We start from the raw sequence: 72,089 nt of genomic DNA on the forward strand, positions 1-72,089 counted from the left end.
ATTAAATCAGGATCAAATAGATCATCTAAACAGTCCCATAACCCCTAAAGAAATAGAAGGGGTCATAAAAAGTCTTCCAACCAAAAAAAAAAAAAAAAAAAAAAAAAAAAAAAAAAAAAAGCACAGGACCAGATGGTTTCAGTGCAGAATTCTATCAGACCTTCAAAAAAGACCTAACACCAATACTCTTCAAACTATTCCACAAAATAGAAACAGAAGGCCAGGCTGTGGTGGTGCATGCCTTCAATCTCAGCACTTGGGAGGCAGAGGCAGGCAGATTTCTGAGTTGGAGTCTAGCCTGGTCTACAGAGTGAGTTCCAGGACAGCCAGAGCTACACAGAGAAACCCTGTCTCAAAAAAACCAAAAACCAAAAACCAACCCCCCCGAAAAAAACAGAAGAAATACTACCCAACTCCTTCTAAGAAGCAACAATTATGCTGATAACAAAGCCACACAAAGATCCAACAAAGACAGAGAACTTCAGACCAATTTCCCTTATCAACATCGATGCAAAAATACTCAATAAAATTCTTTTTTTCAATCTTTTTTTTTATTCTATATATTTTTTATTTACATTTCAAATCATTTCCCCTTTTCTGGTTCCATACTCCCCGAAAGTCACATAAGCCCCCTTCCCTCCCTCTGTTCTCCCACCCATCCCTTCCCAATTCCCTGTTCTGGTTTTGTCTTATACTGCTACACTGGGTCTTTCCAGAACTAGGGGCCACTCCTCCATTCTTCTTGTACCTCATTTGAAGTGTGGATTATGTTTTGCATATTCCAGTTTTCCAAGCTAATATCCACTTATTAGTGAGTGCATACCATGATTGATCTTTTGAGACTGGGTTATCTCGCTTAGTATGATGTTCTCCAGCTCCATCCATTTGCCTAAGAATTTCATGAATTCATTGTTTCTAATGGCTGAATAGTACTCCATTGTGTAGATATACCACATTTTTTTTGCATCCATTCTTCTGTTGAGGGATACCTGTGTTCTTTCCAGCTTCTGGCTATTATAAATAGGGTTGCTATGAACATAGTGGAACATGTATCCTTATTACATGCTGAGTAATCCTCTGGTTATATGCCCAGGAGTGGTATAGCAGGATCTTTCGGAAGTGACATGCCTAGTTTTCTGAGGGACTGCCAGACTGATTTCCAGAGTGGTTGTACTAATTTGCAACCCCACCAGCAGTGGAGGAATGTTCCTCTTTCTCCACATCCTCGCCAACATCTGCTGTCTCCTGTGTTTTTAATCTTAGCCATTCTGACTGGTGTCCAACCGAATTCAAGAACATATCAAAACGATCATTCACCATGATCAAGGAGGCTTCATCCCAGGAATGCAAGGATGGTTCAATATACGGAAATCCATCAATGCAATCCACTACATAAACAAACTCAAAGGAAAAAACCCACATGGTCATTTCATTGGGTGCTGAAAAAAGCATTTGATAAAATTCAGCATCCTTTCATGCTTAAAGTCTTGGAAAGAACAGGAATGCAAGCATAGTTAAAGCAACATACAGCAAGCTGGTAGCCAACATCAAACTAAATGGAGAAAAACTTGAAGCAATCCCACTAAAATCAGGGATTAGACAAGGCTGCCCCCCTCTCAATATTTTTTCAATATAGTACTTGATGTAATAGCTAGAACAGTTAGACAACATAAGGAGGTCAAAGGAATTCAAATTGGAAAGGAAACAATGAATTCATGAAATTCTTAGACAAAAGGATGGAGCTGGAGAACATCATACTAAGTGAGGTAACCCAGTCTCAAAACATCAATCATGGTATGCACTCACTAGCAAGCAGATATTAGCCTAGAAACTTGGAATAACCAAGTCATAAACCACATATCAAATGATGTCCAAGAAGAACGGAGGAGTGGCCTCTGGATCTAGAAAGGCTCAGTGCAGGAGTGTAGGGGAATACCAGAACAGGGAAGTGGGTAGGGGTGGATGGGGGAACAGGGGAAGGGAAGAGGGCTTATGGGACTTTTGGGGAGTGGGGAGCCAGGAAAGGCAAAATCATTTGAAATGTAAAATAAAAATATATCGAATGAAAAAAAGTTTGAAAAAAAAAGACTTTTTCTTGTCATTATTGCTTAAGCAGTACACTATACAACTGTGCACACAATCTGTAAATTGTTTTCAATACTGTAAGTAGTCTGGCTGTGGCCTAAAGCTCATAAGACACACATGTGTTCCATGTGTATACTATACCATTATATAGGGGCAGTCATAGACTTACCATCCTAAGTGGTCTAGAATCAGTTTCCCATTGGTATCTAGGCATGACTATTTTTAAATGAGCTTTTTACAGATGTTTTCAGATTCTAAGATGTTTACAGATTTTATTGAATTGGTTTTTATGTTATTTTTATTGAATATTTTCTTTATTTATATTTCAAATCTTATCCTTTCTCTGCTTTCCCCCACTCCTGAAAACCCCCATCCCATCCTCCCTCCCCCTGCTTCTATGAGGGTGTTCCTCCACCCACCCCTTTCCCACCTCCCCGCCCTCAATTCCCCTACTCTGGGGCATCTATCAGGCCTTCGTAGGACCCCTACTCTGGGGCATCTATCAGGCCTTCGTAGGACCAAGGACCCCTCCTCCCATTGATGCCTGAGAAGGCAATCCTCCACTACATATGCAGCTGGAGCCATGTACTCCTTGGCTGATCGTTTAGTCCCTGGGAGCTCTGGGATATCTGGTTGGTTGATATTGTTGTTCTTCCTATGAGGTTGCAAACCCCTTCAGCTCCCTAGTCCTTTCTCTAACTCCTCCATTCGGAACTCCGTGCTCAGTCCAATGGTTGGCTGCAAGAATCCAACTCTATATTTGTAAGGCTCTGTCATGGGCTCTCAGGAGACAATATCAGGCTCCTTTCTGCAAGCATTTCTTGGACTTCCAAGCACTATATAAAAGATAGGGAGAGAGTGGGCAGCCTTGTCTAGTCCCTGATTTTATTGGGATTGCTTCCACTTTCTCTCCATTTAGTTTGATGTTGGCTACTGGTTTGCTGTATATTGCTTGTACTACATTTAGATATGGACTTTGAATTCCTAAACTTTCCAAGACTTTTAACATGAATGGGTGCTGAATTTTGTCATATGTTTTTTCAGCATCTAATGAAATGACCGTGTTGTTTCTTTTATTTGAGTTTGTTTGTGTAGTAGATTACATTGATGGATTTCCCTGGGATGAAGTCTACTTGATCATGGTAAGTGATCATTTTGATGTGTTCTTGGATTTAGTTGGCAAGGATTTTATTGAATATTTTTGCATCAATGATCTTAAGGGGAATTGGTCGAAAGTTCTCCTTATTTGATCTTTGTGTGGTTTAGATATAAGCATAATTGTGGATTAATAGAACGAATTGGGTAGTATTCCTTCTGTTTCTATTTTGTGGAAGAGTTTGAAGAGTATTGGTATTAGATCATCTTTGAAGGTCTGATAGAATTCTGCACTAAATCCATCTGGTCCTGGAATTTTTTTGGTTGGGAGATTATTATATCTTGTATTTTTTTAGGGGTTAAGGGGCTGTTTAGATGGTTTATCTGATCCTGTTTTAACTTTGGCACCTGATATGTGTATAGAAATTGCTTGCTTCATCCAGATTTTCCAATTTTGTTTAGTATAAACTTTTGGAGTAGTATCTGATAATTTTTTTTGAAATTCCACAGTTTCCATTATGTTTCCCATTTCATTTCTGATTTTATTAATTTGGATACTGTCTCTCTGCCCTCTAGTTAGTCTGGCTGAGAGTTTATCTATCATGTTGATTTTCTCAAAGAACCAGCTCCTGGTTTTGTTGATTCCTTGTACAGTTCTTTTTGCTTCTATTATTTTTTTATTTCAATCCTTTTGAAATAAAAGTTTGATGATTTTCTGCCATCTTTTATTTCAATCCTTTTGAAATAAGAGTTTGATGATTTTCTGCCATCTTCTCCTCTTGGGTATATTTGTTTCTTTTTGTTCTAGAGCTTTCAGGTGTGCTGTCAAGCTGCTAGTATAAGCTCTCTCCAGTATCTTTTCAGAGGCAACTTAGAGCTATGAGTTTTCCTCTTACCACTGCTTTCATTGTGTGCCATAAATCTTGGTAGGATGTGTCTTCATTGCCATTAAATTCTAAAAAGTAATTTATTTATTTCTTCCTTGACCAAGTTATCATTGAGTCAAGGAAGTTCAGCTTCCATATTTGTTTGTGTTTTCCATTTTTTTTTGTTTTTTTTTTTTGTTTGTTTTTTTTAAATTTAAGACCAACCTTAGTCCATGTTGATCTGATAGGGTGCATGAGATTATTTCAATCTTTTTTATCTATTGAAGCCTGATTTGTGAACAATTATATGATCAGTCTTGGAAAAGGTACCACAAGGTGCTGAGAAGAAGGTATACTCTTTTGCTCTAGGATAAAATGTTCTATAAATATCTTTTAGATCCATTTGGTCCATAACTTCTGTCAGTTTCAGTGTCTCTGTTTAGTTTCTGTTTCCATGATTGATCTGTCCATTGCTGAAGTCTCCCATTATTATTGTGTGGAGTGTGATGTATGCTTTGAGCTTTAGTAAAGTTTCTTTTATGAATGTGGGTGCCCCTGAATTTGAAGCATATATGTTCAGAATCGAGAGTTCATCTTGGTAGATTTTTCCTTTGACCAGTATGAAGTGTCCTTTCTTATTTTTTTGATAACTTTAGGTTGAAAGTTGATTTTATTTGATATTAAAATGGCTACTCCAACTTGTTTCTTGGGACCATTTGCTTGGAAAATTGCTTTCCAACCTTTACTCTGAGGTAGTTGTCTCTCTTTGTCATGAGGTACATTTCCTGTATGCAGCAAAATGCTGTGTCCTTTTTACATATCAGGTCTGTTAGTTTATATTGTTTTATTGTTATTTCCTGTTATTTTTGTCGTTATGGGTGAAATTATGTTTGTGTGGCTATCTTCTTTTGTTGACAGATTATTTTCTTGTTATTTATAGGGTGTAGTTTCCTTCCATGTTTTGGTGTTTTCCATCTAATATCCTTTGTAAAGCTGGATTTGTGGAACAATATTGTATAAATTTGGTTTTGTCATGGAATATCTTGTTTTCTCCATCTACGGTAATTGAAAGTTTTGTTGGTTATAGTATCCTGGGCCAGCAATTATATTCTCATAGGGTCTGTATGAGATCTGCCCCAGATCTTCCAACTTTCATAGTTTCTGCTGAGAAGTCTGGTGTAATTCTGATATGCCTGCCTTTATATGTTATTTGACCTTTATTCCTTACTGATTTTAATATTCTTCCTTTGTTTACTGCATTTGGTATTTTGACTATTATGTGACAGGAAGAATTTCTTTTCTGGTCCAGTCTATTTGTAGTTCTGTAGGCCTCTTGTATGTTCATGGGGATCTCTTTCTTTAGGTTAGGGAAGTTTTCTTCTATAGTTTTCTTCTATAATTTTCTTCTATATTTTGTTGAAGATATTTACTGTTCCTTTAAGTTAGGAATCTTTGCTTTCTTCTATACCTATTATCCTAATATTTGGTCTCCTCATTGTTCCCTGTATTTCCTGGATGTTTGGGCTAGGAGTTTTTGCATTTTGCATTTTCTTTGACTGTTGTGTTGGTGTTTTCTATGGTATCTTCTGCCCCTGAGATTCTGTCTTCTATCTCTTATATTCTGTTGGCGATGCTTGCTTGCATCTATGACTCCTGATCTCTTTCCGTGGTTTTCTATTTCCAGAGTTTTCTCCTTTTGTGATTTCTTCATTGTTTCTATTTCCATTTTTAGATCTTGCATGGTTTTGTTCATTTCCTTTGCCTGTTTGATTGTGTTTTCCTGTAGTTCTTTAAAGGATTTTTGTGTTTTCTCTTTAAGGGCTTTTACCTGTTTACCTGTGTTCTCCTGTATTTCTTTTAGGAATTTATTTATGTCCTTCTTAATGTCCTCTATCATCATCATAAGAAGTGATTTTAGATCCAAATCTTGCTTTTCCAGTGTAATGGTGTATCCAGGACTTGCTATGGTGGGAAAATTGGGTTCTGACAATGATGCCAAGTAACCTTGGTTTCTGTTGTTTATGCTCTTAAACTTGCCTCCTGCCATCTGATCATCTCTAGTTCTACCTGCTCTCAATATATCTGACTGAAGCCTGTCCTTCCTGTCATTCTGGTGTGTCAGAACTCCTCAGAGTTCATCTCTGTCTGTGGCCTTGTGATTCCGGAATCCTGTGAGCCTGAGTTCCTGGGTGTATCAGAGCTCCTGGGCATTAAGCTGCCTCTGGGGCCTTGAGATCATGGTGTGACCAACCTCCTCAGGTCCTTGGATCTTGTGATCCTGTGGTTCTGGGCCTGTAAGAGTGCCTATGAGTGGAGCTTCCTCTGGTTGCAGAGGTGGCTGCAGTTTGTACCCAAGGTAAACCAACACAAACCAGAAGGCACCTGTGTCACTGGTTGGGCAGGGTTCTTGTGTACCTGGATCCTGCTGGTTCCAGTTATATGCTGGTGGTGTTGGGACAGATATTATCTTCTCCTCACCTCTGATCCTATTATCCTGGGCATGTTAAAGCACCTAGAAATGTTGCTTCTTCTAGATGTTACAGGACTGGCTGCAGGATTCGTACCCAAGTTAAACCAGCCTGAAAGTAGGTATAAAATTTATTGGGTTTTCTATATTTGATGTAGTCAATTTTGTGTACTCTTTCCGGTAGTTCTGAACATTTTGTTCTTGCTTCTTTGTCACTGTCATTTTATCTAAATACAGTCATAATTTGTTTTGCTTCCCTCTTAATTGTCATCATTCTTTTTCATTGCCTTAGATGGAACATTCAGAACTTTATCTTTTGTTAATAGAATGAGTCTAATGAGTTGAAAATTTCCCAGACATTAGTGAAAGAGAAAGCAAGTCTCCTTATCATTCCAAGCAGGTATTGGGCATAGGTCTTACTTAGCATTTTACACTTGATCTTAGCCAAAAGGCCGAGAAGCGATCTTACTTAGCATTTTAATGCTAATTTACCAATAAGCTAGGAAGGTTGGTTTAATCCTCCCATTGTCAAGTGATGCCAGAGAGAAGAATGGGGTTGTTTTCTCTAAAGTTTCTTGTTGCAGGAGGAAATCATATTAGAAATGCACAAACATATAGTATGTGGTCAAGTAAAGCTCACCTCTCAAGTTTTCCTAGGTTATCAGAAGGAGCAGTCAGTAGTCCTGCCTTGGTCCATGAAGAAGGGTTTCAATGATAAGCATGAAATATGATAGACAAGGAGACAAGGAGATTATATATATATATATATATATATATATATATATATATATATATATATATATATATAAATTTAAATTCTTTAAACTTGAAAAGAATCCTCTCAGTCTTGATGTGGTATGTCCAAGTTTTATGCCTTTGTTCATTGTGTCTTTGATGTGTTTCTTAAGGTGAATATATGCATTTGGCCATGATCTATTAAAGGAAAGTAATATGGGACTTATATTGTGCCTTTTATATGATGAGTTACATGAACTGATGCTCTTGAAAGTAAATGAGTTGTTTATGGTTAGTGAGGTTGTTAATTTATAATCTAAATATTTTATAAAGGATTACTTGTAAGTATTGTTGAAATTTTACTTAGTTTAGCTGAAGGTTATTAATCAAGAATGAGTATTGGTGTTTTTCCTGCTCTTCAAATGATTTTGGCTATAATTTATTTGATAAGAGAGAGAGCAGATAGTGGGAAATGGAAAATGCCTATTTCCTAGAGAATTAAAATTCTCTTAACTTGGGTGTTTATTTTATGTTTTTAGTTTCTTTCTTGGTTATGCTTTATTTAACATGCTATTCTCTTGACAGTTATTCATACTTAGTAAATATATCTAAATTGGATTTCTTTGCTTAATACTATTAGAAAACCTATATCTTATGTATACAGTTTTGGTTTCATGCGTGGTAGTTAAAAATTAAGCTATAAGTTTATATCTTAGGGTCTTTATTGTCAAATTTACTACTAATTATTTTTAAAAAATGATCCACAGCCTTGAAATAAAAATCTAATCTCTAAATTCTTTGATATTTAAAAATATGATCAATTATATAGCTTAGCAATGTTTTCTTCTAAACTTTCTATTTTTAATATTATTTCATTTAGAATATTTGCTCAATATCACCATATCTTGTCTGTTGCCATAGCAACCGTGATTCTACTGATTGTCAATTATGAATAGAAACAGTGCATGTAATTAAGTCTGGACCTTCAACAGAATTTGTACCCAAAGTGACAATGTTTTGGATATTTTCCCTATCATCTAATTACTCACACAATAGACATCATACAAATAAAAACACCAGAAGACCAGATCATCTGCAATCTCTTCTGCCTGTCTACAGCATCTGTAGTCAGAGTCGATTCAATGTCAGGAAACATGAAAGGTGGTATCTTGGAGTTTTAGGCATTCCTATACACCCTTAACTTTGAAATTATTCCTTGACAGACTTTCAGAAAACAAGAGAAAATCAACAACAGGTTATGTGAAGGAGATCTGCCTTCATTCTTGAACTGTCAATTTCGTTTCAGAAAAATACTGAAAATCTCCAGAATGTCTTCCTTCTTATCAGTACATCTGATTTAACAAATGCATCTTAATAATTAAATATAACAAAAATGAAACAATAAATGAAAACAGACTTCTTTTTTCTCCTAAGTTGTCATGGAAAGTCAAAAATCTCAGTGGCTGGTTTAGTAGTAACAGCTATGGCTTACACATGAGACTCAAAATCTAAATTTAGAACATTCATGCTTCTCTTCAGTGGTGAGACAGAACCTATCCAAAATAATTGTTGTATCTATATAGGCAGACAAGTGTTATTGCTTAAAGTTTTTTCTTAACATTTCTAAGAATTTGTTTTATTAATTTATCGAAAATTTATTTTTCAGTATAATATATTCTCATTGTAACTTCCCTTCTCTCCCTCCTCATCCCATTTTCTCCTCACCTGCACTTCCATCTGGATCCAGCCCTTTCTGTCCCTCATTAGAATGCAAACAGATTTCTAAGTTATAATAATAATAGAATGAAAACTAACATACCAGAATAGGACAAAACACAAAGGTAAAGGAGCCCAAGAAAAGATACAAGGAGCAGACATAGACACAGTGATCCTTTCATTTATACACTCAAGAAATCCATTAAAATGCTAAACTGAAACACACACACACACACACACACACACACATATACAAAGGACCTGAAAGGTAAAAAGAGAGAAAAAATAAAAATACTTATAAATAAATTAAAAATTATATATATATATATATGTGTGTGTGTGTGTGTGTGTGTGTGTGTGTGTATGTGTGTGTGTATACACATGTGGACCTATAAAGGAAAATCTATTTATTTATATCTATATCTATGTCTACATCTATGTCTATCTATCCCTATCCCTATCCCTATGCCTGTTCCTATCTCTATCCCTATCCCTATCATTATGCCTATCCCTAACCCTATCCCTATCCCTATGCATATATCCATATGTATATTAGATAGATAGATAGATAGATATTAGACAAAATCCAAAGATTCCCTTGAATTCATTTTTTATTAGCCATCTTTGCTGGCCATTCATTCTACTCATCAGAATAATTTGTTTCCCCAATAAGACTCACTTGGAGGAAAATAAATTTTAATTTGCAGTATTTATCCATTGGAGATAACTTCCAGATTACTGGTGAAAGTTTGTATCCACTTCTTTCAGCTTTAGGACTTTATCTCCTGCAGGCCCTGTGCACTGCTTTAATCCCTGTGAGTTCATGTATGTGTCTCTCCTGAAGATTTAGATGCCTTGGTTTCTTTTTATCCTTCATTCCTTAGGCTCTTACACTCTTGTTTTCTTTTTTAATATTTTTATTTTCTATATTCTTTGTTTACATTCCAAATGATTTCCCCTTTCCCGGATCCCCCCTCCCCATATGTCCCATAAACCTTCTTCGCTCCATCCCTTATGTCTCCATTTCTACAGGATTGTCAGAGCCCCTAGGAGGTTTGTTGGAGACATCCTGTTTAAGAGGGAGTGTTCCAAGGTCTCTCACTTGCTGCATATTGTTGGGCAGTGAGTCTTTGTATTTGTTCTCGTCTTCTGTACAAGGAAGCTTTTCTGATGATGGCTGAACAAGTCACTGATCTATGAGTGTATCTGAATGTCATTAGTATTCATTTTAGTAGAATAGTAGTTACAAACAAGCTGAAAAACATAAACCTAGTAATCCTCTCATTAGATGTATAAAATGCCTATGACAAAATCAAACACCTTCCAGATAAAAGTCCTGGAAGATTAGGGTTACAAGGGACATGCCTCAACATAATAAAGGCAGTTTACAGCAAGCTCATACCCAGTATTAACTTAAATGGAGAGAAACTCAAAGCAATTTCAGTTAAACCAGGAACAAGACAAGGTTGTTCATCTTTCCATACCTATTCAGTATAGTACTTGAAATCTTGGAGCAATAAGACAACTGAAGGGATCAAGGGGATTTAGATTGGGAAGGAAGAATTAAAAATATGTTTACTTGCAGATGATGCGATAGTATATATAATTGACCTTAAGAATTCTACCAGGAAACTTACAGTTGGTAACCTGTAACTGAATACAAAATTAGCTTACAAAAAAAAAAAAAAACAAAAAAACAAACCTTGTAGCCTTCCTATATATACATGACAAATGGACTTAGGATAAAATCAAGAAAATAAAAGTTCTCACAATAATCTGAAATAATATAAAATATCTTGGGGTACCTAACCAAGCATATGAAAGACTTACATGATTATAAACCAAACCAAACCAAACCAACAAACAAACCCACAACTTTAAGACAAAAATCTTGTGGAAGCAACCAACCATTATTAGATTTGACATAAGGCCTGGTCCATAAGATGGCACACATATCGGACAGAGCTTAGGTGACCAAGTATCTGAGATTAGATATCCAAGGGACCTAGGTATAAATGTAGCTTTTATTACCTCAGAGGAAGTGATGAGATGAGAACTGTACCCAAGCTGTGTAATTATATGTTTGGGGCTGAGCCTAGAACATTTCCTTCTCTATTCTAACTATCCTTAGTTCCAGGCCTGGAAGCCTGTAGCCTCTGCACAATGTAATCTTCCAATCTCACTGATTCAGTCGAGCTTCTCCTGGGTTCTGTCTGAATTGCTCTGTCTGGACTCAGACTAACTTTCACTTTCATAATGTGTTCTAATCTTCTGAATTCTCATTTTCTGGTTTATTCTAGCTTCACCTCTGTCTAGCTTGTTCTCTATGTAGCCTGTCTCTGTAAATCTTTCCTGGTAAAACTGTCACACACACACACACACACACACACACACACACACACACACACGCATACACACACACCACACCACACACCACACACCACATACGATATGCCAACCACACTTTTTTCTCTCTCCTACTCTTAAGTAATCTCTCTTTCTTTGCTATTCTTATGTGCGTTGGGTCAATCTTTTCTCTGACTTATTCTATCAAGTCTTTCTCTTATTTATCACTTTGTCTGACTCTTAATTAGAGGTCACTCTCAAACATGGCTGCTTACTTCTTCAAAATAAACTTACCTTCATTGTTAGGGATTTAATTTAATTTAGTACGTAGTAAGAACATGCTTTCTTCCAACCAGATGATACTGCAATGCAGATGATATGTCTGCATACTTGCTGGATCATATCTTTGAATGTGATCCTTTGTCATAGTAGGCAAGTTGCTGGATTAAAGTTCCTCGGCACCTAGGGTAAAACCAAAAGGTTCTTAAAGCTTTTATGCTCCAGAACAATTGAGAAATTATTATGAATTTTTTGTGCTATTAATTGTGAGGTAGTCTTGTTTAAGCTGAGCATAGCCATACACATACATATACCATACCCAAAATAACAAAAATAATTAAGCAAACAACAAAGCCAATGACTAGCTTGCATACAAAATCAGGTTTAAGATTTAGTTCTGACATTAAGAAAGTCATGATTGTGCTGCTAATATGAGGAATGTTTAGAAAGAGAAAAAGTAAAACTAGATGAAAACCTTTTCCAGTGTTAGCCTGACAAACTTTCTATATGAATTTATAAGCAGTCTTAGTATCAATACAAATGTTATTATGATTGTTCTGTTTATAATTTAAATATTAATATTTCAAGCATGAAAGGGTCATGCTGATAGTTATATAGCTGCTGGCCATTTATATCCAAGTTCCAGCTGCCAGAATGAAAATATGCCCTTTCCTCAAAAAGCATAATAAATATGTCCAGAATTATTACTATTATTTCAGCAATAAACCTCTTTGTGTGGGATTTGAAATACATGAATCTCTTCTGCTTATATTCTCTGTTAGGATGACACGTTCCATTGATAGCTCAAAGATTTCAAGGAAAAGCACCACATAAATCTAAGATGCCGAAATAATACTTTACAACATTAATCTACCATGAGATTACAGTAATAGTAGCCCAAATGAAAGGTTTTGGCTGTAAATGTTTCAGCCTAGTTAAATTTTAGCTCTATAACCTGTTGCCAAACTGTAGAACTCCAACTGCCCTGTAACATTTTATTTCAATTCCATGGAAGATTGAGGGGGATGACTCAATTGGTACAGTGTCCAGATTCCCCAACATTTAGGTGAAATGTTGGGTGGACACAGAGATAGTTTTATAACCCTTGAACTGGTGGGGTCAGGGAGACAGGTGGATTCCCAGAGCTCACTGGAGATCCAGCCTAAACAGTAGACAATCTCTAAGTTTGGTGTAAGCATCATTTTCTCAAAAAGTAACACAGTGATGGATCAAGAAAGACATGGATCTCTGCCATTCACTCACATGAGTACAGGCACACACACAGGCACTATGCACACACACACACACACACACACACACACACACACACACACATTTTCTGTTTCAAAAACTGAATTCTACTCCTTAGCTAATAGTTGTAGGGCCTGGAGACTTGGAGTTTGAATGTCCCAGTTTTGCTAGGATGCTTATTCCTCACACAACTTATAAGAGACATGAGAGTGTCAGATAATTTTAAATCAAAATAAAGGAATTTGGGAGCTTCCTCTGCAGAGACAAGTCCAAAGCAGGTACTTCACTGGGCTTCTTCCTATAAACACATAAGGATTGTCTGACATTGAAAATGGGTGCTAGAATTCATAATATGCTGTCTGAATGAATGGATTGTTCTTCTTAAATTACTATGGAGTTTCAAAAGTAAAAATATTGATTCGGTATAGTGTTTATAATAGAGAAGTAAATTCTAAGGAAATTGAATAAGTAACACGAATGCAAAAGTGGGAGTGTTTGTGACATCCTTATATATAGCTGATTTTCATTAAAGTTTGAAACAAGGATGTAAAGTTTAGGTACATCCTGTAAGCCAAAGAAAAATCAGCAAGTTTTTTTTTAAAAAATATAATGAGTTCATAAAACAGAGATAATGAAACATTGAAATTTCCTTACCACTCTGGTGTATTATCTGGACCAGTGTGCAGAATTCTGAATCAATAGGTAGTTTGGTAGATATCAGCAATGCCACAGTTATTTTTTTGTAAGTTTTTTACTGTTGGTGGCAAACACACTTGATGCAAATTTAACCTGAATTAAATACAGTTTAAATAACAAGTTATGGGGGGACTGGAGAGATGGCTCAGGGCCTCAGACAGCTCATTGCTCTTGCAGAAGATATGGATTCAGTTATCAACCCCCACTGGTGGATCACACCTCTCCATAACTACAGTTTAAGGGTACCCCCAACCCGGTTCTAGACTCTGAAAGAACAAACATACATCTAAGCATCCATTCATACACATAAAATAAAGCTAAATAAATCTATTAAAAAATGCAAAGTTATATTGCTCTTATGTCAGAAGCCATAGTAGAGCCATTCAGATTACCATCTAGTACTTGTTAAGTACATATTCTAAACACACATAACATGCTTACAAGTTTTCCTTATGAATAATTCATAATGGATATTGTGAACAAAAGTAAAATTCAATTTAGAAAATAAATCTCCTACAGTTACATTGGATATACTGTTTGTGATAGGATTTTGTATATCTTTAAAAGTTGCAATATTCAGCATTATTTTAAGATTTTTTTTACCTTTACTGAGAAAAAGCTAGATAAATTGAACATACCTATAAAGTTTGCCAAAATATAATTATGAAATACATTATTAGAAATTCTGAAAAATTATGTATGTATGTGTACTGTAGGTGCCATGAGTTCATAAATTTGTAGCTATCATGATGGCAATAGTGTGGATGCTTATTTTAAGTGTTTCACATATTAATTGTTTTATAAATGTCACTATTATGAGCTTGAAACATGTTTCTTTTCATAACAGATAATTTCATGTATGTATACTATGAATTTTGATCATCTTTATACCTATTACTCATGATATATATTTCCCAACGTGGTCTTCTCTCAATTTCATGTTTCTTCTTCATTTTTAACAATCTACTAAAACCTATTAGAGCTGCTCACCTGTGCATTGGTTTGCAGCATTCACTGGTGCACATGCAACCCGGCAGGGACTACACTTTGAAAGAAAAACAATGCTCCACTCCATAGCAGGTATTAATAATCAATACCTCCTCAGTAGAGATAGGGTGCTGTGTTCCTCCCACATCCATGTTGAAATCCATGATTGGCTTGATTGTGAACAGGTCTTCTACAGGTAATCTTAGCTTGTATCTTTTCATTCACACAGTAGGCTTGATGTGTCTAAAAGATAGAGTTTCATGCTTTCTGACCTTAATACATTTCTTCTCATTCAAGGCCATCTGTGTTATGGTTTCTATTTTCTTTGAGGTATTCTCAATAATACACATACCACCTGAGGACTTTATAAGGCAATTCCTATATTTGACTAATACAAGAGGGTTTTGTGTGTATGAGTTTTGTGTTTGTGTGTGTGTGTGTGTGTGTGTGCGTGCGTGTGTGTGTGTGTGTACGTATATCTGCTTGTATGTGTGTATTATTGCACTCTATATAATAGATTACTTTGGTCTTTTGTGATCAATCTTAAAAAATTCAGCATGTTGGGAAACAATCTGTTGGATCTGCAAAACAACAACAACAAGTTGGGCAAGTCAATACTAACTAATTTGGAATTCACCCTAAATTTATCAAATTGCATCTACACATTGATTCAACAATGGTACAGATGTAACTGTAATGCACCATCCATTATAAAACTATGATTACCCAAGGATTTTTTCAGGCCTTGTGTCTTGTATAAATCTTCAGCAATATTACTGGGAGGTGATATATTTCAAGTTTTCCAGCTGAGAACCCAGGTGTGTACACTTCTGAAGATTCATGACAGCGTTTGTAAGAAGGACCCTTAGGTATGAACAAGAAACCATTCCTTAGGTATTAGCTAACATCTGAAAATAAAGGGTCCGACTGACATTCTAAATGATGGGATCATCTGTGATAACATTCCCCCCGAGGTCACTCAGAAGCCACAAATCATGGAAGGTGTACATCTCTCTACTAAATTCTTTGTGTCATAACTGAAATCTGAGAGCTGAAAATTTTCACCGTTGCCAGGTGTGTGTAAAGAAAATAAATGTTGCCAACGTGCCTCACGAGCTTGAAGACAATGGGCCTTCTCTGCTGTGACTGTTGTAGGTTTGCTACTTTGTGTGTGTGTGTGTGTGTGTGTGTACGTGTGTGTATGTGTCTTTGGTTGCATGTTTTATATATTTAGTGTCAAGCATGATCTTAAACTTCTAGGGCTAGAGGAAATAACTCACGGGTTGCCCTTTATGAATGTTAGCCTTTATGAGCACATTCGCGATCTTAACTTTATGAATGTGTGCTGCTTTATCTCCAGACATTTCACATTATTTTCTAACAGATAAAGTCTTTTGAATTACCATACCACTCAATTATCAATGCAAGAAATTGACATCGATATAGCTCTAGTATTAAATCTGCAGCTTTTAGTCACATTGGTGAATAGTCTGAATGATGTCCTTCACAGCAAAGTAATTCTTTTGCGAATTCATCATTAGAACTTGCATCACATGATACAACTAATTTCCATGTCTTTTTAATCTGGACCACTTCTTAAACCCTCCTTTGTGTTTCATGATCCTGGAGCTTTTAAAGCTTACAGCTCATTTGTTTTATAAAATGTCTTTCAGTTTGGCCTTGTCTGGTATTTTCTCATAATTAGATTCAGGATGTGCGTTTTTGGCAGAAACACATTGAAAATGATATTATGTCTTTCTCCTGGAAGAATGGAGGAGACATATGGCACCTAGTTATCCTGTTATTAGTGATGTTAGCTTTGGTCACTTGGCTAAAATGCTCCTGACCAGGTTCTCTCCAACTGATTAATAGACCTCTGCTTGGACAGTCATTGTGACTGGGTAAATTTTCATTAGACATCATTGTTTCAACTATTATTTAGCATTTTTATTTTTTTCTTGAATCAGTTGTTATGAGAGTGGTTGCCAAGAAATAGTGTTAAGATTTCATCTTCTTCGGTACAGGGGGAAAGTTCCTGAACAGAACACCAATAGCGTATGCTCTAAGATCAAGAATTGACAAATGGGAACTCATAAAATTACAAAATTTCTGTAAGGCAAAGGATACCATCAAAAGGACAAATCAGCAACCAACAAATTGAGAAAAGATCTTCACCAACCCTACATCAGATAGAGGGCTAATATCCAATATATACAAAGAACTCAAGAAGTTAGATCCCAGAAAACCAAATAACCCTATTAAAAAATGGGGTATAGAGCTAAACAAAGAATTTTCACCTAAAGAACTTCGGATGGCTGAGAAGCATCTTAAAAAATGCTTAACTTCATCAGTCATTAGGGAAATGCAAACCAAAACAATCCTGAAATTTCATCTTATACCACTCAGAATGGCTAAGATTAAAAATTCAGGAGACAGCACGTGTTGGCGAGGATGTGGAAAAAGAGGAACACTCCTCCACTGCTTGTGGGGTTGCAAACTGGTACAACCACTCTGGAAATCAGTCGGGCAGTTCCTCAGAAAACTGGGCACTTCACTTCCAGAGGAACCTGCTATACCACTCCTGGGCATAAACGCAGAGGATTCCCCAGCAAGTACTAAGGATACGTGCTCCACTATGTTTATAGCAGCCCCATTTATAATAGCCAGAAGCTGGAAAGAACCCAGGCATACCTCAACGGAAGAATGGATGCAAAAAATGTGGTATATATACACAATGGAGTACTATTCAGCCATTAGAAACAATGAATTCATGAAATTCTTATGCAAATGGATGGAGCTGGAGAACATCATACTAAGTGAGGTAACCCAGTCTCAAAAGAACACTCATGGTATGCACTCACTGATAAGCGGATATTAGCCTAGAAACTTGGAATACCCAAAACATAATCCACATATCAAATGATGTCCAAGAAGAATGAAGGAGTGGCCCCTGATTCTGGAAAGGCTCAGTGCAGCAGTGTAGGGCTATACCAGAACAGGGAAGTAGGAAGGGGTGAATGGGGGAACAGGAGGAGGGAAGAGGGCTTATGGGACTTTTAGGGAGTGGGGAGCCAGGAAAAGGGGAAATCATTTGAAATGTAAATAAAGAATAAATCGAATTTTAAAAAAATGATTAAAAAAAAAAAGATTTCATGTCCTAAATATACCTGGTAGGGTTTTTCTTTAAGAAAGAGCTAACCACAGCACTGAAGAAAATCCTATGGAAGTAAGATGACAAGTCTTTTAAATGTGAAGCTAGGAAATATTTCTTTAAAAAGCTGGAAAATTCTGAAATTCAGTCAAGTTTTGGTTTTATATATTAACAATCTTCTAAAGGAAGGATAGTTCTCCTAGAGCCCTTAATTTCAAGACTGGTTTTAGGATCTAGGATAAAAATTTAGTCTGGATAATTTTGTTTTAATAGAACATAAGTAACTTCTCCACGAACTGGTGAAGTTCCAACAGAGAGACAGGTGAGCCAACTTGATGGGGCTATTAACAAATAGACCTGGGTCATTTTTTTTTAGAAAGAATGGAAATAAAAGTTATGTGAATGAACACACACACAAGATAAAACAGAAATTTTGTTCTACCAGCAGAGCTGAGAGAAATGCACCAGAATCTGTCTCGTTACATCCAATGTACCAGGAGAATGGAAACGATGCACTGTGGGAAGAGATCCCTTGTTAACATTGGACTTTTCCATTAGCCAAGACTGTGGCAGGTTAAAAAATCTATGGAAAATACTTCTAGGCAATTTGAGTGTTTGGAGCCTATAAGAAAATTGCTTCCATGTAAGAGAAAGGGAGGAAGATGTGGAGAAGAGGTATACGTTGAGCAGAGACTACTGCAAACTAGTGTGAATTCTCTGGAAGAATCAAGGCAAAGGTCATCAGTTACTCTAGAAAAGTAACAAAGCTGGTAATTAAAGTTCTAATGATCTAACCAAAATATAAAAGAACCACAAAACAAAAAATTACAGATGGTCCAAGCTCACAGACTATTGCATAGAAAAGTCCAGGTCACATCCACAAGAGGTTAGAAAATGCAAAGCTGACCTTAGTCAGACTACAGATGCTGAACAAAATGAGTATAACCACAGGAAAATCTGCATCTGCTGGTGATATAGAAGAACACAGAAAGAGAAGGCCAGAGCTCACTACCGACATTGTGACCTGCCTAATGTTTATGTCCCTAGCCATGCCATTGATTTACTTACAAATGCGCTTTTGTTTTTGTTTTGTAATATGCTAGTGGCTCCAGCTTAACACATCTCACAGCATAAATGCCCTCATTCAGCTGCCTCTCATACTCATTCCTGACCAGGCACTGCAAAAACCCTTGTCCATTTAACAAATATGATGTATGTATCTGGGGAAGAGCAGGCAGGCAAGAACTTTTCCATTTGGAATTCTCTATGGAGTCCAGCTCTGGATTTTAATGATGTCTGAGTTCGGCGGGCTACTGAATAGGTAGAGATGATATATAGAGAGTGATGAGAAGGAAAATGCACTTTTCCTTCCTGGTCACTCCAATTGCAGCTAAGCCCTGGTAAATACTTTCCTTTCATTTAACTTAACTACACAAGTGAAGGACTTGCCCAAACTAGACCCACGAGACCTTGCTCATAAAAGACAGACTTAGAGGGTCATAAGAAGTATCTCATCGGTCAGATAAATGAACTGCCATAATTGCCTCAAAATGTCCAGTCTAAAATGTTTTTAGAAAAGAAAAGTCTAGCAATCAGTAAGCCAAGCATTGATCTTTAAAAGTTTAGAATACAATAAAATGGATGCCCCAAGTAGCCGGAAGGAGGGCCTCTGCAAAGTAGAGATCAAAACACAGAATGTAAGATGTGCTACTTGGAGGGAAAAAATGTACAAGATAAATTAAAGGGAAGGAGACAGAGGGCAGAATAGGCATGCTAGAATTTTCTAAAGAGAAGAACTGTGAATGGTCTTAGGGAATTCATTTGACAAGACAGGTTGTCAAATTTCTTGACTACTCTAGCTGACCAAACTGATACTAGAAGAAAGGAAAAGCCTTATGAGGACATACATTGAATTATTACTTAGGCCCTAAGCTCCACTTTTAATCAATTTAATCAATAAAACAAATTGATTAAAGTCATCACATTTTCCCAATGTGCCATTCTCGGGAAGATTAAAGAAAACTAGGTATCTTAATATGAATCCTATTAGTCGTCTGCTAATAGTATGAGGGACAATGAGTGACATGTATCACTTGGGTGCAAGGACATAGGGTTCCCTGTACACTGCCAAGGACCAAGTTCTGATCAGACAGAATGACACTCTAAATAAACTGATAAAAGCTGAGTTCCTTTTCCTCTGTTGATTTCATCTGCAAAACAGGATGTCAAATCTGTTTATACCCAGTAGATAAAAACATCTGAAGCAGAAGGTAACTAACCAAGTCTGAAGGAAGAGGTTTTGATCACACAGAAGGATGGTAGACTAAAGGAGAACTGGCTGAGTAAAAGTAGAGTTTCTTCAAATTTATTACATTTATAAAATTCTTCTCCCACCTGTGCATTGTCTTGCTTCTTGTACTAACTGAAAGCAAAAATAAATTCCTTGAAAAATAAAACCTAGATTTGGTTACTTAGAATGTAACTATTTTCTCTTTGGATCATTTTCAATTTCTGTCTCTTTTTTCATCCCATCATCTCCATTATTTTCTATCCTTCTGAGTAGCTGCAACTGTTTCCATGAGAAAAAAAGTACTGGTAAGTCGGTCAATGAGACTGTGCCTTAGGCAAGGCACAGAGGGACTCTGAGGAGTCTCACAGTCATGTGAAGAACTATTTTATTGCCTACTTCTTTGCCTGTTAAAATATTCCCAAATGAGTATTGGGACAATGATTTGCAAGAACTATTTTAATTAATTAATCTTTGTTTGGATTTAAAAAAATATGTCTTTTGTTTTAAAAGCCCCAGGGCACTAGCAGATTGTTAAAAATAAAACTCATTAATTAAATATTCTAAACAACCAACAGTTACATTAATAAATGGAGAGAGGGAAATTAAGCTTTCAGGAAAACACAGTACCCAGTAGACTAACTACCTTGTGCATTAAGATCAAGATTAGAGATTCTTTGCTTGCTTAAAATTCAGCACTGGACACCTGCACACATGCCAGGGAGGCCCCTGTAATGATGTTAGACTTCTGAGCTATTCAGCAATTCCTAAAGTCCTAACAATGCCAAATACTGTCATGCCACTATTTTGACAGAGATATGAAGACCCTGAATTAACCTTATAAAGATATTCCTGCTTCTTCCTGGCATGGGTAGATTTGATACCTTGATGCCCGCTGTTATCTGCTTTGTGAGTGTTGCAATGTTATGAACTTTTTCCAATAAGCTAAAGCAGGGTGTTTCCAAATACATCTCAAGTATCATGGTAATATTTGCTTTTGAGAATATAGTGCTTATGATTCGGATCCCAGTATGAGATCAGTGTGCAAGAATACTATATGTTTATTGCTGTTTGGGGTTCTCTTTGGATCAATGCAAAGGACAAGTGACAATTTATCATGCTGACTTTAGACATAAACTCACTGCATCATTATTCCTACTCAGCATCGTTCCATGTCTTACCTCGTACCCGATACAGAGAGGCTCAAGAACAAAACAATGGTAATTAATATGTATTTTTACTTCATTGCACATCAGGAACCAGGCCGCTTTCCCTTTCTTGTCTCAGTTCTCACAATACCTTTAAAATATGGTCTGCACGTTCTTCCTTTTCTCAAGATTTATTTCTTCCTTAATCATTTGCATATCCAAGTGTCTGTCTATACATGAGCGTGTGCAGAGACTTATAGATGCCATAAGAAGGTGTCAGATTCTTGGAGCTGGAGTGGCAGGAAATCGTGAGCTTCCTCAAATGAGTGCTGGAACTCAACCATGGTCTCTTGAAGCATCATCACCCACCCTTTACTGCAGAGGCCCCTCTGCTTCCTACACAAGTTTCCTATCAATGAAATAAAGCAAAGCAACGGAAGGAAAATTTCATTTTTCAGCATCAGCGTAGGTGATAAATAAACTGTATGGTAGGGAAATTTAGATTACTCACTGGGAGATTCTATATCCTAAGCAAAATATTTAAATGGATCATGTTTCTTCCCTCATCTATTATGTGTCATTATATATGATTTAAAATAAGTATGTTCTACAAGTCACTGAGTTCCACTTGGAATATCACAAGAGTTATCCAAACAAACCACTTTTTGTTAAAATGACTTTATCCCCTGAGGGTAACCTATGTGCCTGGTGAGAAAACCATCTCTATTTCTACTAGCAGTCAATGTCAGCAGAGGACCTATCTTTTATCTCTTCCTATATACTGGCACATAGATTATATATGTATGTGTGTACATATACATTGATGTATATGTATGTACACATGTATGTATAATGTTGCCAAAGAGCAAACAATACAAATTGGCAAATGATCCGATATTTATTTTATTTCAGAATTTTAATTACTTTCTGTGATGAGACATCATATAACAGTTTGGCATCTAGGCAGGCTATCAGAAAATGTCTGCAGCCTAGTTTTCTCTTAGGGAATCAAAATGCATGGCATTTGGCTCTATGTTTAAGACTATGTTTGTAAGCCAGATGAAGAAAAAGCTGTACATAAAAAATACCCTATTTTATTAAACCAGGAGCCAAAATCAGACTTTGATTTATCAAACATTGAAATTGTTACCTAATTTTGTTATATCAATGAATAATTTAGCAAATAAGACCAGCCTTAATCTGTCTAACTATACAATATATATTTGATAAAACATATATTTAATAAAAAACAAACAAAAACAAAAACAAAAATACAAAGCTGGGCTGTGGTGGCGCACGCCTTTAATCCCAGCACTTGGGAGGCAGAGGCAGGCAGATTTCTGAGTTCGAGGCCAGCCTGGTCTACAGAGTGAGTTCCAGGACAGCAAGAGCTACAGAGAGAAAGACTGTTTCAAAAAAATTGTAAAATATGTGTTAATGTCTGTAGAAGCCAAATCAGGATACTGGATCCACTGAAAATGGACTAAGAAGTGACTGCGAACGACCACATGGATGGTGGGAATCCTCTGCATGAACAGCCAATAACTTACCTGCTGAACCATCAGTCTAGCTCCCAGTATTTTTAAACTAATAAGAACTTATTTTATTTGAGATATTTTTATACATAACGCAGGCTGGCATCCAACTCACTGTGTAGCAAACTCTTCATGTTTTCTGCCTTTACCTCCCCAGTGCTAAGATCACTGGCCACGTGCCACTGTATCCCACTTAAATGGCCTTTCTCCAGCTCCTTTAATGGATACTTACATATCATAGTTCTGAAAAAGACGGTGAATTACTCAGTAACCTGTAAAGCTAATGGGAAATATCAATAATAATTTGGTGAGAGGTTTTGCTTATAAATCTTATTTTCTCTATGTAAGTTTCATTTTGGAAATGATTTTGAATGTTTTCCTTTGTCCATATTTTCCATGAGTCTTTGCATATGTATCCAGTGATCTATCACAATATAACTGATAACCTCACAACTCAGTGTCATGAACAATTATGAGTGCTTTCTCAAAATGTCTGGAGTCAAGAATCCTTACCAGGAGTCTGTATGACTGCATCTCTCATGAGGCTGCAACTGACACTAGAGCCAAGACTGCAGTCATTTGGCAACTTCCTCAGGCAAGAAGATCTGCTCCCAGGATGGCCGACTGACAGGGCCATTGGCAGGAAATCTCACTTCCTCACTAGTGGTTGGCAGGAGGCCTCCATTCCTCCCTGTGTGGGCCGCTAAGTCTGCTCAAGAGTCCTCATGGCAAGACATCTGGTTTCCAGGCTTCCATCAGGGAGAATCAAAAGAGAAAGAGTGAGAGACAGAGAGAGACTGGAAGTCACTGTTGCCAGCAGGACACAACCCAGAAGTCAGACTTTGTCATCTGAGCCTTGTCCTTCTGGTTATAAAACTCACCCCTCTTCCACATAGTACCAGTCTTGCACATGGTTAACTCTCTGGAGTCACAGATAGTAGTTGGTCATCTACAAGGCTGACGATCATGCATTTATTGGCATTTAAAACGTAATTTAGCATGCTGGTAGTAAGGGTTATTTATGTTTTCCAGGAAATGGCTTCTTTACTCATAGCTAGAATCTCAAGAAGGTGAACACGTGATACTCCTAGTTGAAGAAAACCCCAGGTCTTGCCAGTACTTCCTTCTCCCTAAAGCACCCAGAAACTTCTTTTTCATGACATCCTACTCTCTGCATTCCAATTCCTCTTATAATTTTCCAGAACCTCTACTTTATCCTCCAATCACATTGGATCAGTACTGAGAGAGACAGAGAGAGAGAGAGAGAGAGAGAGAGACAGACAGACAGACAGACAGACAGACAGACAGACAGACAGAAAGACACACACAGAGAGAGATTGCCTCATATTACTTTTCTCCTCATGCTAACATTATCAAAAACAATAAAATAAATTAAAAAGGAGGGATGTCTATGTGTTAAAAACTGTATATAGGCATCTAATTGATGTATTTGGTAAAATTATAAATAATATCCAAGTATTATGAGTCAACATGAATTGGCACTTGTTCTTAGAAAAGAGCAATGCCATCACTCTGCTACTTTTATTTTTTATACGATATAATTTATTTACATTTCAAATGATTTCCCTTTTCCAGCCCCCCCCCCACTCCCCGAAAGTCCCGTAAGCCCCTTTCTCTTCCCCTGTCCTCCCACCCACCCCTTCCCACTTCCCCGTTCTGGTTTTGCCGAATACTGTTTCACTGAGTCTTTCCAGAACCAGGGGCCACTCCTCCATTCTTCTTGTACCTCATTTGATGTGTGGATTATGTTTTGGGTATTCCAGTTTTCTAGGTTAATATCCACTTATTACTGAGTACATACCATGATTCACCTTTTGAGTCTGGGTTACCTCACTTAGTATGATGTTCTCTAGCTCCATCCATTTGCCTAAGAATTTCATGAATTCATTGTTTCTAATGGCTGAATAGTACTCCATTGTGTAGATATACCACATTTTTTGCATCCACTCTTCTGTTGAGGGATACCTGGGTTCTTTCCAGCATCTGGCAATTATAAATAGGGCTGCTATGAACATAGTAGAGCATGTATCCTTATTACATGGTGGGGAATCCTCTGGGTATATGCCCAGGAGTGGTATAGCAGGATCTTCTGGAAGTGAGGTGCCCAGTTTTCGGAGGAGGAAGTCAAACTATCATTATTTGCAGACGACATGATAGTCTACCTAAGTGACCCAAAAAACTCCACTAGAGAGCTCCTACAGCTGATAAACAACTTCAGCAAAGTGGCAGGTTGTAAAATCAACTCAAGCAAATCAGTGGCCTTCCTATACTCAAAGGACAAGCAGGCTGAGAAAGAAATTAGGGAAATGACCCCCTTCACAATCGCCACAAACAGTATAAAATATCTTGGGGTGACTCTTACCAAACATGTGAAAGATCTGTATGACAAGAACTTCAAGACTCTGAAGAAGGAAATGGAAGAAGACCTCAAAAAATGGGAAAACCTCCCATGCTCATGGATCGGTAGAATCAATATAGTTAAAATGGCCATCTTGCCAAAAGCAATATACAGATTCAATGCAATACCCATCAAAATCCCAACTCAATTCTTCACAGAGTTAGAAAGAGCAATTATCAAATTCATCTGGAACAACAAAAAACCCAGGATAGCTAAAACTATTCTCAGTAACAAAAGAAAATCTGGGGGAATCAGTATCCCTGACCTCAAGCAATACTACAGAGCAATAGTGTTAAAAACTGCATGGTATTGGTACAGTGACAGGCAGGAGGATCAATGGAACAGGATTGAAGATCCAGAAATGAACCCACACACCTATGGCCACTTGATCCTCGACAAAGAGGCTGAAAACATCCAATGGAAAAAGGATAGCCTTTTCAACAAATGGTGCTGGTTCAACTGGAGGTCAGCATGCAGAAGAATGCGAATTGATCCATCCTTGTCTCCTTGTACTAAGCTCAAATCCAAATGGATCAAGGACCTCCACATAAAGCCAGACACTCTGAAGCTAATAGAAAAGAAACTGGGGAAGACCCTTGAGGACATCGGTACAGGGAGAAAATTTCTGAACCAATAGCGTATGCTCTAAGAGCAAGAATTGACAAATGGGACCTCATAAGGTTACAGAGTTTCTGTAAGACAAAGGACACCATCAAGAGGACAGATCGGCAACCAACAAACTGGGAAAAGATCTTCACCAATCCTACATCAGATAGAGGGCTAATATCCAATATATATAAAGAACTCAAGAAGTTAGACTCCAGAAAACCAAACAACCCTATTAAAAAATGGGGTACAGAGTTAAACAAAGAATTCTCACCTGAAGAACTTCGGATGGCGGAGAAGCATCTTAAAAAATGTTCAACTTCATTAGTCATTAGGGAAATGCAAATCAAAACAACCCTGAGATTTCATCTTACACCAGTCAGAATGGCTAAGATTAAAAATTCAGGAGACAGCAGGTGTTGGAGAGGGTGTGGAGAAAGAGGAACACTCCTCCACTGCTGGTGGGGTTGCAAATTGGTACAACCACTCTGCTACTTTTAAATCCTGGAGGATAACGTGAAGGATGTGGAAGCCAGAGAATAGAGAGGGTACTGAGTACAGATTTCCCTTTAATCCATGCCACATCATTAGATTCACAGCACACTTCCTGGGTGATCATTATGTGAAAGGAATCAGAAACAGATATCATGATATCTGGTGCCAATCTATTAACTTTGATATCATTCACAACCTTACATAGATTAAAAAAACATGAATATTTGTGTTTGCTCTTGCAGAGAGATCTAATGGGTGAAAACAGGCTCCATTATGAATTATTACAATGGATTCCAGAGATGTACCTGATTGGAGAAGGGTGCCATTAAGCATCAGTAGAGAGTCCTGAATCCTTCAGTCAGAGCCTTCGTAAAGTCAATCTTTGAGTTCCTAAGTTATCATTTCTCTTCATTTCCATTATGCTTCTAGCCTGAACTCTTTGCTAATAAAAGTCAATGTATCATATACTATTTGCTGCTGTGATAAAACACTATGACAAAAAAAAAACTTAAAGAAGAGTTTCTTTGAGATCCCTATTCCAGTGGGATCATCTGTGATGGTGGATGAGACATGGAATAGTAGTAGGATCAGAAGGTAGAGAGATCACATTTCACCAGCAGGGTAAACAGAGAGAACAGGGATGAGTCTGGGTTGTAAATCCTCAAAGACCATCCCTGATGATATGCTTCGTATAAGAGGCTCTCCTGCCTACAAGTTTTATAACTTCCTTAAGTAGTCCTGTCTCCAAGAGGATGCCCACCCCAATCCTACCCTACTAGACTTCCACACTCCCTGAGGCCTCAAGTCTTTTGAAGGTTAGGTACATCGTCTCTCACTGAGGCTAGACCAGGCAGTCCTTTGTTGTATATGTATGGTGGAGGGCTCATATCAGCTGGTGTATGATGCCTGGTTGGTCGCTCAGTGTCTGAGAGATATTGGAGGTCCAGGTTTGTTGAGACTGCTGGTCTTTCTATGGGATCACTATACTACTCATCTTCTTCTAGCTTTTCCATAATTCAACCGTAGGGTTCCTGGCTTCTTTCCCTTAGTAGGGTATTGCATCTGACTCTTCCAGCTGCTTGTTGGGTTTCCTGGAGGGCAGCCATGCTAGGCTCCTAACTGCAAGCACACCATAGCATCAGTAATAGTGTCAGACTTTGGGACCTCTCCTTGAGCTGGGTCCCAATTTTGGCCTGTCATTGGACCTTTTTTCTCTCAGGCTCTTCTCCATTTTTGTACCTGCAGTTTGTTTAGACAGTAACAATTCTGGGTCAGAGTTTTTGACTGTGGGATGACACCCATCCTTCCACTTGATATCCTATCTTTCTACTGGAGGTGGACTCTACACATTCCCTCTTGCTACTGTGGGGTATTTCATCTAAGGTCTCTCCCTTTGAGTCCTGAGAATCTCTCACCTCCTAGGTCTCTGGTACATTCTAGATGGTTCCCTCATCACCTTCCTCCTGAGTGTTACATTCTTTCTGCTGGCCCTCAGGGCTTCACTCCTGCTTCCCCACTCCAATACCTGATACTCTAAATTCTGCTGCAATTACTTTACACACACAATCTCATTTAATATGCCAAAGCTCCATGTTTTTTAAGTTCCATTTCACAGATAGAAAACATGAGGTTTAAGGACATTAAATTGTCCATCATCAACAAACCTAGCAAAGAGGAAGTTTAGGATTCAAAAGACTGAATAATCTGAATCCAGGCTAAAGGTCCTTATGTTTCCTTAAATACTATATCCCAATGACAGAGAACAGCAGGAACATTTAGCATCCATGTAACCTAATTCGTAAAATGAGAGGCAAACCGTTGATGGTGAACAAATGTTAAATGTCTAACAATCAAGCCTACTATGGCAGCAAATGTACACAATCCCAGAACTAATGAGGCCAAGGCCAGAAGATGGCAAATTCTAGCCCATCCTGAGCTAAAACAGTCAGGGCTAGTTCTATGCCCTAGCTTGAGTTACACAACGAAATAGTTTCAAAAACTATAAATAAGCATCCTTTCCTATTTATGATTATAAAGTTTAAGCAATACTTGGAGTGGAGCTTAACCATTTTCAGCCAGAACTGTTGCACAATGACTTGTTTAGTGTAGATGCTCTGAGCTGTAGAGCCCACTACCCTTCCCACTTACACACTCCCAAACAGAGTAACACCAGAGGTTTTTCTCCAAAATGAAATAAGCCAAAAATAGTTAATTTTCAAATGTTGCATCTTTCTGCATGAAGTCACTGATTTAAGCATGAATGGCTTTTTGTTTTTGTTCCAGCACCCCAAGGAAACCCCAGTATTAGACAGTACTTGGATTTGTCTTCTCCAAGACTCTGAACTTGCAAATAAGGGCAACTATACAGAACATTACATTTAGGAGAAGACAGATCTCTTATCAGTGTCAACAAGGAAGCTAAAAACTCATAAAAATGCTAATGATCATATCTATCCCAAATGCCCTCGTTCAGTACAAAGTTTCTTTTTGATAGCTCCATGTAGGGCTCTCCTCTCTCTTTTCTTAATCTCCATTTCTCAGTGTGAACTTGGAGCAAATAACATAAATCTATAAAAAGGATACCAGGCATTCTCCTCCAAATATAATGCTTAGATAATAATGCGATTGTTGAGCTACATAGCATGTTCTGCTCATTAGCAGTGAACTCAGATGTGAATGTGCTCTGCCGGGCTCCTCGCGGGCTCAGTGTCTGCTTTCCAGCTGCAGTGCCTGAAGCCTGCTGGCCATGTGCTGCAGAGCAGAGTCCACTATATGCACCCCATTAGCTCTTCTGTTCTTCACTTTCAATAGCATTCTTTGCAGCCATTTCTTAATCCAGGCAGAAAGAATTATTTTTTTCTAACTGTGTGGCTCTGGGCACTCACATAGTTGTAAGCTTCGGTTTGTTTAGGCAAATAAATACAGCCTTATGTGACAAGGCTGTGATAATCACTGAACTATCTTGAGCCTTGTGATCTACACACCACTAGTTGTACCCTTGTTTGAGCAAAGTCTACTTCCTTTTTGAAAACTAATATAATTAATGACATATAATTGATTCTAAAGCAATGGAATGCCATGAGATGATAATTTTGTTGACTCGTAACCTTAAGCTTTTCCCTTATATATTGCTTTATTCAATAAAATACATACAATTAGAAATCTACAGATAACCTTTGGAAGCACAGCTTTCTACAGGTAACATCTAAGGCCAAAGATAATGAGATCTATGTCCAGTCTAGGTGAGATAAAATGAGAAAATGTAAAGCTTTTTTTTTAAAAAAAGAAGTTTGGTCTGATTTCATCTAGGAATGATACTGACAAAATAATCAGTCTAATAGGCTATTAAAATTATGAGAATATATAATTTTATTTTGTTACAAAATTTGAGCAGAGTGTTCTTTTGAACTCTATTATATTTTAAATGTTTATTTTGACTTTGTTGCATTTTTTTTGTTTTAGAAAGAACATTCTACAAGACAGCTTAAATAGTTTATGTTCCAAATGGTTATGTTTTATGGTTCCAAATGATCACTGTGACCAGAATAAAAATGTGGTTTCACATTAATAAAGGGTTCTCACTGTATGGAACTTAAGTTCTCTTCTCTCTTCTCTTCTCTTCTCTTCTCTTCTCTTCTCTTCTCTTCTCTTCTCTTCTCTCTCTTCTCTTCTCTTTCTTTTTCTCCTCCTCCCCTCTTCCTCCTCCTCCCCCTCTTCCTCCTTCTCCCTCTCTTCTTCCTCCTCCCCCTCTTCCTCCTCCTCCCCTTCTTCCTCCTCCCCCTCTTCCTCATCCTCCCCTTCTTCCTCATCCTCCCCCTCTTCCTCCTCCTCCCCCTCTTCCTCTTCCTCCCCCTCTTCCTCCTCCTCCCCCTCCTCTTCCTTTGACACTAAATCAGAAAAATATGAATCAGAGAAGATCAAAAGGTATATTCCAATCAAGGTTGTTCAAAAAGAAATCTATTTGATTTAAATTTCTAGGTATTAAATTAAAATCCTAAGAGTTAAATAAGGCAAGGACATTATCTACAACTAGACTCCATTAACAGTAATATTAGATATTAATATGATCAGAATAGCATCCTACACACTCACGAATTCCTTCTATCTTTGCATCATGCCTGTGCCCTTATTGTTCTGACGCAACTGGCGAATCTGATTACCTGCATATATCTACTCTTCATCCTTAAAGACTTGGTTCACTTCATTACTGGAGTTGCTCAAGGTAGAGTACTGTTTGCTTTGTCATTAGCCTAAGTTTATACATTGGACACACAGCTATAGGTGGGAAAAACAGAATGCTTGGAGGTATTTTCATCTGAATATGTATTAAAACCTGTGCTTGTGGGACACAGACCACCAGGCCCAAGACCTGGGCAGCTCTGTGGTTCATCTGTGTGCCAGCCTGTTGTGGGTCCTTTGCCCTGCAGAGTAATCGGCACTTGGAGGGGCTCCCTGCCACCATCTTTGCTCCCAAATGGACAGGATAGGCAGCTCCAGGTACACAAAGACAACCCTAAATAAAACATTGCTTGGGGCAAGACACACCAGGGCTCCAATGGCACCCAAGAGTAGGGCAGCCGTTTAGTAGTCTGTGCCAGGGGAAGCCCAGTCATCCAGAAGAGCAGAAATCGCCTTACAGGCTTATAGGGGGTTCAAATACCAGACAGTGACAACAGGAACAACTAATGCCAGCAATAACAAGAGGGCAAAACATAGGACCGTTACTAACAGAAATCAAGGCTATATGGCAGCATCCGAACCCAATTCTCCCACAACAGCAAGTCCTGGATACCCCAACACCCCAGAAAAATAAGATTTGGATTTAAAATCCCTGGTCATGATGCTGTTAGAGGAACACAAGAAGGACATAAATAAATCTCTTAAAGAAATACAGAAGAAAATGGATCAAAAGTTACAAGCCCTTAAAAGGGAAACACAAAAATAATTTAAAGAAATGCAGGAGAATATGAGTCAACAGATAGAAGCCAATAACAAGGAAATACAAAATCACTTAAAGAAATACAGGAGAATGTGGGTCAACAGGCAGAAGTCATGAAAGAAGAAACACAAAAATCTTTTAAAAAATTACAGGAAAACACAAACAAGTGAAAGAACTGGGCAAAGCCATCCAGGATCTAAAAACAGAAGTAGAAACAACTAAGAAATCACAAAGGGAGACAACTTTGGAGATAGAAAACCTTGGGAAGAAATCAGGGGTCATAGATGTCAATATCAACAACAGAAAACAAGAGATAGAAGAAAGAATCTCAGATGCCGAAGATACCATAGAAATCATTGACTCTAAAGTCAAAGAAAATGCAAAATGCAAAAGGCTTGTAACCCAAAACATCCAGGAAATCCAGGACTCAATAAGAAGACCAAAACTAAGGATTATAGGTATAGATGAGAGTGAAGATTTACAACTTAAAGGGTCAGCAAATATCTTCAACAAAATTATGGAAGAAAACTTCCCTAAAGAGAGAGATGCTCATGAACATACAAGAAGCCTACAGAACTCCAAACAGACTGGACCAGAACAGAAATACACCCCCCCCCCCATCACACAATAATCCAAACCCAATAATCAAAACAAAAATGTACAAAACAAAGAAAGGATATTAAAGGCAGTAAGAGAAAAAGACCAAGTAACATATAAAGGAAGACCTATCAGAATTACACCATACTTCTCACCAGAGATGAAAGATAGAAGATCCTGGGCAGATCTCATGCAGCCTCTAAGAGAACACAAATGCCAGCCAAAACTGCTATACCCAGCAAAACTCTCAATCACCATAGATGGAGAAACCAAGATATTACATGATAAAACCAAATTTACACAATATCTTTCCACAAACCCAGCCCTATAAAGGATAATAGGCGTAAAACACCAAAACAAGGAGGGACGCTGTACCCTGAAAAAAAAAACAAAAAAACAAACACATGATCATTTCCTTAGATGCTGAAAAAGCTTTTGACAAAATTCAACTTCCTTTTATGCTAAAAGACTTGGAAAGAAGAGAAATTCAAAACCTATACCTAAACATAGTAAAAGCAATATACAGCAAACCAGTAGCCAACATCAAATTAAATGGAGAGAAACTTGAAGCAATCCCATTAAAATCAGGAACTAGACAAGGCTTCCCCCTCTCTCCTTATCTTTTCAATATAGTACTTGAAGTTCTAGCTAGAGCAGTTAGACAACATAAAGAGGTCAAAGGGATACAAATTGGAAAGGAAGAAGTCAAACTATCACTATTCACAGATGATATGATAGTATACCTAAGTGACCCAAAAAACTCCACCAGAGAACTCCTACAGCTGATAAACAACTTCAGCAAAGTGGCAGGTTATAAAATCATCTCAAGCAAATTAGTAGCCTTCCTATACTCAAAGAATAAGCAGGCTGAGAATGAAATTAGTGAAATGACACCTTTCACTATAGCCACAAACAATATAAAGTATCTTGGTGTGACTCTTACCAACAAGTGAAAGATCTGTCTGACAAAAACTTCAGGTCTCTGAAGAAGGAAATTGAAGAAGACCTCAGAAAATGGAAAAAACTTCCATGCTTGTGGATTGACAGGATTAATACAGTAAAAATGACCATCTTGCCAAAAGCAATGTACAGATTCAATGCAATCTCCATCAAAATCCCAACTCAGTTCTTTATAGAGTTAGAAAGAGCAATTCTCAAATTCATCTGGGATAACAAAAAACCCAGGATAGCGAAAGCTATTCTCAACAGTAAAAGAATTTCTGGGGGAATCAGTATCCCAGACCTCAAGTAGTACTATAGAGCAATAGTGTTAAAAACTGCATAGTCTTGGTACAGTGACAGGCATGTAGATCAATGGAATAGAATTGAAGATCCAGAAATGAACCCACACACCTATGGTCACTTGATCTTCAACAAAGGAGCTAAAACAATCCATTGGAAAAAAGAGCCTTTTCAACAAATGGCGGTGTTTCAACTGGAGGTCAGCATGGAGAAGAATGCGAATTGATCCATTCTTTTTTTTTTTTATGTTGAATAATAAGTATGTTTTTTTTTATTCGATATAATTTATTTACATTTCAAATGATTTCCCCTTTTCTAGCCCCCCCACTCCCCGAAAGTCCCGCAAACCCCCTTCTCTTCCCCTGTCCTCCCACCCACCCCTTCCCACTTCCCCGTTCTGGTTTTGCTGAATACTGTTTCACTGAGTCTTTCCAGAACCAGGGGCCACTCCTCCTTTCTTCTTGTACCTCATTTGATGTGTGGATTATGTTTTGGGTATTCCAGTTTTCTAGGTTAATATCCACTTATTAGTGAGTGCATACCATGATTCACCTTTTGAGTCTGGGTTATCTCACTTAGTATGATGTTCTCTAGCTCCATCCATTTGCCTAAGAATTTCATAAATTCATTGTTTCTAATGGCTGAATAGTACTCCATTGTGTAGATATACCACATTTTTTGCATCCACTCTTCTGTTGAGGGATACCTGGGTTCTTTCCAGCATCTGGCAATTAGAATTGATCCATTCTTATCTCCTTGTACTACTAAGCTCAACTCCAAGTGGATCAAGGACTTCCACATAAAACCAGACAACTAAAACTAATAGAAAAGAAACTGCAGAGGACCCTTGAGTATAGGGGCACAGGAGAAAAGTTCCTGAACAGAACATCAATAGCCTAGGCTCTAAGATCAAGAATTGACAAATGGGAACTCATAAAATTACAAATTTCCTGTAAGGCAAAGAACACTGTCAAAAGGACAAAATGGCAACCAACAAATTGTGAAAAGATCTTCACCAACCCTATATCTGACAGAGGGCTAATATCCAATATATATAAAGAACTCAAGAAAGTAGATTCCAGAGAACCAAATAACCCTATTAAAAATGGGGTACAGAGCTAAACAAAGAATTTTCACCTGAAGAATTTCGAATGGCTAAGAAGCACCTTAAGAAATGTTCAACATCATTAATTGGTAGGGAAATGCAAATCAAATCAACCCTGAGATTTCTTCTCACACCAGTCAGAATGGCTAAGATTAAAAACTCAGGAGACAGCAGGTGTTGGCGAGGATGTGAAGAAAGAGGAACACTCCTCCACTGCTGGTGGGTTCACATGCTGGTACAATCACTCTGGAAATCTTTCTGGCGGTTCCTCAGAAAACTGGGCATGACACTTTCAGAGTACCCTATAATACCACTCCTGGGCATATACCCAGAGGATTCCCTGGCATTCTGTAGGGATACATGTTCCACTATGTTCATAGCAGCCTTATTTATAATAGCCAGAAGCTGAAAAGAACCAAGATGTCCCTAAATGGAGGAATGGATACAGAAAATGTGGTATAGCTATACAATGGAATACTACTCAGTAATAAAAAACAATGAATTCATGAAATTTTTAGGCAAATGGTTGTAACTGGAAAAGATCATCCTATGTGAAGGAACCCAATCACAAAAGAATACACATGGAATGCAATCACTGATAGTGGATATCAATTAGCCCAGAAGCTCTGAATACTCAAGACACAATTAACATATCAAATGATTCCCAAGAAGGAGGAAGGAGAGGGCCCTGGTCCTGGAAAGGCTTGATGCAACATTGTAGGGGAGTACCAGGATAGAGAAATGGGAGGGGGGCGATTGGGGATTGGGCGGAGGGAAGAGGGCTTATGGGACTTATGGGGAGGGGGAACTGGGAAAGGGGAAGACATTTGGAATGTAAACAAAGAATATAGAAAAAACAAAACAAAAGAAAAAAAACCTGTGCTTGTGTTTGGTGGTCTTGTGTTTGCATGAGGCTGGTCTCACTTTAGAAACTTACATGGATGCCAGTTCAGCTAACAGAATTCCTCAGTGTCACTAGACCTTGGAAGCAGATCCTCTACTTACTTAAGAGTTGCCAAATGAAAGTATCTTGATCACACACTCAGGAGATGCCTCCAAGTAGAACCAGCCTGTTAAGCTAAGGCCTCCTCACTCAAAAAGATGAGAAACATTATTATTATTTTAAGGTAACTGATTTTCAATACAATCTGTTATTCATTAATAGTTAGCTACATGAACATGCTAGCTATAAGTGTTACAAATATTAATTAAATTTTATATATATAATAAAATTATATACATATTATATATAATTTATAATATACCATATGTAATATATAAATCAATATATTATATATAAATTATATATAATTTGATATAGAATTTATATAAACTTATAATAAAATATAATTTATAATAAAGTATAAATTAAATATGAATGTTAATAAAAAAACTGGAATGAAAGAAAAGAGTAGCATTTTTCCATCATGAACTGCATGTTAAAACTAAGAGGGAGAAGTCATCCATCAAATTACAGTGATTGTGTGTCTGACGGTTCCTTACTTCATGATTATTTACTGTGCTGTTCCTTGCCTCCTGTGCCAAGGCTGCACCATGTGTTCAATTCTATGTGGTGGAGTTCAGTTACATCACTTCTGGAGCAGGTTAGAAATATGAGGTTTCAGCTCATATTTCGATCTTTCTTTCCAAATGTTTTTATGCCCCCTGTTTATAAAATGCTGGTGTCCTGTGAAGAATTGCTTTACTTAGCATCAACACAGAAGCCTCTGGCTAAGAGACATGTAAATAGGGCAGTCTTTCTTGGCCCATAGCACTTTCATGAGTCCATGAAGAAGCTTTGATGGACACTTCCAGCACATCCTCAAGAGGCCCTGCAACAGAGGAAAAACTAGTATATGAACTTAACTCCCCCCAAAACTATGTGTAATAATGGATATTGTTTTAAGCTTCCAAGTTTCTGACATGCTATTAAAGAGAAACAGATAAATCATAGGCTTACACTGGCTTCATAAAGCAAGGATGATATCAAAGCTATGAAAAGAAGGTTTGATTCCTTGGGCATGAGAGCTTGTTTTGTCATCTACTAGATAAATGTCCTAAATTCAGGGTGATAGTAAGTCCCAAAGAGACAAGAGTTCATAGGTCTAACTTTATGTCCCACAGAGAACAAAAATATGTTACTTGCTAAATATTCTCCATATAAATATGTACTAGTTTCACTTCTTTTGCTATGACAAAATACTCTGGCAAAAGCCAATAAATGCAAAAGAGTGTGTTTTAGCTCACAATTCCAAGTTACAGGACATCATAGCAGGGAGCTCAAGGCAGCTGGGAATGTTGTATCCACAATCAACAGCAGATAGAAATAAATCAACACTTGTCTTCTTAGGTAGCTTTTTCCACTCTCCACACCAAGAGAAAGGCGCCCACAGTGAACTGTGAGTCCTTTCTGCACATGGTGTAATGGAGACAATCTCCCACAGATGTGGCCACTGGCAATCCTGCAAAGACAGTCTCCTCCAGATTATTCTAGATTTCTGTGAAGTTGATAATGAAAATTAACCATGAAAACCATGGCAACGTGTTTTGTCTAACTACAACCACTTTTGTGCAGGAATTTCTTATTCTGATCTTGAGTATAAAAGAAGCAAGACTCTAGTCATCAGTAACTTTGAGGTCATAAAATTATCAAGTGGGCAATCTCAAAACTTGAACTCAATTCTCATCTATATTACAGAATATGTCCTTGGACTCATTTAGCTTCTGATCATTGTTTGTGTTTCTAAGCCATCATATATTCCTTCCTGTTTATAGCTCTCATTCTTTCTCAGACAACAGCAATAAACTCTTATAATCCAAAAACCTACTTCCAGGTAGTATTATTTCTACCAATAAATAAATGAAAAAAACCTTTTTTGAGTGCACATATTAATGTGGGGAAAGGAATGATTTTAAGAATTCATCTCATTCCTCAGACCATCCCCAATGAATACCTCCCAGCTACATACTTATTTCTATTTCTTCAAATAAAAGACTCTCAAGCTGCTGTTAACAGGTTTATCAGGAGGATACTTCCTTTTCTAAATCATCAACCCCACTCCCCCATTAGCTGGAATAATGAAACATGGCCCGTGTGCCCTCTTTGTGAAGATAAATTTGAAAGAAGAAAAAAAAAAAGCTGAGCTCATAAATGTATCTGGGACTGCTTAGACGAGACGCTATATGGAAGCCATGCCCTTTCTTCTCTGCCTCAGGGAGATGTTGCAAACTCCAGGAAACTGATGATCAACATTGAATTAGACAATGAGAATAAGATCGCGACTTCCTGATGGATACAGGTGTGGTTTGTTGGCGTGGGAACTTCTGGAAGAGATGTAGAGTTTAATAAAGTGGGTCATCTTGAGGGACAGAGATTAAGCATGTCTCCTATCTCATTAAATTTTTCTGAAGCCTCTACCTCTATTGAAAACAGATATTTGGCAGAGACCTACACATGCCTAAGTTAAAAGAGATGTGAGGATAAAGAGATCCCCTGTATTAAGTTTATGAGAGACTGCTTCAGATTCTCCTCAAAGTGCACATATTACTTCATGATGGAACACACAGACACACATGAATTTCTCATTCTTCTCTCTTTTCCTCTCTGAAATTGGGAAATACTTGGCCCTATTCTCTCAATGTATACAAAGAAGAGACCCTCACAAATTACTAACACCTGGGATTCATTCTCTTCTTGGCTATGATCAAATAGGAATCTTTACTCTGAATAGTGAAATAGATCAGGCCTCTCTTGCCTGACTCCAATATTTACTTGGTATTAACCTATTTTCCTTAATTTCAATGTCTAGGAATTAGATACTTAGAATATCAAGACAGTTTTTCCTCTAAAGCAAAAGTGGCCTGTTTTTAATTTGTTTTCCTTTCTGTAGTAGATAATGGGTTCCTATAGCCTTGGACGTTAACACTGACAGAGGCGCATGAAATGATAGCTACTGCCAATGGTTTGAGAATGCACTGGAGCAATATTCTTGTGTCTAGCCTTCATTATAATCATCTCTTATTTACAGTTTAGCTTAATTTTCAATGTCATTAAAACCTTCTTGGCTGTTAATAAATGGAACTGGCCACCTTATTTTTGATTCTGGTTCAAAACTCACCAGAATAATTTTTTTGTGAGTCAGTATTTATTTGGGGTTGCTGAAAAAAATTAGTACCACTGAAAGTAATCAAAACACAAAATTGACTCAAAAGCCAAACATCCTGATATCTCAAGGTAACATATTTGGGGAAATTCATGGAGAAAAGAAATCCTACCCTATGTGAGGAAATGAAAATTAGTTCAAGGACTTGGGACAGTTAGGGAGTATGGCAGATATAACTGCTGAGGTCACTTGGAGTGACATACAAATAGAAATGATGACAGCAGCAGCTTAGGGTGGGGATGATAATGCTGCTATAATGTTACTATTAATAACTCATATGCAAGCTAATCTTTCATCACTAAACTTTCCTGCAAATTTTCCATGACATTCTGCCTACTCCTCAACATCCCTAAAATGATAACTGCTCACTTTCCGAAGCAGCCAGGCCAATAAGGTCTGACAAAGATATAGAACCCAGAAGTGCATGTTTCCAACAAGGTCCAAGCCTTAGCTGCAAACCTACAACTGCCCTCCACTTTCATCTTGCAGAGTGGGTAAATGCTCTCCTCTTTGGGAGAACTGTCATGAGAGGATTAAAAATCAGTAGTATCTGTGGTACTATTATGAAGACAATGTTTGTCTTTTTCTATTGTACATTAATATATATTCTAATTCTTTGCTTATACCATAGTATTCTCATCCCCCATGTCTGAATCTACTCCAATGGTTATAAGCCACTTTGTGGGTTAGTTATCTTTATTTCCTACCTTCCAATGAATAGAGAGTCATTAGCATGCAAGCATATAAATCAACTTTGTAATTATGAAACAGTTACAAATCCTAGTTGTAGAAACTAGTGTAAACAGTATAGTTTTAAAGCAGAGAATAAAATCAGAAAATATATAGGAAGGAGGCAGGATATAGCTCATTAGTAGAATACTTGTTTAGCATGTATAAAGCTCTGGGTCTCCTGCTACTACCATGGAATTGGGGTGCAGTAACCCTAGCACACAGGAAGTTGAGATCAGGGGATCAGAAGTTTAATGCTCTCCAGGGTTACATAGTTAGTTAGAAACCAGTCTGTAATACAGAGGACATCATGAAAGTGGCCGAGTGACTGTTTTGTACCTGTGAAGCTCCATGATCAATGTAACTTACAGCAAAGGACACATGCAATTAGGGACTTGCTCACAGGTTCAGAGAACTAGTCTGCTGTCATGGCAGGAGCATAGCAGTGGATATGGGGAGAGAAAGAAGAAGGGAGAGGGGGAAGGAGTCTGAGACTCTTGGCCCGGTGTGCCTTTTGTAACCCCAAACACTTCCTATAAGAAGGCCATACCTACTCCAGAGAGACAAGGCCTCCTATTAATCTTTATAATTTTCTCATAATACTTTCAAACAGTTATGTACCCTGGTGATTAAACATTCGAATATAGGAGCCTAAGAGTCCATTATTATTCAAACCACCACACAAACAAAAACCACCTAGGAGGAACTGGGAACAGTCTTATTTCTACTATAAGACTTTATGACCCAGATCTCTGCAATTTTAGTCACGTTGAACATATTTTTTTTACAAATAAATTTAGTCACTAAAAAATAGTATATAGGTATATGACAGACAGATATAGCCAATAGTTACATGGTATTAGCCACAGTCCAAGTACCATACTAAGTATTTACCGTCACGAAGTATCATGCTAGAGTAAAGGAAAGAGCATATATCCGTTTTTTTAAATATTCTTATATTTGATTTTTTTTATAGATTTATTCATCTTATATATATGACCACATGTCCTTGACACACCAGCAGAGGGCAACAGATCCCATTACTGATGGTTGTAAGCCACCATGTGGTTGCTGGAAACTGAACTCAGGACTCTTGGAAGAGCAGCCAGTGCTCTAAACTGCTGAGCCATCTCTCCAGTCCCCATTTTATAAATGGACACTGAGAGAGAGAGTGGTCAAATGACATCCCTAGATGACAATGACAGTCAATGGAGGGCACAATTATATCCTCGAGCCCACATATGGACTCACTAGACCATATTGCTTGGGAACAAAACAGCCACAGAACATGGCAGTCTCCTTTCCTGCTCCCCAGTTTCCTGGTTAGAAGGCAGTCATCTCCCAATATCATTCAGAAAGCTCAGAGGACATAGTGCCCATTTTCTTCTTTATAATGCTCTTTCCAGAAGTCTCTTTATTTAAATCTCTTTACTTCATTGTTGTTCTATGAAGCTCTTCTAGGGTTCAGAGGAAAATTTAGAAAGAATTTTAGGGGAATATACGTGTGTGTGTGTGTGTGTGTGTGTGTGTGTGTATGTGTGTATCAGACTTTACTAAGATATAAAATAATTAACAACAGACAAATCACAAAGAAGTTGAGACCCAGCTTAGTCATGGAGGTTGAATTCCTCAACAACCAGAGCAGTCCCACAGAGCTGTTTGTGGCTCACGCCAGTTTGTTCCCACAACTAGTTCTTACTTAGTTCACAAGGCTGGTACCTCAGTAGGTCCAAGCTTGCACCAGAGGCAATAAAACTCCCTGCCTTTCGTTCCCCCTTGACTTCCTTCAGTGACAACCATAGAGTTGTAAGAGGAAATAAACACTTTGTTCCCCAAGTTGCTTTGGGTAATGACATTTTATCACAGCAATAGAAGCCCTAATCCAGACACCTGAAGGAGTTTGGTTCCCAGTTAAAACTAGCTATAATTATGTTTGCTCTTGAACATGAAAAAGTCCTTCTGTACTATAACTATAAAAGTAGATGTTTGTGATAATAGATAATGACATCCTTTTAAGAAATGGAACTTAAATGTGAAGGTCCATCTTCATGAGCCAGACTTTCTTAGTTTTTCCTGTCTGTCTGTCTGACTGACTTTCTGTCTCTCTGTCTCTCTCTTCTCTCTCTCCCACTCATATGTATTTGTGTGTAAGAGAGAAATACTTTATCTGTCTGTCTGTCTGTCTGTCTGTCTATCTACAGGCAGACACACAGAGACTTAACAATAACAACAAAAACAACAGCAACAGCAATAATCTCTCTATACCCTGGGTTGCTACAGAGACTCTGACTCTAGATTGAGGCTAAATAGATTTGATTGTACTTTCAGTGTGTCCTCATTGTCTGGAAGGTGAGTGAAAGTTAATTAAGCATTAGATCCATTTGCTTGACTATGGGTGTGTTTATGATTCTCCAGCTGGATAGGATATTGTTTAGTGAGCATTTCCTTTGTGTCCCTAAATCAATGTGCCTCTCTGGCAGAGCCAATGATTTACTGGCTGTCCTTAATGTACTAAAGGTCAGGCAAGCATTGCTTGAAGTATTCTCTCAGAGAGAAAATCCTTTCTTTACAAAGTGACATGAGGAGCAGAGCTTGTAAGAGCACCCTTCCATTTCATACCCTATCTGGCATCCACTGCAGATGCCATATTTATAGGAAGGATGGTGCTGGTGCTGTATTATCATGCACTCCATCTAACTTTAGACACAGAAATCTTCTAAGGCTGAAAAAGCAAGTTCAAAAAAACAACCTAGAATACATATTAAGAGAAAAACTTGTATTTTCTATCTCTATAGATATTTAATAAGATATGTGTGTGTGTGTGTGTGTGTGTGTATGTATGTATATGGCATATAAGTATGTATATCAACAGTAAAATAATTTTTCTTCTGTCATATAATCGTTTTATAGAAAAAAATGTATCTTTAGTTTACAGGTAATAGAACTTGTATTGCATAAGCTTGCTTAAATTTTTCATTATGCTGTTGTGATTGGAGTTTCAATACTCTGGATAGAACATTAATTCCCATTGCATTTATACACACAAGTTAAGTATCTGTCAAACTGGTTCTTATAATTATGCCTAAAATAAAACTTAGGAAGTACAGTGTCCCTCGGTGAGCTTCCTCTCTGGTCACTGGTCACTACTAAGCTCTAAAATTTCACACTTGATATTTTTAACTTTCTTTAGCTTGAAGAATTTGATTATTATGTTTGAGTTTCAAGGAGAGCTTTTCATTCCTACTCAGTACCCCAGAGCACCAGAGAACAGTTCTGGGTAGCGATGAATCGGATTCTGTTCATCATTATGTTGGCATTTAGAAGTCAGAGCCTTGTGTCCTTCCTTTAATACTGTGCATGCAAATTCTACCATTTCCTGCCACGGGGAAGACAACTGAAATGATTTCTTTGCATTTAACCTGGCTTCTTGGGCTTCCCAGGCCCAAAGTCAGCCTAATAAGGCAGTAATTAACTTTACACCAGCGTCCTTCCTGCACTCCGAAAGGCAGTCAGCAAGTTCTATTGATTTTTTTTTCTGTACCACGTTTGCAGGGCTTTATTCTTCATAAAACATTTTTTTTTTAGATTCATAAAGGTGCCAGAGTTTTCTTTCTCTTCTACCAGACCTTATTTTTTTCCCAAATGATGTTCAGAAGTGTGCTAATCATAACTGGCCACAGTTTCTGAGGACTTGCCAACATTTTTTAGAAGGAATGTGATCGTCTAGGCTAGAATCACTTCCACATGTCTCGGACTGAAACTGGAGGGAATATGTGCCAACCCCCAGGCCTTATCTTAATATCCAGTGAGCCTGGGAGGCTGAAGACAAATTTGCTTTAGATGCAGGCACTGTGGTACATCAGAGCAATTTCTCAGCCCCTTCATCACAGCCACTCAGAGTCATCATACTGATAGCCAGGCCAGCTGTTTTAGGCTCCACACTGAGCAGATTTTGCAGAGGCTTGACCTTTGACATCAGGATATCCCAAGAGCAATTGGGGCCATGTAGGCAGATCATTGACAGGTAATACTGTTAATCCTATAACCATATCATTAATTCTTTAAACTTCAATTTTCTGGGTTTGTTCTGATGGCGAAGAGAATAAGATGGAAAGCGTTATCTATTTGTTTAACCTGCAGATATACCCCCATGCACTCTCAGCACCTAGCTCCCATTTCAGGAGAACACTCATCTTCCTTGTGTGTTCTGACAGCAGGGAATATAGTCATCATTCAATGCTCCCTTTACAGGATACACATGCAAAAGACTAAACAATGCTGAAAAATAATGATATACTCTGCAAGGAAAATGTCTGAACACAATGAATTTTGTCAGGGTCTTATTCCACACCTCTATTAATAATAATAAGATTTGTGATTTCGCCAGAGCACTCACAATCTTTCATCTTAATTCTTTAAAGTAGAACTGAGTGTGTCAAAGTTGGCACACTATAGCTTTACTAAAACATTTCAGTTCAAATTCTATCACCATTGCTTGCTATCACAGGTCCTCCAGGATTAGTAAAGAGGCTTTGCAAAATGTCTCTCTAGCCCTGCATGAAGCTGTTTAAAAACAAACAACAACAACAAAACTCTCAAAAGTCAAACCAAAACAAAACAAACACCAAATTTTTTCAAAATAGGTCATAAACTCACTTGGTAGTTTCTGTTTGATTTAAATTTGCACCTTTACATTGTTCTCTCTTTGCCATGTGGACTGTGTGCATGCTTTTCACGTTATGGGCGGGGTAAGAGATGCTGCTGAAATGAATACCCTATGGAACTAAAGAAAATGCAATAAGAAACATATTTGTGCTAAAATTACTGCCAAGGTGATAGTTTCTGGGAAGTGGGTATGGTTGGCATTGACCTTGGAGGAGACTACAGTGTTGGTCCTGGTACTGATCATTGTTGTTGAATACTTTTATTCCCTTTATCAAATATCACAAAGAAGCTCTTTCTTGGCCAGAAAAGATACAAGTGAAAATATCTTTTTTTTATATGGAATGCAATTTGAGGCAAAGCAGAACACAAACTACAAATAAAGAGTAGGATTACTTAGAGAATAAAGTGTAGAAGGTGCGATTAGAATGGCCAAAGGACTATATCTAGTTACTCTTCTGTTGTATGATAAAATACTTGGAAAAAAAGCAACGTGGAGAGAAAAGGTTTATTTAGGCCTCTAGTTCCAAAGCGGTATAGACTATCCTGCAGGACAAGGGCTGGCAGCATGAGGCTGACATGAGCATTGAATCCAGGATTCAGTTGACAAGAATTTTATTCATCATTTTTGCATTGATGTTCATTAGGGGAATTGATCTGAAGTTCTTTTTCTTTGTTGGATATTTGTGTGGTTTTGGTATCAGTGTAATTGTGGCTTCATAAAATGAGTTGGGTAGTGTTCCTTCTGTTTCTGTTTTGTGGAATATTTTGAAGAGTATTGGTGTTAGGTCTTCTTTGAAGGTCTGATAGAACTCTGCACTGAAACCATCTGGTCCTGTGCTTTTTTTTTTTTTTTTTTTTTTTTTTTTTTTTTTTTTTTTTTTTTTTTTTTTGGTTGGAAGACTTTCAATGTCCGCTTCTATTTCTTTAGGGGTTATGGGACTGTTTAGATGATCTATTTGATCCTGATTTAATTTTGGTATTTGGTATCTGTCTAGGAAATTGTCCATTTCCTTCAGTTCTCCAGTTGTGTTGAATATAGGTTTTTTAGTAGGATATGATAATTTTTTGAATTTCCTCAGTTTCTGTTGTTATATCTCCCTGTTCATTAATAATTTTCTTAATTTGGATACTTTCTCTGTGCCCTCTGGTTAGTCTGGCTAAGCAAGGAGAGAGAAAGAACAGGAAATGAGACCAGACTCTAAAATCTCACCCAATCCCCAACCCCCAGTAACATACATCGGCAAGGCTTCACCTACTAATGGTTCATAATTTTCAAAAGCAGCACTACTCACTGTAGACCAAATCTCCAAACACACGAGCCTATGAAGGATATTTCATATTTAAACTACAAGGGGGCTAAATGAATGAAAAAAAAAACAGTTTCAAAGCTAGAAACATAGAAGCATAGGCAATGTTTAAACTTTGTCTCAACAGAATGCATGCTTCTGTATGTGTTCTTGAGGGTACCATTTATTTGGAGGTAATTGATTTAGCCATGGAATAGACCAAGTATACAAAATGTTTACATTTATAGAAAAGATGATTTGGTTGCTTTACTTGACAATTTTTATCACACGAAGCAGGAACTCAGTCATAAAGAATTACTGTGTTCTTTATGGGAATTCATCTAAAGAAATTGTATACCTGAACCAAATTTCGTTCCTTTCTTCCTTCCTTCATTCCTTCCTTTCTCCCTTCTTCCCTAGCTCCGTCATTCCCATTGTTCCTCCATCCCTCCATCCCTCTCTCCCTCCATCACTCCTCATTTCATCTCACCTTCCTTCCTTTCTTCCCCTGCCTGGTTTTCACAATCTTTTTCTCTCTTTTTAAGAATTGATTTATATTTTTGATAATTTAATACATTCATATAATATATTGTCATATTAATTTTCCTACTCTTTCTTATTCTTTAATCTCCCTCTTCCCAAATTCCCATCTTACTTTCGTATATCTGCTCTATTTCAGTTTTGCTTTGGGACCTACTTGATTTAAGAAGGATCATTAGCGTGGATATGTATGTGCAGCTATTCATTGGAGCAGAAGTAACTTTCCAGTGACTACATTACTAAAGACAATGGCCTCTCTTTGCCAGAAGTCATCAACTGCCACTAGCTTCCTGGACAGGGTCCCATTAGCCTTCTCCATCTATAACTGGTGATGAATATTAATTATGAAATTGGATTGGAAACCTATGATTCTTGTACCTTCCCAACCAGGCGAATCTTCAATGAAAACCAGCAGGCAATCAGATCACCTGTGGGCAGGCTCAAAACACAACATTGTAACCATCAAATCCTTTTGAGATCAGACACAAGTCCCATGGACTAGCAAGTTCATCTCACAATGAGGTGATATCATCAAATCAACACAGTGACTCAACACAATCTTTGAGGCCTTTAGACAGGCACTGCCAGAGAGATTTGCTTATACAAGATTTTAAAATTTGATATAGGAATAATGGATCAATTTGCATCCTTCTGCATGTTGTCTGCCAGTTGACCCAGCACCATTTGTTGACAATGCTGTCAGTGAGCAGTGGAGCAGCTGAGACAGGACTCTTCCTGTCGTCATTTGCTCCAGGGATTTGGGAGACTCCACAGCCTTCTGTGATTAGTGGAGCAGCTGGGATGGAAGTCTTCCTGCCACCATTTACACCAGGAAGCCAGGAGACTCCACAGCCTTCTGTGCATAGCCCGCCAGGAGAGAGTGATCTCCCAGGAGCGCTTTCACTTCTGAGCACAGAAGTGAGATCTCCACCTTCTCTCTGGAGGAAATCCAGCTAGGATCACACAGGGCCTAAGATCAGTGGAGCAGCTGGGAGGGAAGTCTTCATGCCCGTTGCCATTTGCACCAGGAGCTGAGAAACTCCACAGTCTTCTGTGCATAGCCCGCCCAGAGAGAGAGAGAGAGAGAGAGAGAGAGATCTCCCAGCAGAGCTTTCACTTTTGAGCTCAGAGGAGTAAGGACACAGGTTTACAGGCCCACAAGAGGAGCAAACTCCAGCCAGAGACAAGAATACCAAGTAGGACCAGATGGTGAAAGGCAAGCACAAGAACCCTAACAATAGAAACCAAGGCCACACAGCAACATCAGAACCCAGTTCTCCCACCACAGCAAGTCCTAGATACCCCAACACACCAGAAAAGCAAGAGTTGGATTTAAAATCATATCTCATGATGCTGATAGAGGGCTTCAAGAAAGACTTAAATAACTCCCTTAAAGAAATACAGGAGAACATCAGTCAACAGGTCAAAGCCCTTAAAGAGGAAACACAAAAATCCCTTAAAGAATTACAGGAAAACACAAACAATCAAGTGAAGGAACTGAATAAAACCATCCAGGATCTAAAGTGGAAGTAGAAACAATAAAGAAATCACAAAGTGAGACATATCTGGAGATAGAAAACCTTGGAAAGAATTCAGGAGTCATAGATGTCATCAACAACAGAATACAAGAGATAGAAGAAAGAACCTCAGGTGCTGAAGATACCATAGAAAACATTGACTCAACAGTTAAAGACAATGCAAGATGCATAAAGCTGATAACTCAAAACATCCAGGAACTCCAGGACAAAATGAGAAGACCAAACCTAAGGATTATAGGTATAGAGGACGGAGAGGATTTACATCTTAAAGGCCCAGTAAATATATTCAAAATTGTAAAAGAAAACTTCCCTAACCTAGAGAAAGAGATGCCCATGAACATACAAGAAGCCTTCAGAACTCCAAACAGACTGGACCAGAACAGAAAATCCTCCCGGCACATAATAATCAAAACACCAAATTCACTAAGCAAAGAAAGAATATTAAAAGCAGTAAGGGAAAAAGAACAAGTAACTTATGAAGGCAGACCTATCAGAATCACAGCAGACTTCTCACCAGAGACCATGAAAGCTAGAAGATCCTGGGTAAATCTCATACAGACCCTAGGAGAACACAAATGCCAGCCCGGGCTAATATACTCAGCAAAACTCTCAATCACTATAGATGGAGAAACCAAGAGATTCCATGATAAAACCAAATTTACACAATATCTGTCCACAACTCCAGCTCTACAAATCTTAACTGATGGAAAATATCAACAAAAGAACGGAAACTACATCCTAGACAAAGCAAGAAAGTAATCTTTCAACAATCCCAAAAGAAGATACCCACACAAACATAAAAATCACATCAAAAATAACAGAAAGCAACAATCACTATTTCATAATATCTCTTAACAATGGACTCAACTCCCCAATGAAAAGACATAGACTAACAAAATATTTCTCATGTAAATCTTCAATTTTATCAGAAAATATTTGTGATTCCTTTTTTAATTAATTTAGTTATTTCTTTTATATCTACCATTTGTCTGCATTATTTTTCATGATAATATTTAATTTTAATGTTTGTATATACTTCCTCTATTTTTATCAGAAATGTTTCCAATGTAAATCTTTTATTTTATCACAACTGTTTCTAATTCCACCTTCAATTAATTTAGAAAGAGTTTTTTTTTAATATTTTCATTTTCTATATTCTTTGTTTACATTCCAAATGATTTCCCCTTTTCCGGATCCCCCCTCCCCACATGTCCCATAAACCTTCTTCTCTCCATCCATTCTCCAATCCCCTCCCTCCTTTTTTTCTCTGTCCTTATATTCCCCTCCAATGCTAGATCAATCCTTTCCAAAATCAGAACCTTCTCCATACTTCATGGGAGTCATTTGTTATGCGATTTGTGCCTTGGGTATTCAGGGCTTCTGGGCTAATTAATATCCACTTATCAGAGATTGCTTTCCATGTGTATTCTTTTGTGACTGGGTTACCTCACTTAGGATGATATTTTCGAGATCAAACCATTTCCCTAAAAATTTTGTGAATTCATTGTTTCTAATTGCTGAGTAGTATTCCATTGTGTAAATATACCACATTTTCTGTATCCATTCCTCCTTTGAGGGGCATCTGGGTTCTTTCCAGCTTCTGGATATTATAAATAAGGCTGCTATGAACATAATGGAGCATGTGTCTTTATTGCATGCCGGGGAATCCTTTGGGTATATGTCCAGGAGAGGTATAGCAGGGTCCTCCGGAAGTGTCATGTCCAGTTTTCTGAGGAACCGCCAGATTGATTTCCAATGTGGTTATACCATCTTACAGCCCCACAAGCAGTGGAGGAGTGTTCCTCTTTCTCCACATCCTCTCCAACACCTGCTGTCTCCTGAGTTTTTGACCTTAGCCATTCTGAGTGGTGTAAGGTGAAATCTCAGGGTTGTTTTGATTTGCATTTCCTTAATGACTAATGATGTTGAGCACTTCTTAAGGTGCCTCTCGGCCATCCGAATTTCTTCAGGTGAAAATTCTTTGTTTAGATCTGTACCCCATTTTTTTAATAGGGTTATTTGGTTCCCTGGGGTCTAGCTTCTTGAGTTCTTTGTATATATTGGATATTAGCCCTCTATCAGATGTAGGGTTGGTGAATATCCTTTCCCAATTTGAGGGTTGCCGTTTTGTCCTTTTAACAGTGTCCTTTGCCTTACAGAAACTTTGTAATTTTATGAGGTTCCATTTGTCAATTCTTGATCTTAGAGCATAAGCTATTGGTGATCAGTTCAGGAACTTTTCCCCCGTGCCCATGTCCTCTAGGGTCTTCCCCAGTTTCTTTTCTATTAGTTTCAGTGTGTCTGGTTTTACGTGGAGGTCCTTGATCCACTTGGAGTGAAGTTTAGTACATGGAGATAAGAATGGATCAATTCGCATTCTTGTGCATGCTGACCTCCAATTGAACCATTTGTTGAAAAGGCTATCTTTTTTCCACTGGATATTTTTGGCTCCTTTGTCGAAGATCAAGTGACCATAGGTGTGTGGGTTCATTTCTGGATCTTCAATTCTATTGGTCCACTTGTCTGTCACTGTGCCAATACCATGCAGTTTTTAACACTATTGCTCTGTAGTAATACTTGAAGTCAGGGATACTGGTTCCCCCAGAATTTCTTTTGTTGTTGAAAATAGTTTTAGCTATCCTGGGTTTTTTGTTATTGCAGATGAATTTGAGAATTGCTTTTTCTAACTCTGTGAAGAACTGAGTTGGGATTTTGATGGGGATTGCATTGAATCTGTATATTGCTTTTGGCAAGATGGCCATTTTAACTATATTAATCCTGCTGATCCAAGAGCATGGCAGATTTTTCCATTTTCTGAGGTCTCCTTCGATTTCCTTCTTCAGAGACCTGAAGTTTTTGTCATATAGATCTTTCACTTGTTTGGTTAGAGTCACACCAAGATACTTTATATTGTTTGTGGCTATTGTGAAGGGTGTCATTTCCCTAAATTCTTTCTCAGCCTGCTTATCCTTTGAGTATAGGAAGACAACTGATTTGCTTGAGTTGATTTTATAACCAGTCACTTTGCTGAAGTTGTTTATCAGCTGTAGGAGTTCTCTGGTGGTTTTCGGGTCACTTAAGTACACTATCATGTCATCTGCAAATAGTGATAATTTGACTTCTTCCTTTCCAATTTGTATCCCCTTGACCTCCTTATGTTGTCTAATTGCTCTAGCTAGAACTTCAAGTACTATATTGAAAACATATGGAGAGAGAGGACAGCCTTGTCTAGTCCCTGATTTTAGTGGGATTGCTTCAAGTTTCTCTCCATTTAGTTTGATGTTGGCTACCAGTTTGCTGTATATTGCTTTAATGATGTTTAGGTATGGGCCTTGAATTCCTGTTCTTTCCAAGACTTTTAGCATGAAAGGATGCTGAATTTTGTCAAATGCTTTTTCTGCATCTAATGAGATGATCATATGGTTTTTTTCCTTTGAGTTTGTTTATGTAGATGATAGCATTTATGGATTTCCTTATATCGAACCATGCCTGCATCCCTGGTATGAAGCCTACTTGATCATGGTGGATGATCATTTTGATGTGTTCTTGGAATCGGCTGGCAAGAATTTTATTAAGTATTTTTGCATCAATATTCATAAGAGAAATTGGCCTGAAGTTCTCTTTCTTTGTTGGATCTTTGTGTGGTTTTGGTATCAGCTTAATTGTGGCTTCATAGAATGAGTTGGGTAGAGTTCCTTCTGTTTCTATTTTGTGGAATAGTTTGAAGAGTATTGGTGTTAGGTCTTCTATGAAGGTCTAATAGAATTCTGCACTGAAGCCATCTGGTCCCGTGCTTTTTTTGGTTGGGAGACTTTCTATGACCCTTTTTATTTCTTCGGGTGTTATGGGATTGTTTAGTTGATCTATTTGATCCTGATTTAGTTTTGGTGTCGGATATCTGTCTAGGAAATTGTCCATTTCCTCCAGATTCTCCAGTTGTGTTGACTATAGGCTTTTGTAGTAGGATCTAATAATTTTTTGAATTTCCTCAGTTTCTGTTGTTATATCTCCCTTTTCATTTCTAAGTTTGTTAATCTGGATACTGTCTCTGTGCCCTTTGGTTATTCTGGCTATAGGTTTATCTATCTTGTTGATTTTCTCAAAGAACCAGCTCCCGGTTTTGTTGATTCTTTGTATGGTTCTCTTTGTTTCTACTTGATTGATTTCGGCCCTGAGTTTGATGATTTCCTGCCTTCTACTCCTCCTGTGTAACATAGCTTCTTTTTGTTCCAGGGCTTTCAGGTGTGTCATTAAACTGTTAGTGTATGCTCTCGCCATTTTCTTTTTGGAGGCACTCAGGGCTATGAGTTTTCCTCTTAGCACTGCTTTCATTGTGTCCCATAGATTTGGGTATGTTGTGTCTTCATTTTCATTAAGTTCTAAAAAGTCTTTAATTTCTTTCTTTATTTCTTCCTTGACCAAGGTATCATTGAATAGAATATTGTTCAGTTTCCACGTGTATGTGGGTTTTCTGTTGTTTTTGTTGCTATTGAAGACCACTTTTACTTCATAGTGATCTGATAGGAGGCATGGGATTAGTTCGATCTTCTTATATTTGTTGAGGTCTGTTTTGTGACCAATTATATGGTCGATTTTGGAGAAGGTACCATGAAGTGCTGAGAAAAAGGTATATTCTTTTGCTTTAGGATAGAATGTTCTATATATATCTGTTAAATCTAATTCATCCAAAGCTTCAATTAGTTTCATTGTGTCCCTGTTTAGTTTCTGTTTTCCTGATCGGTCCATTGAGGAAAGTGCAGTGTTGAAGTCACCCACAATTATTATGTTAGGTGCAATGTGTGCTTTGAGTTTTAATAAAGTTTCTTTTACGAAAGAGGGTGCCCTTGCATTTGGAGCATAGATGTTCAGGATTGAGAGTTCTTCTTGTTGTATTTTTCCTTTGACCAGCGAGAACTGTCCCTCAGAGTCTCTTTTGATGACTTTGGGTTGAAAGTCAATTTTATCTGATATTAAAATGGCTACTCCAGCTTATTTCCTGAGACCATTTGCTTGTAAAATTGTCTTCCAGGCTTTTACTCTAAGGTAGTGTTTGTCTTTGACCCTGAGGTGTGTTTCCTGTATGCAGCAAAATGTAGGGTCCTGTTTATGTATCCAGTCGGTTAGTCTATGTCTTTTTATTGGGGCATTGAGTCCATTGATGTTAAGAGATATTAAGGAATAGTGATTGTTACTTCCTATCATTTTTGACGTTATTTTTTAAATTTGATTGGTTAACTTCTTTTGGGTTTGATGAGAGAAGGTTACTATCTTGCTTTTTTCAGGGTGAAGTTTCCCTCCTTTTATTGGTGTTTTCCTCCTATTATCCTTTGTAGGGCTGGGTTTGTGGATAGATGTTGGGTAAACTTGGTTTTGTCATGGAATATCTTAGTTTCTCCATCTATGGTGATTGAGAGTTTTGCTGGTTATAGTGGTTTTGGCTGGCATTTGTGTTCTCTTAGAGTCTGCATGAGATCTGCCTAGGATCTTCTAGCCTTCATAGTCTCAGGTGAAAAGTCTGCTGTGATTCTGATAGGTCTTCCTTTATATGTTACTTGGCCTTTTTCTCTTACTGCCTTTAATATTCTTTCTTTGTTTAGTACATTTGGTGTTTTGATTATTATGTGACGGGAAGTATTTCTGTTCTGGTCCAGTCTGTTTGGAGTTCTGTAGGCTTCTTGTATATTCATGGGCATCTCTGTCTTTCGGTTAGGGAAGTTTTCTTCCATAATTTTATTGAAGATATTTGCTGGCCCTTTAAGTTGTAAATCTTCATTCTCATCTATGTCTATAATCCTTAGGTTTGGTCTTCTCATTGTGTCCTGGATTTCCTGGATATTTTGGGTTACAAGCTTTTTGCATTTTGCATTTTCTTTAACTGTTGAGTCCAGGGTTTCTATGGTATCTTCAGCATCTGAGATTCTTTCTTCTATCTCTTGTATTCTTTTGTTGATATTTGCATCTATGTCCCCTGATTTCTTCCCAAGGTTTTCTATCTCCAAAGTTGTCTCCCTTTGAGTTTTCTTAGTTGTTTCTACTTCTGATTTTAGATCCTGGATGGTTTTGCTTAGCTCCTTCACTTGCTTGTTTGTGTTTTCCTGTAATTCTTTAAGAGATTTTTGTGTTTCCTCTTTCATGACCTCAGCCTGTTGACCAAAGTTCTCCTGTATTTCTTTAAGTGTTTTTTGCGTTTCCTCATTATTGGCTTTTGTATTCTCCTGGATTTCTTTCAGTGATTTTTGTGTTTCCTTTGTAAGGGTTTCTGACTTTTGATCCATTTTCTCCTGAATTTCTTTAAGATGTCCTTCCTGTGTTCCTATACCAGTATCATGACCAGTGATTTTAAATTCAAATCTTGTTTTACTGGTGTGATGGGGTATCCAGGACATGCTGTTAAAGGAGAATTGGGTTCAGATCTTGCCATATTGCCTTGATTTCTGTTAGTGGAGTTCCTGTGTTTGCCTTTTGCCATCTAGATCTCACTGGTGTTAGTTGGTCTTGACAATGCTGGACTTACCAGTGCAAGCTGCCTCTTCCCAGGTGGCCTCTGGTGCACAGCTGACCTCCTGCACTGCCTGCAAACATTGCGCTGTGGCCCAGGCTGTTCAGATCCTGAAGGAGATACCTGAAGTCTCCTGCAGGGGCCTGCTGGACTCACCAGAGCACACTGACTCCTCCCAGCAGGCCTCCCGGATGCCCTGCTTGCCTCTTGCAGGACCTGGAGGTGTGATGTTGCAGCCCTGGCTATTCTGGATCCTGAAGGGGAGATCTGAAGGCTCCTGCCAAAGGCCTCAGGACTGGAACCTAAGCTCCCTGCTGCAGGAGCAAGCTGTGAGCTCCCAGTCTGTTTCCTGCACACCAGGTCTCTTGCACTTCCTGGAGATCGAGTGCTTTGTCCCAGGCTGTTCAGATCCTTAAGCAGATACCTGAAGGCTCCCACAGGGGCCTGCTGGACTCACCAGAGCACACTGACTCCTCCTGGCTGGCCTCCTGGGTGCCCCTCTGGCCTCTTGTAGGACCTGGAGATGTGGCGTTGCAGCCCAGGCTGTTCTGGATCTGGAAGCAGAGATCTGAAGGCTCCTGCCAGAGGCCTCAGGACTGGAACCTAAGCTCCATGCTGGAGCAAGCTGTGCGCTCCCAGTCTGCTTCTAGGTGCACACCAGGCCCAGAAAGAGTTTTTATATCTACCATTTCTATGTAAAATTCTCCATGAAATAGTCAATTTTAACATGTTTATATATTTATTTCTTGAATTTTACCAGTATTTTCTATGTAAATCTTCAATGTTATCTAAAAATGTTTATAATTCCACCTTTAATCAACTTAGAATTATCTTTATGCCTATTATTTTATCTATATAAATTCCATGGTAATCTTTAATTTAAACATGTTTTTCTATATATTTCTACAATTTTATCTGAAATATTTTCCATGTTAATCTTCAAGTTTATCAGAAATTGTTTATAATTCTACTTTCAATCAACTTAGGAATACTTTTATGCCTACCAATATTGTATCTATATAAAATTTTCCGTGATAATCTTCAATTCTAACATGTTTTTCTTCATTTTTTTACAATTTTATCAGAAATATTTTCCATGTAAATCTTCAATTGTGTCATAAAATATTTCTATCCCATATTTCAATTAATTTAGCAATGTTTTACATGTCTACCACTTTACTCCTTAATTTTCCATGAAAATTGTCAATTTTAATGTGTTTATCTGAAATATTTTCCATGTAAATCTTTAATTTTATTATAAAGTATTTTTACTTCCCTTTACTTCCCTTTTCAATAAATAAAAAACATTAAAAAACAAAAGAAAAAAATTTGATATGGATGACATCCAAATGGGACACCTGTGATCAAATATTCCGAGGAATTTTTCCAGATCTGAGAGCTAGTCTTATACTGGCTTTTGTGTGTGTTTGTTTCATTTTTCTCTTTATAGCCACCATGAATATCTACAGATTATCCCAGGATGTTCCTCAGAAGGAATTCTTGTTCACTCCCTTTCTACATTTTCTGGAGTAACCATGTGCTTGTTTCAAAGGACATGCACAGAAGAACAGGACAGCAAAGCTGACAGTTACCCCCAAGGGTTAGAACTGAGAAAACCACATGCTTAACTCAGAGCTCATTAAAACAGGCAATGTTTTTTCAGAAAAAAAATGTTTTTAGGGCTTTCATATCTTGGGGGGAAGTGGTTCTTGTGTATTAGTGGTGTAGATTAATATAATCATTGGAGAAATTTCTTTAAAAAAATCCTATAGTGTCTTTAGGTTAAAAGAAAATTATATTTGTATTTTCTGTAGTTTTTTAGTTCAATGGTTTGTATATAATGTGAAAATTATCAAAGTCAATGATATTTATTTTCAAATTATTTGTACAAATATTATTACTAAATTCAACACAGGAGGTAGATGACTGGACAGGCGAGAGACAGTGCTGATTCAGCCCAGCATGTGTGGTCCCTGGGTAAGTTTGTCTTCTTTTCAGTGTTTCAGTTTTTCACTGGCATATATAAAATGGCTCCTTTGGAGATTGATGCTTTTCTATGACATGTTTAATTTCTTTTTTGCTTGTTTGCCTTTAGTGTTCAAAATTAAATTCAGGTCTTACACAGCCTAGGCCGATGTTGTCCCACCTGACGACATACTGGGTTTGTTTTATTTAGTATTGTTTACTGCCTGGCTTTTGTAGGCTTTAAAGCTTGGGGCAGGAGGACAAGGAAACAGAATTCCTTGACCACGTAGCATCATAAGAGTGAAACAGAACCTGTGGGCTGTGACTGTGGATCGCAGGAGGACGAGCAGATGGTCTTTCCTATCAGATCCAAAATGAGCAAAGGTGACAATGTTCATGTAAATGGAGGGGGAGGGGAGATAAAATTACAACCAAGTGCAAGACATTGAGGAAGCTGTGGACATCCAGGAAGCTGTTGAAAGGACAGTCCCGAAATTCAGGCGATGCCACTTGCTGCTGGAACAGCTTTTGTAGAGTCTAAGGATGAATACAAACAGGATGAACTGTGAGTCTAGGAAGGCTGCTTTAAACAGAGCGAGCGGGGACAGGCACATTTTCCCCCAGCGCCTTCCGCTCACAGCACCTTTTACCTCTCTCTGCAGTCAGCCTTCTGCTCGGCCTGGATGCCTAATCCACAACTCAAAGGAAAATCTGTTTGAAGCCACAGTTCTGATTATTTGATTCATGCAAAGCTCCTCATGCAAAGTATCTCCCACCAGAGTCAGTTGAGACTTGAACTTTCTATTTGCAGACTAAAAAAGCCTCAAGGTCATGCTTGGCTCCTTCCTATAAATTCAGGGATTCTTTTGTACAATATTCTATATCAAAATATCCCTGAGGTTTCTTACTGCCCCATATTTCTAGAGTCTAATCTCTTAACACTGGCTCTGACTGACATGGCTGGATCATACACACACACACACACACACACACACACACACCTCAGCATTATAAGAACTTTCTAAATGATACCCTTGCGTCTTAAAGACAAAATAGACATTTTTATTCATTAATTAGAAAATTGGATCAGGTAATAATTCCCACTTTCCAAAAGCTCAAATTTAATTCCAAGCAAACCTCCACTTCCTTATGATGGCTTACAAACTCATTAACTTCCCTTCACCCCATCATTTTATTTCCTTTTGTGTTTGGGTGGAGGATTATATACATGCTCCTGTGGGGATGTGCACATTTGTGTGCCTACAGGTTTGCTTGCATACATGTGTGACTGGATGCCGAAGTCAGAGGTTGTTTTAGGTGTCTTCCCACCACCCACCCATTCTTTTTTTTTTTTAAAGGGAGACTCTCACTGTGCTCAGAGCCATCTGTTTGAATAAACTGGCAAGCTAGTCAATTTCACTGACTTGCGTCTACCTGCCCCAGTAACAAGGCAGCAGATGTGACACATACCCACCTGTCTTTGTGTGTGGTGCTGAGGGAGCAAAGAACCTGCATGTTAGACTTCTCACGGACTGAGCTATCTCTGCTTACCCTTGGCCATATGGCCCAGTACTCTGCTAGGAGACAGAGTGTGTGTGTGTTTGCTGTTTGTTTACACCTATGTTTGTTGTTGAGAATAATTCATGGGTTAGAGAAAGAAGAGGAGATGAAGACCCATGTAGTGAAGGCCTCACACAGTGTGGTGCTGACAGACAAGGGCAGGGATGAGCGGCCATGCTTGATAGCTTACATCTCAGGAGCAATCACGGACAATGGAGGCTGCTGCTGCAGGAGTCTGTGGAAGTGTGCACGTGGATACACACCAGTGGCAAAGGAACCAAGGCTGAGCAGAAGGATGAGGGAGGGCGACACAGTGTAAGGACACTGTAGTGTGTTCTTCACTTCACTGTAGTGTAAGGGACTGATGGCTTCCACGGTGCTGTCTCATTAAGGAAAAGAAGCAATTCCTTCACATCAGCTCATCCTCTCATGCTTTCCATGACTGGTGGTGTATTTTCTTCTCCTTTTGTATAAACACACACACACACACACACACACACACACACACACACACACCTCCTAATTTACTCTGAGATCTTAGAACACAAGACCTTTTACTTCCTAGCGCCTCTTTATTACCTAATCCATGCTAATGCTCCCAATCAATTGTTTTACTAATAGCAATTCTTTTACTACCCCAGGGGAAAACTTAAGAAAATTACCTTGTAAATCTTCAATTTCCTTCACTTAATGGTGCCTACATTTTTAGGCATTCCATAAAACAATTTTAAATTCCTTGCAGCATAACAGCTGTGTGGTAAGCCTGAATGAGTGTTTGTTCCCACCTCTTCTGTGTTATACCTATAAGCAGTAGGTGACATTATGGTGACCATTAATTAAGGACCAAATAGGAATAATAACGCAGAGTGATGGGTAAAGGGGAGACAGTACACACAGGAGAGCCTTGAGGAAGTGGCCTCTGTTCTGCAGTTCTCTGTTGAGAGCACAGTGTGGATGACTTTTCGCACCTTTTATTGTTTACTAAACTACTATGGCGATGCTTTCTATTGCTGGGAGACTTTTTAGTTCTTGTTTTCACTCTGAAGTTCCAATAGTTACAGCCGATAAGGAAAACGAGGTAGACAAACAGATTCAGACACAGAAGTGCTAATGTGTGTACATGCACAAGAGCTATAGAAATTTAGAGAATCACAGATGCGCTGGGACTGTGAAAGGCAGTCTGGGGCCTGGGTGGCTTAATCAAAGACCCAGTAGAACATTCCACAAGGGATGAAACCTATTAGCCACGCTCCCAGATACTCAGGCTCCTGACACCAACTCCATACTCCTGACTCCTCAACTCCATAATCCTGTGGCCATCAGTCACACATAGGGCCAGGCCCCTAGAGTTCTGGCTGGGCTCCACCCCCACAGTCACCTGGCTACAGCCAGGTTTTTCCTGCCCCACAGTTACCTGGCAACAAATGCAGCCCACTATAAAAGGAGATGCCGGCCCCTCCTAGCTCACTTGCTTTTTCTCTCTTGCCCTTATGCTCTCTGGTCCCTTGTCCCCCTGGTCCCCCTCTCTCCCCACTCTCCTCCCCTCTTTCCATGTGGTCATGGCCAGCTCTCACCACTCTATCTTTTTTCTCTCTCTTTACTTCTCTATCTCTTTTTCTTTTGCTACTTCTCTATCATAAAGCTTTGAAACCATGGACTGTGTTTTCTTATCAAAGCCTGCTGTGTAGGAGTAATGGAAGAGGCCTCAACATCTCCAGCTACCAGACCAGACCAAAGGCTCTCCCACCAGCCAGGCTTCCTCGACAGGTACAAGGGGTCCATGCCAGATCAGCCCTGCATTCTGGGCAAAGACCTTCCCGCTAGCCAGGCAGCCTCCCTTTACAGATTCACAGAAGCCTGCCATCCCTATATGGCTATGCAGGCCCTACTTGTTTTCCCTAGATAGCTGGAGCACTCCCAGATACACATATAGCACATACAGAGCTATACAGACACAGGCACAGACAGACAGACAGACAGACACACACACACACACACACACACACACACACAAATACTGAGGGCTGTTAATAGAAATTGTAGTATGATGTGAGGAAGAAGAAATAGTAAGTTTGGTTTTATTATGATCTCTGCTTGGGGGGCTAGAGAGATGGCTCTGTTATAAGAGTACTTGCTGCTCTTGCAAAAGACCCAAGTTTAATTCTCAGCTCTTATGTGGCAACTAAGAAACATTAGTAACTTCAGTTCCATAGGTTTCAATGTCCTACTTTATTACACTAAACAAGCACTTGATGTACTCACATACAGACTGACAAGACATGCATTTCATTAAAAAAAATGCCTTAAAATAAGAATGAGGAAGCCATCTGTGAGCCTCTGACTGGGTAGGTATGAAGACAGAGCCCTGGTACCTTCCACCTTCTGGTAACTCTCACTGTCCTCTCTCTCTCTCTCTCTCTCTCTCTCTCTCTCTCTCTCTCTCTCTCTCTCTCTCTCTCTCTCTCTCTCTCTCGGAGTATGTTGAGTGCAGTGTGTGTGTGTGTGTGTGCGCGTGTGTGTTGAGAATATCATATTGTAGCCTAGGTTGGCCTTGAACTTGTCTGGTCTCTCCTTTGGAGTATAAGCTTGGATCACTAAGGCCATCTCTGAAGCTTCCTTCCTATGGAGAGATCTTTCCAGGCTGATAAGAGCCAGACACATCAGACAAAGCAAGAAAGTGTCGCCTGTTGTCCACTAGGACTGCAGTCACTCTTAAAACAGGACAGATTTTCTGGGGGAATTCTTTCATTCACAGCCCTTCTGAATAGTTACCACAGATTATCTCAAGAAGGTCAGCTCTGATTCTGTGGCCCTAACACATTTATAATGTAGGTGTGGTATGGGGGATATATTTTGAGGAGTCTGTTCTATTGAACCATTTGGAATTTTATCTTAATGCTTGCTCCCCTGTTGCCTGGCCCAGGCTGAACTCTATGCAAGGTCACGGTACTCCACAGCCTTCTGTCTCTTCCTGCCAACCAACAGGTGAGTTGCAGCTCAGCTCCAGGATGGAGCCTGCCAGGCTGCATAGCAGCCTGGAGTGCTCTAAAGCTCTGAGGTTCTCTCTCGGCAGCAGCTCAGGCGGACTAACGTGAGAAATCCATTATAATAACACGCTTTCTGAGGAAAGGGGATTACAGGTAATTTTCTTTTATTCCCTAGTAACAAGGTTTTAATACAGTGCTGAGACAGTAGTTGAAAATCAAATACCTCATTGAATTAAAGTGAAAAGCAGATGGATTGTCTCGTTCCTTTCCCAAGGCTTTGGGAACGTGGAAGTTGGAGATTCTTCTAGTGAGTGGCTTTTTCAACATCAGATTTTCTTCCATATTGAGACAGCACATTTCCCCCCAAGGCCTGATTCAATATGAAGAGCTGTAGATTCCATGAGATTCATGTTAATAGGCTTTTGATAAAGGAATCCTTGAGCATGATCAGGTACCTGCTGAGAAGCCGATCCCACAATCACCTCTGTTTGTGTGTAATGTGCCTTCACAATCATAGCGTTATCATGTCTATCAGCTAACTTCTCATCCTGAGAAGCAGAAAGAGACAGGAAACCTGAAGCAAAGGTAGTTCTGTGGAACTGTGAGGTCTAGAGAGATGATTCAGCCAAAAGAGATGTGGAGTTCAGCTCCCAGCAACCAAGTCAGGCTACTCATAAAGTCCTAAAATTCTGGTTGCAGGGGATTCAACATCCTCTTCTAGCCTCAGAGGACACTCACACATACAAGACACCACACACACAGATACACAGACACACAAACACACACGTGAACATGCATACACACAGTTGCATATATACATACACACATAAATAAAATAGAATCTATAGAACCAAAAGGGAAAAGTCTACCTTTTCTTTGTGGGTTTGCCAGCTGACTGATGCGTATGGTTGCTATCAACAAAGTCATCCTTGGAAAGTAACTCTGCCTGTGGCCAGGTGTTGCTTACATGGAAGGGTTGTTGCTAGATGGTGACAGGGATGCTTGGGCTGCCAATGCAGCCAATCATAAACTTAACTTTCCTTGTATTCCTATGTGCACACCTGCAGGTGATCACTACTACTGAATGATGTAGTAGAAAGAGTATTATCCCATGAGACATGTCTAGCTTTCACTTCCAAGGAGAATTGCCTAACCTTGGGATGCCTCAAGATGTTTATATTGAAAATTAGAGCACCTAGCTGGGGAAGGTGCTTCAGTAGGTAAAGGCATTGGCCACACAAGCTTGATGACTTCAGTTTAATTCCTGAAACACATGAAAAGGCAAACTGACTGCACGAAGATGTCTCCCAACATACACAGAGTCACACTGGCACCTGGCAACTTTTATTAACACATATCCATTATTTGTATATACACATAATAGTAATAGTAATGTAAAAAGTTAAATAAAATGGAGAAACTTGTTCAGAGTTTAGATAAGACTGATGCTCAGATAAACACTAAAATTCTTTCACAGACACATAATACACATACTTTGTATACACACATATCATCCAATAATAATAAAGATAAATTGTTTACATCAATGGTGAATCTAGTTGAGCATGTAGATAAAATTGATGCTGAAGTTCAACTCTCTCTCCCTCCCTCTCTCTCTCCCTTTCTCTATCCCCCTGCTCGCTCTCTCTCTCTCTCTCCTCCATGCTTCAGTAAAATTTTCTGTACACAAATGACCATCAATACATATCTGTTGAAGCAGCAGAAAGAAACTGGCCATGCATATTTTGTTAAAGACTAGAGCTTACCTACAAAGAAAATTTCACTCCCTTGAAAGTCATTTTTCTTCTAAATAAGCTTTACTATTGTGAACAAAATTTCAGACCTAGCACAGAGTGGAATATTGACATATCAACCCCTGAAAATGAATTTCTAATGGAGAAACCAATAAACTATTAAGTAAAGTGGTGTTAGCAGTAGCTCATCTAATGGTACATTTATAATGAATAGCTGATTAGCACCATGCTGAGATGAAAGAGAAGTGGATCGCCTTCTATTTTATCCCTTCCTAAGGACACATGTTCTACTGAATTGTGTTGAAGCTTATCTTTCTACTATACCCGACTTTACTGAGTAAAAGCTGAATAGACCTAGCTTTCCCAGGAGTTGTGCATCTGTTATTACGACACCAACAGATGATCCTTCACTGCGTTGAGACAGACCCACAAGAGTGAATATAGCAGGTTATTATGCTATAACAACTAAATATAACAAACTAAAGGTTAAAAAAGTCTTCAAAGTCAAGTTAATCAAGGTGAACCATGTCACTCACCTACAGAGAACACAGTTAACACTTGACATTGTGTAGGTAGAAATTGAAATCCCATGGAAACAATGGGGTAGGTGATACTGGCATAAGAGTTCAGCTATAGAGTATGTGTGATATACTGCAATGGAGACATGTCTTCACCAGAACAAACCAATGTAAAGGCTTCTTTTTTTTAATGTGTCATTTTCTGTATCACATGAGAATTTACAAAGCAATGGCTGTAAAGTAGAGAAGATGAAAGAAGTACTTTTGAGAAAAGAAAGAAGCACTTTTGATTAGTATATTTTACCTTATATTATCATATTTTTATATTACTTACATTACATGTTCTTTATTAATAAATGATAGACATATAATTAATAAAATGTATTATGCATGTATAGTTTGTGCTTTTGCAATTTTAAGATTGGAATAAGGATACTGTTCTTTTTTATTTGTTTCTTTTGTTTTGTTTTCCACTTTCTCAAATGGATGGAACTGGAGAACATCATCCTAACTGAGGTAACCCAGTCTCAAAAGAACACTCACTGATGAATGGATATTAGCCTAGAAGCTTGGAATACCCAAGACACAATGCACATATCAAATGGTGCCCAAGAAGAAGGAAGGAGTGGCCCCAAGTCCTGGAAAAGCTCAGTGCATCAGTGTCCTGAATACCAGGACAGGGAAGTGGGAAGGGGTGGATTGGGGAACAGTGGAAGGGAAGAGGGCTTATGGGACTTTTGGGGAGGGGGGATCCAGGAAAGGGAAAATCACTAGAAATGTAAATAAAGAATATATCAAATAAAAAAATTAAAAAATAATAAAGGCTTCTTGATGGAAAAGTTCTTACACATTCCCAAGGAATAGGTGAAGAGAAAGGGTAATCACAAATGTGTGGGCCTTTCGTTTCTCTGGTGAGTTCTAGAATGATAAAAAAGCCAATCAAAATTGACTGAAGGGGAACTACAGCCAGATGGTGGCATGGAAGAGGGGAAGGTCCTCAGCTGGCATTCACAGCCACTGAGCCACGCCAGGATGACAGGGCAGAGAGTAGCTGTACAGATAAATACTGTGCCTTTTCCCTGTTAAATGCTGGGTTAGTCATGGCCAAGTAGTTGTACAGATAAATACTGTGCTTCTTCCTTGTTGAATGCAGGGTTAGTCGTGGCTAACCTAAGGCACATGACAGTTCAGCAGAAGGTGTTGTGTATAAGGATTTGCAAAGTGCATCCATTGTCTTATAATACATGAGGACATACATTAGAACTTCACTACACTTGTCTCTCAAACAAGATAATACATGTTATTACTAATATTCATATACATCATTTTCCTTAGCTGCCAGGGATGGGGCATCAGTTGGGGGTTCCCTTTAATCTACCAGATATTACAACAAATTCTAAATCAAAATCTTCAGAACCATTTCATCAGCTTTCCAAACAAGAGTGTAAACATGAGTTATCATCTGTCAGAACAGCTTTCAATGATCAAGGTTTTGCAGTTGATCAAAATTAAGCCATTGAGTACAATTATGATAAGGCAGAATGTATAATGAAAGGGATCCTAAACATCCTGCTGTACTGGCATTTCCCCAAGGACAGAGGAGACTACTTCCTGACATCCCTGGATCTCTGGGGCTTTTCGTTATTACATACTAGAACCCCCAGGCTTGACATTAGGATGATCCTGATAGAACTGTTGATATTTTAGTTGCAAACATCATTAACAATATAGACGTGAAATAGATTGACCCCCTTATCTTCTCAAAAGAAACAGCTTCCTAAGATTATCTTTGGTCAATAGTAATATATGCAAAAGGAAGATAAATATGTGAACAGGGAGGCACAGAGCAGAGGAAAACTCAAGTGGACACAGTGTAACATTTCCCAGGCTTTACCACTTCCACCCCTCAGCCTTGGGTTATTTATTATAAGGCAGATCCACTGAGGAGGCCAAGCAGGTAATATAAACTCACCAACATCCTGATGCTTCCCAACTGAAGTGCTTCACATCCTAAGACAAGACATTTTACAGGTCGTTCTAGAGCACATAGAATGAGGTGAAGGGCTCAGTTCCCTCCCTCAGACTTTAAAAGAACTGGGAGGTTGTGGAGTCAGAGGTCACTTATAATGGCACACTTGCTGTGAAAACAACTGAGTTACAATATAACTAAAATATTATATGGAACAAGCAGTTTGAAAGCTACGTAATATGCAGCCCTCAAAAGTCAATACTCAACTCCTACCTGTTAGTCCCTATCTGTGCCTCATTGTGTTTCTAAAATATTCTCCATAATTACTTATTATGTTTGTGTGCAAGTGTGTATGTTTGTGTGTGCACACATGTGGTATAAAACGTGCACAAAACAACAAAAATGACTTAGACTATTTATCTATCCAGTAATGTCAGGTTGTAATATGAAATTACATATGACAGTACAAAATAACATATTTGCTATTTTATAATAGTATGAATACGCACATATAGGGTTTTTATATTTAGGAATCATTTGATGGCTCAACTATTTATTTGGTACCTACTTCCTTCAAATTATTTTATAAAGAAATAAAAATTAAAGTATGAAAATTATTTCTCACTTGGTGCATAAGGTAAATTTGCATAAAGATTAAAAAATGGGACACAGACACTGACATGTTGTTAGTTAATTTACACACATCATTTGGTTGCCTACCATGAGGAATGTAGCTGATGACAGTCCCAAATTATGAAAGCATTTTAGAGTTTACCTGGAGACCTCGGCGGGGAGGTCTGTTTAAGCATTGGTATTTGAATTGTGGGATCTTAAAACCAGGGATTTTCTTCAGCAGCTGTATTTGGAGGAGGCCAATAAAGAGGCACAGAGTAGAAAAACGTGGGCAAGGAATTCCAAGAAAGTGGAAGTATTTATCACATCGAATTGCAGTTTGCTTCAATATCTTTCACTTAATTAAGTTCCCCTCTCTTCTCTTTTCCACTTTGCAGCGTGTCTACACATAAAGACTGATTAATATTTGCACAGCAAAGTTCAGGTGCAACTTATTGCTCGTCCCCTCCCCCACCCCCAATGCGTCCAAAGCGCTGTACACCGAGTTGGAAGCAATGGCTGTCTGGCTTTCAAATGTTCTTGGTGCTCTCACCTTCTTTAGTCTATTTCCTCACAGCTCTTTGGGGCTCAGTCCTGCTAGTTTCTCTCATGTGCCATAATTCAAGACTATGCACCTAACCTTACTGGGATGCTGAGCAAACCTATGGAGGAAACTATCCAGGGTCAAAGTTGTATCAATAAAATGAGCAAAGTCTTCAGTAGGCAGAATATTTCCTATTTAGGAAAAAGTATGGGGACAAAGCCCATATGGAAATCAAACAGAAAATCACTAAGCTAGAAATTGCCTTTGGACCAGAGAAATAGACCTGCATTCTAGAGCTTGTTTCAGACAACTCTAGAAGTGAGTAGCTACCCCCCTCTTCATGTTAGCCTCAAAGATAACCTTCTGGGTTTCCTCATGAAACTTAATAGAGAAAAGCCCTGAAAGATTTATTATCTACCTAGCGCTGTGTGATTACTTATACCTTTCTACTCTTCCAGGACTTCCATGAATAGTAAATTTGCAGTTGGCATCAGTGCGTGTACTTCAGGAGCAATAAATCGACGACCCCCCAAATCCCACATTTCAGTTTTTATAATGATCGAATGTTGGCAGTCTCTAAGAAGAATGTTTTTATTATCCAAGTGAAAAGTTTATTATGAATATTGAAATGCAATTTGGGTTCCAGATGTGCACACAGGAAGAAAGGAGGGGAACGAGGGGTATGGAAGCCTGTGATCTGGCGCTCACTTCACAATTCATTCCTTAGAGCTGCCTGTCAGATCCAAGGAAGGCGGTTTCCTGCACTGGAAAGCTCTCCTTTTGAAATGAAGACTGTCACAGCACTGCGGAGGCATGTGACTGTGTTCTCTGATGACTTGTTGTGGATGAAACATGCTATATACCTTGTGCTTTCTTTTTCTTTCCAGAGAGTTGGGAGGATTGAAGTGTTCCTGATTCTTCTTTATAATATGTCAAACTGGCATTTTATTGATGTAGGTAGTAGCGTGATACAATAACACTTTTGATGCAATTTTACACTACAGGGGGGTTAGAGGAAAGAATAGCTAGTTTAAGAACTTTGTCTCTACCTTTGTCTCCATCTCTTTCCTTGCATTTCAAAGTGGACAATGTAATGTAGATTATTTTTGGATATAACAGAACAGCACACTTAAGTTACCCATGAAGTAACCTTCCTAAGCCTTGAGATGATTAGACTAAGTAACTTTTAGATATAGCATAAGAAAGCCCTAGCCACCCATTTAAAACAAAATATCACAACCTCTAAAATCATAGCAAAGGGAATGATAGCATTTTTACCCTGGCCTATGGGATAATTATTCTCACTCTTAGTTTTACTTATTAGGACTTATTAAGAACTAGAAATGTTATAAAATGTAAATTATACATTAATGTCAATTATAGTGAATAATTCCTTCCATGATTATTGGGAATATCTCTTTTTCTCAGCCATCTAGGAGGTTAAACTCTTCCATGTTAAAAGGCCATAATTAAATTATTTAAACTCAACTGATTTGTAAGAAGCTGTAGGTTTATAGTGATGTGGAAGGTTTCCCTGATCAAATTCTATGCTCACAGAGATGAGAACACTTCAAAGTATTGATGGTTAACTGTTTAACAATCACCTGAAAAGATCTGGCTTTGAAAGTACATGCACAGACATTTATTGTCTGCTGGACTGGCATCACACAAGTGAGCTCGGCTTTTTATGCCTTTCCTTTTCACTGGGGACACCTTTGAGTATGAAGACCATTTATCACGGTCACCATTGTCTGCCACTTGAGAGCTCTCACTACCAACTGGAGCAGCAGGATACTCTGGTTTAGAAGAAGAAACGGTTCCAAAAAATCATTTTTTAAAGAACCAGAGCCATTTAAAATTCTTTGTATTTTGACTTGTTCTATATTAGTAACAATGTCACGGCACCATTGTCATGTGCTCTGAATACATACTTATTAAGGGGCAGGAAAGACAGTAGAAGCCAGGACCCTGAAGATTGGCCTGCTTTTGATTTTTTCTGGCAAAGGGCTGAGACTGAAAGGTAAGACAGTGACTTTAGCAGTGCTTCCCTCCACAGGATCTAACATTGGTGGCCTTGCTGAGGCCAGGGAACAGGCTAGGGAGAACAGTCTGGGACCAGAATGCAGTATTCTCCTAAAGGTGCATTTTATCTCCAGCATAGATGCAAATCCTTTCCACAATTATGCAGTGAGTTCACCTGTATGCATATATGCACACACATGTGCACTGTACCCACGGAGGACAGAAGAAGGCATCAGATATGTGGGTTCTGGGGCCTGAGCCTGAGTCCTCTTCAGGGACGGGAGGCACTCTTAACCACTGAGCCATCTCTACAGTCTAAAATAAAACTAGTTTCTGTCTAGAATATCTGTGGGTCTTCTTCAGGCTTTTGCAAGCTGTGTTTCTAATACTCTTTATCCACCTGGCAGACTCAACTGGAGATTTAGGATGCAGCTATGTTTGATCATGAGGGATCATTGTCTGATGTCAACAAAAAGACACATTTTCTTCCATTTGAGGAAACAATGCTACAAACTGAAAACAGAACCACAAACTGAATAAGGGCTTAGGAAAGGTTGGATCTTCTCTGTACTGTCTAACATGTTGCAAAAGCTGAATTTATTGATAACATTTGTAGTCAAAGTTATGCAATTTATACCTGCTATCTCATAGTTCAGGCCATTGCTTTATTTCTGGTATAACATACACAGTCCAAAATCATCCTGATTAGAGTGGTATTATTTATAGATTTTGTTTTATTTCTATTACAGATACCATTGAGAGAAACAATGACAGTTATCCAACATTCTAATCTACCAAAATTGTTTCACAATACCTTGGTTACTCTATTACATTTTCTTACTAAATCTTAGAATCAAAAACTTCATATCATATGACCATATTTAAATAAAATATATGTGATTATTTTATGTTTTGCCTTTACACTCTAGATTTTAGGACCTCAGAAAATACATCAACATTATTTATCTCTTTGTATGGTATTATTTTATATGTAAAAGGAAGACTTTATGAATATTATGGTTTATTAAAAATAGAAAATTAAAACTGAAAAAGTTCACCCTCCATGGTTTCAGTTTTAATGTGAAATAGAAAAAACATAACTGAGGAAGGAAAGGGAGCCTTTGGTCTTTGTTCTTGAAGCTATTAGAAGTCATGTTATTAATGAGGTCATGTTATAACAATTCAAGCACCCAGGCAAATTGATAACGTTACTACCTTTCCTTTTAACATAGATAACATGCTTAGGTTTGGAGTTTAATGCCATACTCTTTTAGGCTAATCTTTCTCCCACCAAGGTCCAAAAATGAGGTAGATGGTAAGATAATTTGGGTTGTGGTGACAGACAAGACCCCGCTTAAAAAGATGGACACTTGAGACAAAGGTCGATAGATTCTAATCCTGGCCAAGTTACTTTAGGCATGTTTTCAACTTTTTACATGGCAGAGTGAGTGGTAGAGTTGACCCATCAGATTGTTGTAAGAATTTAGACAACATGATTAACACATGCATCATGGTAATTGTAGCTATCATCACAGTTGCAACAGTGTTTTTACAATTGGACTATGGAAACCAGTAACATTCGGCAAATTACCTGACATCATTGAAACTAGGTTCCACTTGGTGATGAAATCAGACTACCTCAAGGACTCTAGGTTTCCCTGCAGTCGGTTAGGGATACTTGATCTCCACTGCCCCAGGATCGTGAAGTCTGGAGTTCCCTGACTGCTAGTACAGCTAGCAATCTGTCAATTATCACAGTGCTGAAGACATCACAACATCCAATTCTGACCCTCTCTGTGCACTTCATCGTGTCCTTTCCTTATTCTCTGTATTTATTTTGTGTTTGGGTAAGAGTTTGTTCCCCCACAGCATCATTTTTGGAGACTTTAAAAACTATAATGTGACTCATGAAATGATGGTCTCAGTTCTTCTGCTGTGTCACCAATGACTCTTCCCTTGACTCCATTTCACATACCCAGAGCCCTGTCAAGCCTTAAAACTTGCAGTCTCAGATGCTCATCCTCCCAGAAAGTGCTCTTAAAAATCACCCCCATTGTTCTTGTAAATTATTTCTTTTCTTTTTTACTATCAAATTCCTGGTCTCTTAGAACATTTGAAAAAATAAAATACACACCTCCACACACAGAGACACAGAGAAAGATAGAGATAGAGACAGAGACAGTGAAAGAGAGATAGACAGAGAGAGACAGAGAGAGCTATATCCCATTACCCTTGTCAATGACCCTTTCTAACCAAGTTCCTCCAGATAATGATTCATGCTCACTGCCCACTCATGTTCATGTGTTACTTCAGTGTCTCATCAGTGGGGTTTTGTTGTATACAATGAGACGAGCTTCTTTGAATAAAATCACCAACAAATCCATTTTTTATGAAAGCCACTAATCAATTTTATTTCTTTATGACATCAGTTCCTCGATGAGCTCTCCACACAACTGATGAGTCTTTTGTTGGTCAGCATCTACTACATTCCCAAGATACTCTTTGTTGATTTCCTCTTCTGCATAAATTGTATCAAATTAGTATTTCTTATGTTTTTTTGTTGTGTTACCTAAAGTACTGCTGGCAACAAATTACCCCCCTTCTTTCTCTCTCCCTATGAATACAACTAATGGTAATCTTGTCTGCCCTGTCTAGTTTTGAACACAGTGTAATTTAATGCAATCTGGATCCTTTAACAGTATCATTGAACTTTACATCAGAAAGTGCATCCACATTATCTGTAAACAGAATTTGAAGTTATTTCTCCTTATCATACTCAGATCTGGTCTCCTCAGTTCTTCCCTATTTAAACAAATTAGCACAACTACTAGTTCCATTGCTTAGGCAAAAGCCTTAAGAAGTTTCTTCGATTTCTCACTTGCCTTAATGTTCTTTATCCATCCATTCAGCAAGATTTTTAGGTTTCTTTATTGAAATATATGGAAATCTCAACATCTTTATTGCCAGGAACCTAGCACAAGCAATAATTATCTCTTGCTCAGGATAATTATTAGGTTGATGTATTAGATAATTATCATATAATGCATTAGTCTTTTAATTATTCTCCCCATTTTATTCATAGCACATACCTATATTTCCCACTAAGCAGAGATACGTTATTAAAGAAAACAATGGCCATGAAAATGTCTTGTTCTGGACATCTGTCTCTGTCACTCATCAAACCAAAAGCCTTCAAAGGCTTCCCGTCACACAGTGAATAGCACAGGAAATCTTCCGCATTGATCCTGAAAGCCCTGCTTTCCAGTGATTCCTAATGATTTACACTCTCCTCCTAGCCCCACACAAACCACCTGGGTATTGTTGATGCCCTTTAATGGGCTAAACCAAAGCCCCACACCCAAATAAATGGCTATGCTTGTTCTTCTCATCTATGGGAACTGTTTCTTACCAGAGCCTTGTTTGACCTATTTCTTCTTTTCATGACCTCAGCCACACTATCTAAATGCCATCTCTCAAAGAAGAAATTTCAAGGTGACTTTATTTCTATTATCTGCTGCATTGTCAATCCTGAACAATTACTTGATTCTGAGCTTCATTTTTATGATACTCAATGTTGTCACACTATCCACATATGCAAACACCCGTGTCCCTGCCTCCCCTTCCCCCTCACTCCCCAGGTATCCTTCTAATTTATTTCTTCCAACAAATTCTTGAAGGGGACTGTGTGTGCTAGATGCTATTAATTTAGAATCTAGAGTAATGTCCAACACATTTTAGATACTGACTAATTGTTAACCAGGACTGGATCCAGGATAAAAAGCAAATTAGATGTCTTGGTTTTGTTGAGCCATACAGGTGATTGAAATAAAACAGACTGCAGAGTAAATTGTGACTCAACACAGAAGCTATTCTTATTGAACATTAGATATGCTGTTCTTCATCTTTTTAGAAAGGTAAAAGAGATAATCTCATTCAATCAGCATGCTATGTATTGGGGATGTCTTGAGTATTTCAGAATCACTGATTTTTACCCATACTTACCAAAATGAAGACTGCTTTGCATTAAGGAGGAAGTGTCTGGCCTCAGTGATTTCTTGTCAGTATTTCTTCTCTCCTTGGTCTAAGCTCTAAGGTTAGCATAAGAGTAACCCCAAGAGTTGAGTCAACACCCAATTTTCTTGAACACCAACTGGAATGAAACTTCTTACCAATCACTCAGATGGTGAATATTAAGCACCTTTTGGATGCTACCAGATATAGGGGTAGGGTTGAAAGATAAGAAGTAACATTTTCTTTTTTTCCCCTGCAAAAGATATTTAATCTGAGCTTACTATATCATTAAATTGTTTTCTCATACATGGAAGAGAATCAACCTATAAATTAGTTCCTAGAACTTGAACAACTGCATTTAGCTTGTGTTCATTTCTGAAGCTCTAAATGTGCATTTGTACACACAGTTATACACTGATACTTGTACACTCTACAGAAACCACATATCTATGCTCTGTTTTTATTTTTTTTTTATTTCTATTTTTTATTGACACATTAAACCCAAACGTCGGGAGAATATTTCAGACTTTAGGAAGGTATACAATTCAGCAGATTATTTTTTTTAATTTTATGTATTTATTTATGATTAAGTATGTTCTTTATTGTCACTTCAAATGTTGTCCCCTTTCCTGGTTCCCCCTCCCCCAAAATCCCATAAACCATCTCCCCTTCCCCAATCA

Source organism: Apodemus sylvaticus, chromosome 4 (assembly GCF_947179515.1).
Source record: "Apodemus sylvaticus chromosome 4, mApoSyl1.1, whole genome shotgun sequence".
NCBI lineage: Eukaryota > Metazoa > Chordata > Mammalia > Rodentia > Muridae > Apodemus > Apodemus sylvaticus.